We start from the raw sequence: 70768 nt of genomic DNA on the forward strand, positions 1-70768 counted from the left end.
GTTGCTACAGTGACCTCAGGATCCCTCTAGCCTTGAAACAGTGTTCTTGGGGTTTCTCTGGAGTGCCATCAAGGAAATCAAGGCTCCTTTCATGTGTGATGTGCAACACGGAATTGCTCTGCATGCAGTGCAGGGGAATCGGGCCTCATCTCGCGGCGAGGGGGAAGTCTCATGGTTTTTCTCGAGTTGCGGCGGGAACCTGGGGTATATTCTCGAGTTACGACGGGGATGGCACTTCCACACACGTGTGTGTTCAGCGACGTCAGGACTCCTGCCTAGTTGCGAGGGACAACTCGGGATTCTCCTCGAGGCTTGGCAGGGCAATTGGGACGCCTCTCCAGCTGAGACGGGAGACCAAGTTTCCCTTTCCACGTGCCACAGGAATCCTGGGTCTCCTATCAAGTTTCACGAGGAGTCAGGCATCGTCTCCTTTGGAGGCACTGATCTCCGCATACCTGTGGAGTTTTCAAAGGATTTGAGGCCTCCTGTCGCGATGAGGTGGGGAACTAGGTCTTTCTCTGTGGTCTCCACTGGGGAATTCAGACACCCTTTCGTCTTGGGAGATGCAAGACGAGGCTTCATTCCAGTCACTGCAGGGATATCCGGCCTTCTTTCGAGTCAGGGCATTGCGGTGTCCATTCCACTTGAGGCCGCAAACTCAGGGTCCCTCTCACATACCTAGAGCTGAGAGAAGCCTCCTCTTGAGGTGCTTGTGGTAAGGTGGTATTCCTCTGGAGTCGAAGCCAGGGACTAACCTCTCATCTCGAGTTGATTTTTGGCCCACGGAGCTCTTTAGTGTTGCTACAGTGACCTCAGGATCCCTCTAGCCTTGAAACAGTGTTCTTGGGGTTTCTCTGGAGTGCCATCAAGGAAATCAAGGCTCCTTTCATGTGTGATGTGCAACACGGAATTGCTCTGCACGCAGTGCAGGGGAATCGGGCCTCATCTCGCGGCGAGGGGGAAGTCTCATGGTTTTTCTCGAGTTGCGGCGGGAACCTGGGGTATATTCTCGAGTTACGACGGGGATGGCCCTTCCACCCACGTGTTTCTTCAGCGACGTCAGGACTCCTGCCTAGTTGCGAGGGACAACTCTGGATTCTCCTCGAGGCTTGGCAGGGCAATTGGGACGCCTCTCCAGCTGAGGCGGGAGACCAAGTGTCCCTTTCCAAGTGCCACAGGAATCCTGGGACTCCTATCAAGTTTCACGAGGAGTCAGGCATCGTCTCCTTTGGAGGCACTGATCTCCGCGTACCTCTGGAGTTTTCAAAGGATGTGAGGCTATCGGTTGCGATGAGGTGGGGAACTAAGTCTTTCTCTGTGCTTTCCACAGGGGATTCAGACATCCTTTCGTCCTGGGAGATGCAAGACGAGCCTGCATTGAAGTCACTGCAGGGATATCCGGCCTTATTTCGAGTCAGGGCATCGCGGTGTCCATTCCACTTGAGGCCGCAAACTCAGGGTCCCTCTCACATACCTAGAGCTGAGAGAAGCCTCCTCTTGAGGTGCTTGTGGTAAGGTGGTATTCCTCTGGAGACGAATCCAGGGACTAACCTCTCTTTTCGAGTTGATTTTTGGTCCACAGAGTTCTTTCGTGTTGCTACAGTGACCTCAGGATCCCTCTATCCTTGAAACAGTGTTCTTGGGGTTTCTCTGGAGTGCCATCAAGGAAATCAAGGCTCCTTTCATGTGTGATGTGCAAGACGGAATTGCTCTGCACGCAGTACAGGGGAATCGGGCCTCATCTCGCATCGAGGGGGAAGTCTCATGGTTTTTCGCGAGTTGCGGCGGGAACCTGGGGTATATTCTCGAGTTACGACGGGGATGGCCCTTCCACCCACGTGTTTGTTCAGCCACGTCAGGACGCCTGCCTAGTTGCGAGACACAACTCGGGATTCTCCTCGAGGCTTGGCACAGCAATTGGAACGCCTCTCCAGCTGAGGCGGAAGACCAAGGGTCCCTTTCCACGTGCCACAAGAATCCTGGGACTCCTATCAAGTTTCACGAGGAGTCAGGCATCGTCTCCTTTGGAGGCACTGATCTCCGCGTACCTCTGAAGTTTTCAAAGGATGTGAGGCCTCCGGTCGCGATGAGGTGGGAAACTAGGTCTTTCTCTGTGGTCTCCACAGGGGATTCAGACATCCTTTCTTCTTGGGAGATGCAAGACGAGCCTGCATTCCAGTCACTGCAGGGATATCCGGCCTTATTTCGAGTCAGGGCATCGCGGTGTCCATTCCACTTGAGGCCGCAAACTCAGGATCCCTCTCACATACCTAGAGCTGAGAGAAGCCTCCTCTTGAGGTGCTTGTGGTAAGGTGGCATTCCTCAGGAGTCGAAGCCAGGGACTAACCTCTCATCTCGTGTTGATTCTGTGTCCACGGAGCCCTTTCGTGTTGCTACAGTGACCTCAGGATCCCTCTAGCCTTGAAACAGTGTTCTTGGGGTTTCTCTGGAGTGCCATCAAGGAAATCAAGGCTCCTTTCATGTGTGATGTGCAACACGGAATTGCTCTGCACGCAGTGCAGGGGAATCGGGCCTCATCTCGCGGCGAGGGGGAAGTCTCATGGTTTTTCTCGAGTTGCGGCGGGAACCTGGGGTATATTCTCGAGTTACGACGGGGATGGCCCTTCCACACACGTGTGTGTTCAGCGACGTCAGGACTCCTGCCTAGTTGCGAGGGACAACTCGGGATTCTCCTCGAGGCTTTGCAGGGCAATTGGGACGCCTCTCCAGCTGAGACGGGAGACCAAGGGTCCCTTTCCACGTGACACAGGAATCCTGGGTCTCCTATCAAGTTTCACGAGGAGTCAGGCATCATCTCCTTTGGAGGCACTGATCTCCGCATACCTCTGGAGTTTTCAAAGGATTTGAGGCCTCCTGTCGCGATGAGGTGGGGAACTAGGTCTTTCTCTGTGGTCTCCACAGGGGATTCAGACACCCTTTCGTCTTGGGAGATGGAAGACGAGCCTGCATTCCAGTCACTGCAGGGATATCCGCCCTTATTTCGAGTCAGGGCATCACGGTGTCCATTCCACTTGAGGCCGCAAACTCAGGGTCCCTCGCACACACCTAGAGCTGAGAGAAGCCTCCTCTTGAGGTGCTTGTGGTAAGGTGGTATTCCTCTGGAGTCGAAGCCAGGGACTAACCTCTCATCTCGAGTTGATTTTTGGTCCACAGAGTTCTTTCGTGTTGATACAGTGACCTCAGGATCCCTCTAGCCTTGAAACAGTGTTCTTGGGGTTTCTCTGGAGTGCCATCAAGGAAATCAAGGCTCCTTTCATGTGTGATGTGCAACACGCAATTGCTCTGCACGCAGTGCAGGGGAATCGGGCCTCATCTCTCGGCGAGGGGGAAGTCTCATGGTTTTTCTCGAGTTGCGGCGGGAACCTGGGGTATATTCTCGAGTTACGACGGGGATGGCCCTTCCACACACGTGTTTGTTCAGCCACGTCAGGACTCTTGCCTAGTTGCGAGGAACAACTCGGGATTCTCCTCGAGGCTTGGCAGGGCAATTGGAACGCCTCTTCAGCTGAGGCGGGAGACCAAGGGTCCCTTTCCACGTGCCACAAGAATCCTGGGACTCCTATCAAGTTTCACGAGGAGTCAGGTATCGTCTCCTTTGGAGGCACTAATCTCCGCGTACCTCTGGAGTTTTCAAAGGATGTGAGGCCTCCGGTGGCGATGAGGTGGGGAACTAGGTCTTTCTCTGTGGTCTCCACAGGGGATTCAGACATCCTTTCATCTTGGGAGATGCAAGACGAGCCTGCATTCAAGTCACTGCAGGGATATCCGGCCTTATTTCGCGTCAGGGCATCGCGGTGTCCATTCCTCTTGAGGCCGCAAACTCAGGATCCCTCTCACATACCTAGAGCTGAGAGAAGCCTCCTCTTGAGGTGCTTGTGGTAAGGTGGTATTCCTCAGGAGTCGAAGCCAGGGAGTAACCTCTCATCTCGTGTTGATTCTTGGTCCACGGAGCTCTTTTGTGTTGCTACAGTGACCTCAGGATCCCTCTAGCCTTAAAACAGTGTTCTTGGTGTTTCTCTGGAGTGCCATCAAGGAAATCAAGGCTCCTTTCATGTGTGATGTGCAACACGGAATTGCTCTGCACGCAGTGCAGGGGAATCGGGCCTCATCTCGCGGCGAGGGGGAAGTCTCATGGTTTTTCTCGAGTTGCGGTGGGAACCTGGGGTATATTCTCGAGTTACGACGGGGATGGCCCTTCCACACACGTGTTTCTTCAGCCACGTCAGGACTCCTGCCTAGAGGCGAGGGACAACTCGGGATTCTCCTCGAGGCTTTGCAGGGCAATTGGGACGCCTCTCCAGCTGAGACGGGAGACCAAGGGTCCCTTTCCACGTGCCACAGGAATCCTGGGACTCCTATCAAGTTTCACGAGGAGTCAGGCATCGTCTCCTTTGGAGGCACTGATCTCCGCGTACCTCTGGAGTTTTCAAAGGATGTGAGGCTATCGGTCGCGATGAGGTGGGGAACTAAGTCTTTCTCTGTGCTTTCCACAGGGGATTCAGACATCCTTTCGTCCTGGGAGATGCAAGACGAGCCTGCATTGAAGTCACTGCAGGGATATCCAGCCTTATTTCGAGTCAGGGCATCGCGGTGTCCATTCCACTTGAGGCCGCAAACTCAGGGTCCCTCTCACATACCTAGAGCTGAGAGAAGCCTCCTCTTGAGGTGCTTGTGGTAAGGCGGTATTCCTCTGGAGACGAATCCAGGGACTAACCTCTCTTTTCGAGTTGATTTTTGGTCCACAGAGTTCTTTCGTGTTGCTACAGTGACCTCAGGATCCCTCTATCCTTGAAACAGTGTTCTTGGGGTTTCTCTGGAGTGCCATCAAGGAAATCAAGGCTCCTTTCATGTGTGATGTGCAAGACGGAATTGCTCTGCACGCAGTACAGGGGAATCGGGCCTCATCTCGCATCGAGGGGGAAGTCTCATGGTTTTTCTCGAGTTGCGGCGGGAACCTGAGGTATATTCTAGAGTTACGACGGGGATGGCCCTTCCACCCACGTGTTTGTTCAGCCACGTCAGGACTCCTGCCTAGTTGCGAGGGACAACTCGGGATTGTCCTCGAGGCTTAGCAGGGCAATTGGAACGCCTCTCTAGCTGAGGCGGGAGACCAAGGGTCCCTTTCCACGTGCCACAAGAATCCTGGGACTCCTATCAAGTTTCACGAGGAGTCAGGTATCGTCTCCTTTGGAGGCACTGATATCCGCGTACCTCTGGAGTTTTCAAAGGATGTGAGGCTTCCGGTCGCGATGAGGTGGGGAACTAGGTCTTTCTCTGTGGTCTCCACAGGGGATTCAGACATCCTTTCTTCTTGGGAGATGCAAGACGAGCCTGCATTCAAGTCACTGCAGGGATATCCGGCCTTATTTCGAGTCAGGGCATCGCGGTGTACATTCCTCTTGAGGCCGCAAACTCAGGATCCCTCTCACATACCTAGAGCTGAGAGAAGCCTCCTCTTCAGGTGCTTGTGGTAAGGTGGTATTCCTCAGGAGTCGAAGCCAGGGACTAACCTCTAATCTCGTGTTGATTCTTGGTCCACGGAGCTCTTTCGTGTTGCTACAGTGACCTCAGGATCCCTCTAGCCTTGAAACAGTGTTCTTGGGGATTCTCTGGAGTGCCATCAAGGAAATCAAGGCTCCTTTCATGTGTGATGTGCAACACGGAATTGCACTGCACGCAGTGCAGGGGAATCCGGCCTCATCTCGCGGCGAGGGGGAAGTCTCATGGGTTTTCTCGAGTTGCGGCGGGAACCTGGGGTATATTCTCGAGTTACGACGGGGATGGCCCTTCCACCCACGTGTTTCTTCAGCGACGTCAGGACTCCTGCCTAGTTGCGAGGGACAACTCTGGATTCTCCTCGAGGCTTTGCAGGGCAATTGGGACGCCTCTCCAGCTGAGGCGGGAGACCAAGTGTCCCTTTCCAAGTGCCACAGGAATCCTGGGACTCCTATCAAGTTTCACGAGGAGTCAGGCATCGTCTCCTTTGGAGGCACTGATCTCCGCTTACCTCTGGAGTTTTCAAAGTATGTGAGGCCTCCGGTCGCGATGAGGTGGGGAAATAAGTCTTTCTCTGTGCTTTCCACAGGGGATTCAGACATCCTTTCGTCCTGGGAGATGCAAGACGAGCCTGCATTGAAGTCACTGCAGGGATATCCGGCCTTATTTCGAGTCAGGGCATCGCGGTGTCCATTCCACTTGAGGCCGCAAACTCAGGGTCCCTCTCACATACCTAGAGTTGAGAGAAGCCTCCTCTTGAGGTGCTTGTGGTAAGGTGGTATTCCTCTGGAGACGAATCCAGGGACTAACCTCTCTTTTCGAGTTGATTTTTGGTCCACAGAGTTCTTTCGTGTTGGTACAGTGACCTCAGGATCCCTCTATCCTTGAAACAGTGTTCTTGGGGTTTCTCTGGAGTGCCATCAAGGAAATCAAGGCTCCTTTCATGTGTGATGTGCAAGACGGAATTGCTCTGCACGCAGTACAGGGGAATCGGGCCTCATCTCGCATCGAGGGGGAAGTCTCATGGTTTTTCTCGAGTTGCGGCGGGAACCTGGGGTATATTCTCGAGTTACGACGGGGATGGCCCTTCCACCCACGTGTTTGTTCAGCCACGTCAGGACTCCTGCCTAGTTGCGAGGGACAACTCGGGATTCTCCTCGAGGCTTGGCAGGGCAATTGGAACGCCTCTCCAGCTGAGGCGGGAGACCAAGGGTCCGTTTCCACGTGCCACAAGAATCCTGGGACTCCTATCAAGTTTCACGAGGAGTCAGGCATCGTCTCCTTTGGAGACACTGATCTCCGCATACCTCTGGAGTTTTCAAATGATGTGAGGCCTGCGGTCGCGATGAGGTGGGGAACTAGGTCTTTCTCTGTGGTCTCCACAGGGGATTCAGACATCCTTTCTTCTTGGGAGATGCAAGACGAGCCTGCATTCAAGTCACTGCAGGGATATCCGGCCTTATTTCGAGTCAGGGCATCGCGGCGTCCATTCCACTTGAGGCCGCAAACTCACTATCCCTCTCACATACCTAGAGCTGAGAGAAGCCTCCTCTTGAGGTGCTTGTGGTTAGGTGGTATTCCTCAGGAGTCGAAGCCAGGGACTAACCTCTAATCTCGTGTTGATTCTTGGTCCACGGAGCTCTTTTGTGTTGCTACAGTGACCTCAGGATCCCTCTAGCCTTGAAACAGTGTTCTTGGGGTTTCTCTGGAGTGCCATCAAGGAAATCAAGGCTCCTTTCATGTGTGATGTGCAACACGGTATTGCTCTGCACGCAGTGCAGGGGAATCGGGCCTCATCTCGCGGCGAGGGGGAAGTCTCATGGTTTTTCTCGAGTTGCGGCGGGAACCTAGGGTATATTCTCGAGTTACGACGGGGATGGCCCTTCCACCCACGTGTTTGTTCAGCCACGTCAGGACTCCTGCCTAGTTGCGAGGGACAACTCGGGATTCTCCTCGAGGCTTGGCAGGGCAATTGGAACGCCTCTCCAGCTGAGGCGGGAGACCAAGGGTCCCTTTCCACGTGCCACAAGAATCCTGGGACTCCTATCAAGTTTCACGAGGAGTCAGGCATCGTCTCCTTTGGAGGCACTGATCTCCGCGTACCTCTGGAGTTTTCAAAGGATGTGAGGCCTCCGGTCGCGATGAGGTGGGGAACTGGGTGTTTCTCTGTGGTCTCCACAGGGGATTCAGACATCCTTTCTTCTTGGGAGATGCAAGACGAGCCTGCATTCAAGTCACTGCAGGGATATCCGGCCTTATTTCGAGTCAGGGCATCGCGGTGTCCATTCCACTTGAGGCCGCAAACTCAGGATCCCTCTCACATACCTAGAGCTGAGAGAAGCCCCCTCTTGAGGTGCTTGTGGTAAGGTGGTATTCCTCAGGAGTCGAAGCCAGGGACTAACCTCTCATCTCGTGTGGATTCTTGGTCCACGGAGCTCTTTCGTGTTGCTACAGTGACCTCAGGATCCCTCTAGCCTTGAAACAGTGTTCTTGGGGTTTCTCTGGAGTGCCATCAAGGAAATCAAGGCTCCTTTCATGTGTGATGTGCAACACGGAATTGCTCTGCACGCAGTGCATTGGAATCGGGCCTCATCTCGCGGCGAGGGGGAAGTCTCATGGTTTTTCTCGAGTTGCGGCGGGAACCTGGGGTATATTCTCGAGTTACGACGGGGATGGCCCTTCCACACACGTGTGTGTTCAGCCATGTCAGGACTCCTGCCTAGTTGCGAGGGACAACTCGGGATTCTCGTCGAGGCTTTGCAGGGCAATTGGGACGCCTCTTCAGCTGAGACGGGAGACCAAGGGTCCCTTTCCACGTGCCACAGGAATCCTGGGTCTCCTATCAAGTTTCACGAGGAGTCAGGCATCGTCTCCTTTGGAGGCACTGATCTCCGCATACCTCTGGAGTTTTCAAAGGATTTGAGGCCTCCTGTCGCGATGAGGTGGGGCACTAGGTCTTTCTCTGTGGTCTCCACAGGGGATTCAGACACCCTTTCGTCTTGGGAGATGCAAGACGAGCCTGCATTCCAGTCACTGCAGGGATATCCGGCCTTATTTCGAGTCAGGGCATCGCGGTGTCCATTCCACTTGAGGCCGCAAACTCAGGGTCCCTCTCACATACCTAGAGCTGAGAGAAGCCTCCTCTTGAGGTGCTTGTGGTAAGGTGGTATTCCTCTGGAGACGAATCCAGGGACTAACCTCTCTTTTCGAGTTGATTTCTGGTCCACAGAGTTCTTTCGTGTTGCTACAGTGACCTCAGGATCCCTCTATCCTTGAAACAGTGTTCTGGGGTTTCTCTGGAGTGCCATCAAGGAAATCAAGGCTCCTTTCATGTGTGATGTGCAAGACGGAATTGCTCTGCACGCAGTACAGGGGAATCGGGCCTCATCTCGCATCGACGGGGAAGTCTCACGGTTTTTCTCGAGTTGCGGCGGGAACCTGGGGTATATTCTCGAGTTACGACGGGGATGGCCCTTCCACCCACGTGTTTGTTCAGCCACGTCAGGACTCCGGCCTAGTTGCGAGGGACAACTCGGGATTCTCCTCGAGGCTTGGCAGGGCAATTGGAACGCCTCTCCAGCTGAGGCGGGAGACCAAGGGTCCCTTTCCACGTGCCACAAGAATCCTGGGACTCCTATCAAGTTTCACGAGGAGTCAGGCATCGTCTCCTTTGGAGGCACTGATCTCCGCGTACCTCTGGAGTTTTCAAAGGATTTGAGGCCTCCTGTCGCGATGAGGTGGGGAACTAGGTCTTTCTCTGTGGTCTCCACAGGGGATTCAGACACCCTTTCGTCTTGGGAGATGCAAGACGAGCCTGCATTCCAGTCACTGCAGGGATATCCGGCCTTATTTCGAGTCAGTTCATCGCGGTGTCCATTCCACTTGAGGCCGCAAACTCAGGGTCCCTCTCACATACCTAGAGCTGAGAGAAGCCTCCTCTTGAGGTGCTTGTGGTAAGGTGGTATTCCTCTGGAGTCGAAGCCAGGGATTAACCTCTCATCTCGAGTTGATTTTTGGTCCACGGAGCTCTTTCGTGTTGCTACAGTGACCTCAGGATCCCTCTAGCCTTGAAACAGTGTTCTTGGGGTTTCTCTGGAGTGCCATGAAGGAAACCAAGGCTCCTTTCATGTGTGATGTGCAACACAGAATTGCTCTGCACGCAGAGCAGGGGAATCGGGCCTCATCTCCCGTCGAGGGGGAAGTCTCATGGTTTTTCTCGAGTTGCGGCGGGAACCTGGGGTATATTCTCGAGTTACGACGGGGATGGCCCTTCCACACACGTGTTTGTTCAGCCACGTCAGGACTCTTGCCTAGTTGCGAGACACAACTCGGGATTCTCCTCGAGGCTTGGCAAGGCAATTGGGACGCCTCTCCAGCTGAGGCGGGAGACCAAGGGTCCCTTTCCACGTGCCACAGGAATCCTGGGACTCCTATCAAGTTTCACGAGGAGTCAGGCATCGTCTCCTTTGGAGGCACTGATCTCCGCGTACCTCTGGAGTTTTCAAAGGATGTGAGGCTATCGGTCGCTATGAGGTGGGGAACTAAGTTTTTCTCAGTGCTTTCCACAGGGGATTCAGACATCCTTTTGTCCTGGGAGATGCAAGACGAGCCTGCATTGAAGTCACTGCAGGGATATCCGGCCTTATTTCGAGTCAGGGCATCGCGGTGTCCATTCCACTTGAGGCCGCAAACTCAGGGTCCCTCTCACATACCTAGAGCTGAGAGAAGCCTCCTCTTGAGGTGCTTGTGGTAAGGTGGTATTCCTCTGGAGACGAATCCAGGGACTAACCTCTCTTTTCGAGTTGATTTCTGGTCCACAGAGTTCTTTCGTGTTGCTACAGTGACCTCAGGATCCCTCTATCCTTGAAACAGTGTTCTGGGGTTTCTCTGGAGTGCCATCAAGGAAATCAAGGCTCCTTTCATGTGTGATGTGCAAGACGGAATTGCTCTGCACGCAGTACAGGGGAATCGGGCCTCATCTCGCATCGAGGTGGAAGTCTCATGGTTTTTCTCGAGTTGCGGCGGGAACCTGGGGTATATTCTCGAGTTACGACGGGGATGGCCCTTCCACCCACGTGTTTGTTCAGCCACGTCAGGACTCCTGCCTAGTTGCGAGGGACAACTCGGGATTCTCCTCGAGGCTTGGCAGGGCAATTGGAACGCCTCTCCAGCTGAGGCGGGAGACCAAGGGTCCCTTTCCACGTGCCACAAGAATCCTGGGACTCCTATCAAGTTTCACGAGGAGTCAGGCATCGTCTCCTTTGGAGGCACTGATCTCCGCGTACCTCTGGAGTTTTCAAAGGATGTGAGGCCTCCGGTCGCGATGAGGTGGGGAACTGGGTGTTTCTCTGTGGTCTCCACAGGGGATTCAGACATCCTTTCTTCTTGGGAGATGCAAGACGAGCCTGCATTCAAGTCACTGCAGGGATATCCGGCCTTATTTCGAGTCAGGGCATCGCGGTGTCCATTCCACTTGAGGCCGCAAACTCAGGATCCCTCTCACATACCTAGAGCTGAGAGAAGCCTCCTCTTGAGGTGCTTGTGGTAAGGTGGTATTCCTCAGGAGTCGAAGCCAGGGACTAACCTCTCATCTCGTGTTGATTCTTGGTCCACGGAGCTCTTTCGTGTTGCTACAGTGACCTCAGGATCCCTCTAGCCTTGAAACAGTGTTCTTGGGGTTTCTCTGGAGTGCCATCAAGGAAATCAAGGCTCCTTTCATGTGTGATGTGCAACACGGAATTGCTCTGCACGCAGTGCAGGGGAATCGGGCCTCATCTCGCGGCGAGGGGGAAGTCTCATGGTTTTTCTCGAGTTGCGGCGGGAACCTGGGGTATATTCTCGAGTTACGACGGGGATGGCCCTTCCACACACGTGTGTGTTCAGCAATGTCAGGACTCCTGCCTAGTTGCGAGGGACAACTCGGGATTCTCCTCGAGGCTTTGCAGGGCAATTGGGACGCCTCTCCAGCTGAGGCGGGAGACCAAGGGTCCCTTTCCACGTGCCACAGGAATCCTGGGTCTCCTATCAAGTTTCACGAGGAGTCAGGCATCGTCTCCTTTGGAGGCACTGATCTCCGCGTACCTCTGGAGTTTTCAAAGGATTTGAGGCCTCCTGTCGCGATGAGGTGGGGAACTAGGTCTTTCTCTGTGGTCTCCACAGGGGATTCAGACACCCTTTCGTCTTGGGAGATGCAAGACGAGCCTGCATTCCAGTCACTGCAGGGATATCCGGCCTTATTTCGAGTCAGGGCATCGCGGTGTCCATTCCACTTGAGGCCGCAAACTCAGGGTCCCTCTCACATACCTAGAGCTGAGAGAAGCCTCCTCTTGAGGTGCTTGTGGTAAGGTGGTATTCCTCTGGAGACGAATCCAGGGACTAACCTCTCTTTTCGAGTTGATTTCTGGTCCACAGAGTTCTTTCGTGTTGCTACAGTGACCTCAGGATCCCTCTATCCTTGAAACAGTGTTCTGGGGTTTCTCTGGAGTGCCATCAAGGAAATCAAGGCTCCTTTCATGTGTGATGTGCAAGACGGAATTGCTCTGCACGCAGTACAGGGGAATCGGGCCTCATCTCGCATCGAGGGGGAAGTCTCATGGTTTTTCTCGAGTTGCGGCGGGAACCTGGGGTATATTCTCGAGTTACGACGGGGATGGCCCTTCCACCCACGTGTTTGTTCAGCCACGTCAGGACTCCGGCCTAGTTGCGAGGGACAACTCGGGATTCTCCTCGAGGCTTGGCAGGGCAATTGGAACGCCTCTCCAGCTGAGGCGGGAGACCAGGTTTCCCTTTCCACGTGCCACAGGAATCCTGGGACTCCTATCAAGTTTCACGAGGAGTCAGGCATCGTCTCTTTGGCGGTACTGATCTCCGCGTACCTCTGGAGTTTTCAAAGGATGTGAGGCTTCCGGTCGCGATGAGGTGGGGAACTAGGTGTTTCTCTGTGGTCTCCACAGGGGATTCAGACATCCTTTTGTCCTGGGAGATGCAAGACGAGCCTGCATTGAAGTCACTGCAGGAATATCCGGCCTTATTTCGAGTGAGGGCCTCGTGGTGTCCATTCCACTTGAGGCCGCAAACTCAGGGTCCCTCTCACATACCTAGAGCTGAGAGAAGCCTCCTCTTGAGGTGCTTGTGGTAAGGTGGTATTGCTCTGGAGTCGAAGCCAGGGACTAACCTCTCATCTCGAGTTGATTTTTGGCCCACGGAGCTCTTTCGTGTTGCTACAGTGACCTCAGGATCCCTCTCGCCTTGAAACAGTGTTCTTGGGGTTTCTCTGGAGTGCCATCAAGGAAATCAAGGCTCCTTTCATGTGTGATGTGCAACACGGAATTGCTCTGCACGCAGTGCAGGGGAATCGGGCCTCATCTCGCGGCGAGGGGGAAGTCTCATGGTTTTTCTCGATTTGCGGCGGGAACCTGGGGTATATTCTCGAGTTACGACGAGGATGGCCCTTCCACCCACGTGTTTCTTCAGCGACGTCAGGACTCCTGCCTAGTTGCGAGGGACAACTCTGGATTCTCCTCGGGGATTGGCAGGGCAATTGGGACGCCTCTCCAGCTGAGGCGGGAGACCAAGGGTCCCTTTCCACGTGCCACAAGAATCCTGGGACTCCTATCAAGTTTCACGAGGAGTCAGGCATCGTCTCCTTTGGAGGCACTGATCTCCGCGTACCTCTGGAGTTTTCAAAGGATGTGAGGCTTCCGGTCGCGATGAGGTGGGGAACTAGGTGTTTCTCTGTGGTCTCCACAGGGGATTCAGACATCCTTTTGTCCTGGGAGATGCAAGACGAGCCTGCATTGAAGTCACTGCAGGGATATCCGGCCTTATTTCGAGTGAGGGCCTCGCGGTGTCCATTCCACTTGAGGCCGCAAACTCAGGGTCCCTCTCACATACCTAGAGCTGAGAGAAGCCTCCTCTTGAGGTGCTTGTGGTAAGGTGGTATTCCTCTGGAGTCGAAGCCAGGGACTAACCTCTCATCTCGAGTTGATTTTTGGTGCACGGAGCTCTTTCCTGTTGCTACAGTGACCTCAGGATCCCTCTAGCCTTGAAACAGTGTTCTTGGGGTTCTCGGGAGTGCCATGAAGGAAATCAAGGCTCCTTTCATGTGTGATGTGCAACACAAAATTGCTCTGCACGCAGTGCAGGGGAATCGGGCCTCATCTCGCGGCGAGGGGGAAGTCTCATGGTTTTTCTCGAGTTGCAGCGGGAACCTGGGGTATATTCTCGAGTTACCACGGGGATAGCCCTTCCACACTCGTGTTTGTTCAGCCACGTCAGGACTCTTGCCTAGTTGCGAGACACAACTCGGGATTCTCCTCTAGGCTTGGCAAGGCAATTGGGACGCCTCTCCAGCTGAGGCGGGAGACCAAGGGTCCCTTTCCACGTGCCACAGGAATCCTGGGACTGCTATCAAGTTTCACGAGGAGTCAGGCATCGTCTCCTTTGGAGGCACTGATCTCCGCGTACCTCTGGAGTTTTCAAAGGATGTGAGGCCTCCGGTCGCGATGAGGTGGGGAACTAGGTCTTTCTCTGTGGTCTCCACAGGGGATTCAGACATCCTTTCTTCTTGGGAGATGCAAGACGAGCCTGCATTCCAGTCACTGCAGGGATATCCAGCCTTATTTCGCGTCAGGGCATCGCGGTGTCCATTCCACTTGAGGCCGCTAACTCAGGGTCCCTCTCACATACCTAGAGCTGAGAGAAGCCTCCTCTTGAGGTGCTTGTGGTTAGGTGGTATTCCTCAGGAGTCGAAGCCAGGGACTAACCTCTAATCTCGTGTTGATTCTTGGTCCACGGAGCTCTTTTGTGTTGCTACAGTGACCTCAGGATCCCTCTAGCCTTGAAACAGTGTTCTTGGGGTTTCTCTGGAGTGCCATCAAGGAAATCAAGGCTCCTTTCATGTGTGATGTGCAACACGGAATTGCTCTGCACGCAGTGCAGGGGAATCGGGCCTCATCTCGCGGCGAGGGGGAAGTCTCATGGTTTTTCTCGAGTTGCAGCGGGAACCTAGGGTATATTCTCGAGTTACGACGGGGGATGGCCCTTCCACCCACGTGTTTGTTCAGCCACGTCAGGACTCCTGCCTAGTTGCGAGGGACAACTCGGGATTCTCCTCGAGGCTTGGCAGGGCAATTGGAACGCCTCTCCAGCTGAGGCGGGAGACCAAGGGTCCCTTTCCACGTGCCACAAGAATCCTGGGACTCCTATCAAGTTTCACGAGGAGTCAGGCATCGTCTCCTTTGGAGGCACTGATCTCCGCGTACCTCTGGAGTTTTCAAAGGATGTGAGGCCTCCGGTCGCGATGAGGTGGGGAACTGGGTGTTTCTCTGTGGTCTCCACAGGGGATTCAGACATCCTTTCTTCTTGGGAGATGCAAGACGAGCCTGCATTCAAGTCACTGCAGGGATATCCGGCCTTATTTCGAGTCAGGGCATCGCGGTGTCCATTCCACTTGAGGCCGCAAACTCAGGATCCCTCTCACATACCTAGAGCTGAGAGAAGCCCCCTCTTGAGGTGCTTGTGGTAAGGTGGTATTCCTCAGGAGTCGAAGCCAGGGACTAACCTCTCATCTCGTGTGGATTCTTGGTCCACGGAGCTCTTTCGTGTTGCTACAGTGACCTCAGGATCCCTCTAGCCTTGAAACAGTGTTCTTGGGGTTTCTCTGGAGTGCCATCAAGGAAATCAAGGCTCCTTTCATGTGTGATGTGCAACACGGAATTGCTCTGCACGCAGTGCATTGGAATCGGGCCTCATCTCGCGGCGAGGGGGAAGTCTCATGGTTTTTCTCGAGTTGCGGCGGGAACCTGGGGTATATTCTCGAGTTACGACGGGGATGGCCCTTCCACACACGTGTGTGTTCAGCCATGTCAGGACTCCTGCCTAGTTGCGAGGGACAACTCGGGATTCTCGTCGAGGCTTTGCAGGGCAATTGGGACGCCTCTTCAGCTGAGACGGGAGACCAAGGGTCCCTTTCCACGTGCCACAGGAATCCTGGGTCTCCTATCAAGTTTCACGAGGAGTCAGGCATCGTCTCCTTTGGAGGCACTGATCTCCGCATACCTCTGGAGTTTTCAAAGGATTTGAGGCCTCCTGTCGCGATGAGGTGGGGCACTAGGTCTTTCTCTGTGGTCTCCACAGGGGATTCAGACACCCTTTCGTCTTGGGAGATGCAAGACGAGCCTGCATTCCAGTCACTGCAGGGATATCCGGCCTTATTTCGAGTCAGGGCCTCGCGGTGTCCATTCCACTTGAGGCCGCAAACTCAGGGTCCCTCTCACATACCTAGAGCTGAGAGAAGCCTCCTCTTGAGGTGCTTGTGGTAAGGTGGTATTCCTCTGGAGACGAATCCAGGGACTAACCTCTCTTTTCGAGTTGATTTCTGGTCCACAGAGTTCTTTCGTGTTGCTACAGTGACCTCAGGATCCCTCTATCCTTGAAACAGTGTTCTGGGGTTTCTCTGGAGTGCCATCAAGGAAATCAAGGCTCCTTTCATGTGTGATGTGCAAGACGGAATTGCTCTGCACGCAGTACAGGGGAATCGGGCCTCATCTCGCATCGAGGGGGAAGTCTCACGGTTTTTCTCGAGTTGCGGCGGGAACCTGGGGTATATTCTCGAGTTACGACGGGGATGGCCCTTCCACCCACGTGTTTGTTCAGCCACGTCAGGACTCCGGCCTAGTTGCGAGGGACAACTCGGGATTCTCCTCGAGGCTTGGCAGGGCAATTGGAACGCCTCTCCAGCTGAGGCGGGAGACCAAGGGTCCCTTTCCACGTGCCACAAGAATCCTGGGACTCCTATCAAGTTTCACGAGGAGTCAGGCATCGTCTCCTTTGGAGGCACTGATCTCCGCATACCTCTGGAGTTTTCAAAGGATGTGAGGCCTCCGGTCGCGATGAGGTGGGGAACTAGGTGTTTCTCTGTGGTCTCCACAGGGGTTCAGACATCCTTTTGTCCTGGGAGATGCAAGACGAGCCTGCATTGAAGTCACTGCAGGGATATCCGTCCTTATTTCGAGTCAGGGCCTCGCGGTGTCCATTCCACTTGAGGCCGCAAACTCAGGGTCCCTCTCACATACCTAGAGCTGAGAGAAGCCTCCTCTTGAGGTGCGTGTGGTAAGGTGGTATTCCTCTGGAGTCGAAGCCAGGGACTAACCTCTCATCTCGAGTTGATTTTTGGTCCACGGAGCTCTTTCCTGTTGCTACAGTGACCTCAGGATCCCTCTAGCCTTGAAACAGTGTTCTTGGGGTTTCTCGGGAGTGCCATGAAGGAAATCAAGGCTCCTTTCATGTGTGATGTGCAACACAAAATTGCTCTGCACGCAGTGCAGGGGAATCGGGCCTCATCTCGCGGCGAGGGGGAAGTCTCATGGTTTTTCTCGAGTTGCAGCGGGAACCTGGGGTATATTCTCGAGTTACGACGGGGATGGCCCTTCCACACACGTGTTTGTTCAGCCACGTCAGGACTCTTGCCTAGTTGCGAGACACAACTCGGGATTCTCCTCTAGGCTTGGCAAGGCAATTGGGACGCCTCTCCAGCTGAGGCGGGAGACCAAGGGTCCCTTTCCACGTGCCACAGGAATCCTGGGACTGCTATCAAGTTTCACGAGGAGTCAGGCATCGTCTCCTTTGGAGGCACTGATCTCCGCGTACCTCTGGAGTTTTCAAAGGATTTGAGGCCTCCGGTCGCGATGAGGTGGGGAACTAGGTCTTTCTCTGTGGTCTCCACAGGGGATTCAGACATCCTTTCATCTTGGGAGATGCAAGACGAGCCTGCATTCAAGTCACTGCAGGGATATCCAGCCTTATTTCGCGTCAGGGCATCGCGGTGTCCATTCCACTTGAGGCCGCTAACTCAGGGTCCCTCTCACATACCTAGAGCTGAGAGAAGCCTCCTCTTGAGGTGCTTGTGGTAAGGTGATATTCCTCTGGAGTCGAAGCCAGGGACTAACCTCTCATCTCGAGTTGATTTTTGGCCCACGGAGCTCTTTCGTGTTGCTACAGTGACTTCAGGATCCCTCTAGCCTTGAAACAGTGTTCTTGGGGTTTCTCTGGAGTGCCATCAAGGAAATCAAGGCTCCTTTCATGTGTGATGTGCAACACGGAATTGCTCTGCACGCAGTGCAGGGGAATCGGGCCTCATCTCGCGGCGAGGGGGAAGTCTCATGGTTTTTCTCGAGTTGCGGCGGGAACCTGGGGTATATTCTCGAGTTACGACGGGGATGGCCCTTCCACCCACGTGTTTCTTCAGCGACGTCAGGACTCCTGCCTAGTTGCGAGGGACAACTCTGGATTCTCCTCGAGGCTTGGCAGGGCAATTGGGACGCCTCTCCAGCTGAGGCGGGAGACCAAGTGTCCCTTTCCAAGTGCCACAGGAATCCTGGGACTCCTATCAAGTTTCACGAGGAGTCAGGCATCGTCTCCTTTGGAGGCACTGATCTCCGCGTACCTCTGGAGTTTTCAAAGGATTTGAGGCCTCCTGTCGCGATGAGGTGGGGAACTAGGTCTTTCTCTGTGGTCTCCACAGGGGACTCAGACACCCTTTCGTCTTGGGAGATGCAAGACGAGCCTGCATTCAAGTCACTGCAGGGATATCCGGCCTTATTTCGAGTCAGGGCATCGCGGTGTCCATTCCACTTGAGGCCGCAAACTCAGGATCCCTCTCACATACCTAGAGCTGAGAGAAGCCTCCTCTTGAGGTGCTTGTGGTAAGGTGGTATTCCTCAGGAGTCGAAGCCAGGGACTAACCTCTCATCTCGTGTTGATTCTTGGTCCACGGAGCTCTTTCGTGTTGCTACAGTGACCTCAGGATCCCTCTAGCCTTGAAACAGTGTTCTTGGGGTTTCTCTGGAGTGCCATCAAGGAAATCAAGGCTCCTTTCATGTGTGATGTGCAACACGGAATTGCTCTGCACGCAGTGCAGGGGAATCGGGCCTCATCTCGCGGCGAGGGGGAAGTCTCATGGTTTTTCTCGAGTTGCGGCGGGAACCTGGGGTATATTCTCGAGTTACGACGGGGATGGCCCTTCCACACACGTGTGTGTTCAGCAATGTCAGGACTCCTGCCTAGTTGCGAGGGACAACTCGGGATTCTCCTCGAGGCTTTGCAGGGCAATTGGGACGCCTCTCCAGCTGAGGCGGGAGACCAAGGGTCCCTTTCCACGTGCCACAGGAATCCTGGGTCTCCTATCAAGTTTCACGAGGAGTCAGGCATCGTCTCCTTTGGAGGCACTGATCTCCGCGTACCTCTGGAGTTTTCAAAGGATTTGAGGCCTCCTGTCGCGATGAGGTGGGGAACTAGGTCTTTCTCTGTGGTCTCCACAGGGGATTCAGACACCCTTTCGTCTTGGGAGATGCAAGACGAGCCTGCATTCCAGTCACTGCAGGGATATCCGGCCTTATTTCGAGTCAGGGCATCGCGGTGTCCATTCCACTTGAGGCCGCAAACTCAGGGTCCCTCTCACATACCTAGAGCTGAGAGAAGCCTCCTCTTGAGGTGCTTGTGGTAAGGTGGTATTCCTCTGGAGACGAATCCAGGGACTAACCTCTCTTTTCGAGTTGATTTCTGGTCCACAGAGTTCTTTCGTGTTGCTACAGTGACCTCAGGATCCCTCTATCCTTGAAACAGTGTTCTGGGGTTTCTCTGGAGTGCCATCAAGGAAATCAAGGCTCCTTTCATGTGTGATGTGCAAGACGGAATTGCTCTGCACGCAGTACAGGGGAATCGGGCCTCATCTCGCATCGAGGGGGAAGTCTCATGGTTTTTCTCGAGTTGCGGCGGGAACCTGGGGTATATTCTCGAGTTACGACGGGGATGGCCCTTCCACCCACGTGTTTGTTCAGCCACGTCAGGACTCCGGCCTAGTTGCGAGGGACAACTCGGGATTCTCCTCGAGGCTTGGCAGGGCAATTGGAACGCCTCTCCAGCTGAGGCGGGAGACCAGGTTTCCCTTTCCACGTGCCACAGGAATCCTGGGACTCCTATCAAGTTTCACGAGGAGTCAGGCATCGTCTCTTTGGCGGTACTGATCTCCGCGTACCTCTGGAGTTTTCAAAGGATGTGAGGCTTCCGGTCGCGATGAGGTGGGGAACTAGGTGTTTCTCTGTGGTCTCCACAGGGGATTCAGACATCCTTTTGTCCTGGGAGATGCAAGACGAGCCTGCATTGAAGTCACTGCAGGAATATCCGGCCTTATTTCGAGTGAGGGCCTCGCGGTGTCCATTCCACTTGAGGCCGCAAACTCAGGGTCCCTCTCACATACCTAGAGCTGAGAGAAGCCTCCTCTTGAGGTGCTTGTGGTAAGGTGGTATTGCTCTGGAGTCGAAGCCAGGGACTAACCTCTCATCTAGAGTTGATTTTTGGCCCACGGAGCTCTTTCGTGTTGCTACAGTGACCTCAGGATCCCTCTCGCCTTGAAACAGTGTTCTTGGGGTTTCTCTGGAGTGCCATCAAGGAAATCAAGGCTCCTTTCATGTGTGATGTGCAACACGGAATTGCTCTGCACGCAGTGCAGGGGAATCGGGCCTCATCTCGCGGCGAGGGGGAAGTCTCATGGTTTTTCTCGATTTGCGGCGGGAACCTGGGGTATATTCTCGAGTTACGACGAGGATGGCCCTTCCACCCACGTGTTTCTTCAGCGACGTCAGGACTCCTGCCTAGTTGCGAGGGACAACTCTGGATTCTCCTCGGGGATTGGCAGGGCAATTGGGACGCCTCTCCAGCTGAGGCGGGAGACCAAGGGTCCCTTTCCACGTGCCACAAGAATCCTGGGACTCCTATCAAGTTTCACGAGGAGTCAGGCATCGTCTCCTTTGGAGGCACTGATCTCCGCGTACCTCTGGAGTTTTCAAAGGATGTGAGGCTTCCGGTCGCGATGAGGTGGGGAACTAGGTGTTTCTCTGTGGTCTCCACAGGGGATTCAGACATCCTTTTGTCCTGGGAGATGCAAGACGAGCCTGCATTGAAGTCACTGCAGGGATATCCGGCCTTATTTCGAGTGAGGGCCTCGCGGTGTCCATTCCACTTGAGGCCGCAAACTCAGGGTCCCTCTCACATACCTAGAGCTGAGAGAAGCCTCCTCTTGAGGTGCTTGTGGTAAGGTGGTATTCCTCTGGAGTCGAAGCCAGGGACTAACCTCTCATCTCGAGTTGATTTTTGGTGCACGGAGCTCTTTCCTGTTGCTACAGTGACCTCAGGATCCCTCTAGCCTTGAAACAGTGTTCTTGGGGTTCTCGGGAGTGCCATGAAGGAAATCAAGGCTCCTTTCATGTGTGATGTGCAACACAAAATTGCTCTGCACGCAGTGCAGGGGAATCGGGCCTCATCTCGCGGCGAGGGGGAAGTCTCATGGTTTTTCTCGAGTTGCAGCGGGAACCTGGGGTATATTCTCGAGTTACCACGGGGATAGCCCTTCCACACTCGTGTTTGTTCTGCCACGTCAGGACTCTTGCCTAGTTGCGAGACACAACTCGGGATTCTCCTCTAGGCTTGGCAAGGCAATTGGGACGCCTCTCCAGCTGAGGCGGGAGACCAAGGGTCCCTTTCCACGTGCCACAGGAATCCTGGGACTGCTATCAAGTTTCACGAGGAGTCAGGCATCGTCTCCTTTGGAGGCACTGATCTCCGCGTACCTCTGGAGTTTTCAAAGGATGTGAGGCCTCCGGTCGCGATGAGGTGGGGAACTAGGTCTTTCTCTGTGGTCTCCACAGGGGATTCAGACATCCTTTCTTCTTGGGAGATGCAAGACGAGCCTGCATTCCAATCACTGCAGGGATATCCAGCCTTATTTCGCGTCAGGGCATCGCGGTGTCCATTCCACTTGAGGCCGCTAACTCAGGGTCCCTCTCACATACCTAGAGCTGAGAGAAGCCTCCTCTTGAGGTGCTTGTGGTAAGGTGGTATTCCTCTGGAGTCGAAGCCAGGGACTAACCTCTCATCTCGAGTTGATTTTTGGCCCACGGAGCTCTTTCGTGTTGCTACAGTGACCTCAGGATCCCTCTAGCCTTGAAACAGTGTTGTTGGGGTTTCTCTGGAGTGCCATCAAGGAAATCAAGGCTCCTTTCATGTGTGATGTGCAACACGGAATTGCTCTGCATGCAGTGCAGGAGAATCGGGCCTCATCTCGCGGCGAGGGGGAAGTCTCATGGTTTTTCTCGAGTTGCGGCGGGAACCTGGGGTATATTCTCGAGTTACGACGGGGATGGCCCTTCCACCCACGTGTTTCTTCAGCGACGTCAGGACTCCTGCCTAGTTCCGAGGGACAACTCTGGATTCTCCTCGAGGCTTGGCAGGGCAATTGGGACGCCTCTCCAGCTGAGGCGGGAGACCAAGTGTCCCTTTCCAAGTGCCACAGGAATCCTGGGACTCATATCAAGTTTCACGAGGAGTCAGGCATCGTCTCCTTTGAAGGCACTGATCTCCGCGTACCTCTGGAGTTTTCAAAGGATTTGAGGCCTCCTGTCTCGATGAGGTGGGGAACTAGGTCTTTCTCTGTGGTCTCCACAGGGGATTCAGACAACCTTTCGTCTTGGGAGATGCAAGACGAGCCTGCATTCCAGTCACTGCAGGGATATCCGGCCTTATTTCGAGTCAGGGCATCGCGGTGTCCATTCCACTTGAGGCCGCAAACTCAGGGTCCCTCTCACATACCTAGAGCTGAGAGAAGCCTCCTCTTGAGGTGCTTGTGGTAAGGTGGTATTCCTCTGGAGTCGAAGCCAGGGATTAACCTCTCATCTCGAGTTGATTTTTGGTCCACGGAGCAATTTCGTGTTGCTACAGTGACCTCAGGATCCCTCTAGCCTTGAAACAGTGTTCTTGGGGTTTCTCTGGAGTGCCATGAAGGAAACCAAGGCTCCTTTCATGTGTGATGTGCAACACAGAATTGCTCTGCACGCAGTGCAGGGGAATCGGGCCTCATCTCGCGGCGAGGGGGAAGTCTCATGGTTTTTCTCGAGTTGCGGCGGGAACCTGGGGTATATTCTCGAGTTACGACGGGGATGGCCCTTCCACACACGTGTTTGTTCAGCCACGTCAGGACTCTTGCCTAGTTGCGAGACACAACTCGGGATTCTCCTCGAGGCTTGGCAAGGCAATTGGGACGCCTCTCCAGCTGAGGCGGGAGACCAAGGGTCCCTTTCCACGTGCCACAGGAATCCTGGGACTCCTATCAAGTTTCACGAGGAGTCAGGCATCGTCTCCTTTGGAGGCACTGATCTCCGCGTACCTCTGGAGTTTTCAAAGGATGTGAGGCCTCCGGTCGCGATGAGGTGGGGAACTAGGTCTTTCTCTGTGGTCTCCACAGGGGATTCAGACATCCTTTCTTCTTGGGAGATGCAAGACCAGCCTGCATTCAAGTCACTACAGGGATATCCGGCCTTATTTCGAGTCAGGGCATCGCGGTGTCCATTCCACTTGAGGCTGCAAACTCAGGATCCCTCTCACATACCTAGAGCTGAGAGAAGCCTCCTCTTGAGGTGCTTGTGGTAAGGTGGTATTCCTCTGGAGTCGAAGCCAGGGACTAACCTCTCATCTCAAGTTGATTTTTGGTCCACGGAGCTCTTTCGTGTTGCTACAGTGACCTCAGGATCCCTCTAGCCTTGAAACAGTGTTCTTGGGGTTTCTCGGGAGTGCCATGAAGGAAATCAAGGCTCCTTTCATGTGTGATGTGCAACACAAAATTGCTCTGCACGCAGTGCAGGGGAATCGGGCCTCATCTCGCGGCGAGGGGGAAGTCTCATGGTTTTTCTCGAGTTGCAGCGGGAACCTGGGGTATATTCTCGAGTTACAACGGGGATGGCCCTTCCACACACGTGTTTGTTCAGCCACGTCAGGACTCTTGCCTAGTTGCGAGACACAACTCGGGATTCTCCTCTAGGCTTGGCAAGGCAATTGGGACGCCTCTCCAGCTGAGGCGGGAGACCAAGGGTCCCTTTCCACGTGCCACAGGAATCCTGGGACTGCTATCAAGTTTCACGAGGAGTCAGGCATCGTCTCCTTTGGAGGCACTGATCTCCGCGTACCTCTGGAGTTTTCAAAGGATGTGAGGCCTCCGGTCGCGATGAGGTGGGGAACTAGGTCTTTCTCTGTGGTCTCCACAGGGGATTCAGACATCCTTTCATCTTGGGAGATGCAAGACGAGCCTGCATTCCAGTCACTGCAGGGATATCCGGCCTTATTTCGAGTCAGGGCATCGCGGTGTCCATTCCACTTGAGGCCGCAAACTCAGGGTCCCTCTCACATACCTAGAGCTGAGAGAAGCCTCCTCTTGAGGTGCTTGTGGTAAGGTGGTATTCCTCTGGAGTCGAAGCCAGGGATTAACCTCTCATTTCGAGTTGATTTTTGGTCCCCGGAGCTCTTTCGTGTTGCTACAGTGACCTCAGGATCCCTCTAGCCTTGAAACAGTGTTCTTGGGGTTTCTCTGGAGTGCCATGAAGGAAACCAAGGCTCCTTTCATGTGTGATGTGCAACACGGAATTGCTCTGCACGCAGTGCAGGGGAATCGGGCCTCATCTCGCGGCGAGGGGGAAGTCTCATGGTTTTTCTCGAGTTGCGGCGGGAACCTGGGGTATATTCTCGAGTTACGACGGGGATGGCCCTTCCACACACGTGTTTGTTCAGCCACGTCAGGACTCTTGCCTAGTTGCGAGACACAACTCGGGATTCTCCTCGAGGCTTGGCAAGGCAATTGGGACGCCTCTCCAGCTGAGCCGGGAGACCAAGGGTCCCTTTCCACGTGCCACAGGAATCCTGGGACTCCTATCAAGTTTCACGAGGAGTCAGGCATCGTCTCCTTTGGAGGCACTGATCTCCGCGTACCTCTGGAGTTTTCAAAGGATGTGAGGCCTCCGGTCGCGATGAGGTGGGGAACTAGGTCTTTCTCTGTGGTCTCCACAGGGGATTCAGACATCCTTTCATCTTGGGAGATGCAAGACGAGCCTGCATTCAAGTCACTGCAGGGATATCCAGCCTTATTTCGCGTCAGGGCATCGCGGTGTCCATTCCACTTGAGGCCGCAAACTCAGGGTCCCTCTCACATACCTAGAGCTGAGAGAAGCCTCCTCTTGAGGTGCTTGTGGTAAGGTGGTATTCCTCTGGAGTCGAAGCCAGGGACTAACCTCTCATCTCGAGTTGATTTTTGGCCCACGGAGCTCTTTCGTGTTGCTACAGTGACCTCAGGATCCCTCTCGCCTTGAAACAGTGTTCTTGGGGTTTCTCTGGAGTGCCATCAAGGAAATCAAGGCTCCTTTCATGTGTGATGTGCAACACGGAATTGCTCTGCACGCAGTGCAGGGGAATCGGGCCTCATCTCGCGGCGAGGGGGAAGTCTCATGGTTTTTCTCGAGTTGCGGTGGGAACCTGGGGTATATTCTCGAGTTACGACGGGGATGGCCCTTCCACCCACGTGTTTCTTCAGCGACGTCAGGACTCCTGCCTAGTTGCGAGGGACAACTCTGGATTCTCCTCGGGGATTGGCAGGGCAATTGGGACGCCTCTCCAGCTGAGGCGGGAGACCAAGGGTCCCTTTCCAAGTGCCACAGGAATCCTGGGACTCCTATCAAGTTTCACGAGGAGTCAGGCATCGTCTCCTTTGGAGGCACTGATCTCCGCGTACCTCTCGAGTTTTCAAAGGATGTGAGGCTATCGGTCGCGATGAGGTGGGGAACTAAATCTTTCTCTGTGCTTTCCACAGAGGATTCAGACATCCTTTTGTCCTGGGAGATGCAAGACGAGCCTGCATTGAAGTCACTGCAGGGATATCCGGCCTTATTTCGAGTCAGGGCATCGCGGTGTCCATTCCACTTGAGGCCGCAAACTCAGGGTCCCTCTCACATACCTAGAGCTGAGAGAAGCCTCCTCTTGAGGTGCTTGTGGTAAGGTGGTATTCCTCTGGAGACGAATCCAGGGACTAACCTCTCTTTTCGAGTTGATTTCTGGTCCACAGAGTTCTTTCGTGTTGCTACAGTGACCTCAGGATCCCTCTATCCTTGAAACAGTGTTCTGGGGTTTCTCTGGAGTGCCATCAAGGAAATCAAGGCTCCTTTCGTGTGTGATGTGCAAGACGGAATTGCTCTGCACGCAGTACAGGGGAATCGGGCCTCATCTCGCATCGAGGGGGAAGTCTCATGGTTTTTCTCGAGTTGCGGCGGGAACCTGGGGTATATTCTCGAGTTACGACGGGGATGGCCCTTCCACCCACGTGTTTGTTCAGCCACGTCAGGACTCCTGCCTAGTTGCGAGGGACAACTCGGGATTCTCCTCGAGGCTTGGCAGGGCAATTGGAACGGCTCTCCAGCTGAGGCGGGAGACCAAGGGTCCCTTTCCACGTGCCACAAGAATCCTGGGACTCCTATCAAGTTTCACGAGGAGTCAGGCATCGTCTCCTTTGGAGGCACTGATCTCCGCGTACCTCTGGAGTTTTCAAAGGATGTGAGGCCTCCGGTCGCGATGAGGTGGGGAACTGGGTGTTTCTCTGTGGTCTCCACAGGGTATTCAGACATCCTTTCTTCTTGGGAGATGCAAGACGAGCCTGCATTCAAGTCACTGCAGGGATATCCGGCCTTATTTCGATTCAGGGCATCGCGGTGTCCATTCCACTTGAGGCCACAAACTCAGGATCCCTCTCACATACCTAGAGCTGAGAGAAGCCTCCTCTTGAGGTGCTTGTGGTAAGGTGGTATTCCTCAGGAGTCGAAGCCAGGGACTAACCTCTCATCTCGTGTTGATTCTTGGTCCACGGAGCTCTTTCGTGTTGCTACAATGACCTCAGGATCCCTCTAGCCTTGAAACAGTGTTCTTGGGGTTTCTCTGGAGTGCCATCAAGGAAATCAAGGCTCCTTTCATGTGTGATGTGCAAGACGGAATTGCTCTGCACGCAGTGCAGGGGAATCGGGCCTCATCTCGCGGCGAGGGGGAAGTCTCATGGTTTTTCTCGAGTTTCGGCGGGAACCTGGGGTATATTCTCGAGTTACGACGGGGATGGCCCTTCCACACACGTGTGTGTTCAGCCATGTCAGGACTCCTGCCTAGTTGCGAGGGACAACTCGGGATTCTCCTCGAGGCTTTGCAGGGCAATTGGGACGCCTCTCCAGCTGAGACGGGAGACCAAGGGTCCCTTTCCACGTGCCACAGGAATCCTGGGTCTCCTATCAAGTTTCACGAGGAGTCAGGCATCGTCTCCTTTGGAGGCACTGATCTCCGCATACCTATGGAGTTTTCAAAGGATTTGAGGCCTCCTGTCGCGATGAGGTGGGGAACTAGGTCTTTCTCTGTGGTCTCCACAGGGGATTCAGACACCCTTTCGTCTTGGGAGATGCAAGACGAGCCTGCATTCCAGTCACTGCAGGGATATCCGGCCTTATTTCGAGTCAGGGCCTCGCGGTGTCCATTCCACTTGAGGCCGCAAACTCAGGGTCCCTCTCACATACCTAGAGCTGAGAGAAGCCTCCTCTTGAGGTGCTTGTGGTAAGGTGGTATTCCTCTGGAGTCGAAGCCAGGGACTAACCTCTCATCTCTAGTTGATTTTTGGTCCACGGAGCTCTTTCCTGTTGCTACAGTGACCTCAGGATCCCTCTAGCCTTGAAACAGTGTTCTTGGGGTTTCTCTGGAGTGCCATGAAGGAAATCAAGGCTCCTTTTATGTGTGATGTGCAACACAGAATTGCTCTGCACGCAGTGCAGGGGAATCGGGCCTCATCTCGCCGCGAGGGGGAAGTCTCATGGTTTTTCTCGAGTTGCAGCGGGAACCTGGGGTATATTCTCGAGTTACGACGGGGATGGCCCTTCCACACACGTGTTTGTTCAGCCACGTCAGGACTCTTGCCTAGTTGCGAGACACAACTCGGGATTCTCCTCTAGGCTTGGCAAGGCAATTGGGACACCTCTCCAGCTGAGGCGGGAGACCAAGGGTCCCTTTCCACGTGCCACAGGAATCCTGGGACTCCTATCAAGTTTCACGAGGAGTCAGGCATCGTCTCCTTTGGAGGCACTGATCTCCGCGTACCTCTGGAGTTTTCAAAGGATGTGAGGCCTCCGGTCGCGATGAGGTGGGGAACTAGGTCTTTCTCTGTGGTCTCCACAGGGGATTCAGACATCCTTTCATCTTGGGAGATGCACGACGAGCCTGCATTCAAGTCACTGCAGGGATATCCAGCCTTATTTCGCGTCAGGGCATCGCGGTGTCCATTCCACTTGAGGCCGCAAACTCAGGGTCCCTCTCACATACCTAGAGCTGAGAGAAGCCTCCTCTTGAGGTGCTTGTGGTAAGGTGGTATTCCTCTGGAGTCGAAGCCAGGAACTAACCTCTCATCTCGAGTTGATTTTTGGCCCACGGAGCTCTTTCGTGTTGCTACAGTGACCTCAGGATCCCTCTTGCCTTGAAACAGTGTTCTTGGGGTTTCTCTGGAGTGCCATCAAGGAAATCAAGGCTCCTTTCATGTGTGATGTGCAACACGGAATTGCTCTGCACGCAGTGCAGGGGAATCGGGCCTCATCTCGCGGCGAGGGGGAAGTCTCATTGTTTCTCTCAAGTTGCGGCGGGAACCTGGGGTATATTCTCGAGTTACGACGGGGATGGCCCTTCCACCCACGTGTTTCGTCAGCGACGTCAGGACTCCTGCCTAGTTGCGAGGGACAACTCTGGCTTCTCCTCGAGGCTTGGCAGGGCAATTGGGACGCCTCTCCAGCTGAGGCGGGAGACCAAGGGTCCCTTTCCAAGTGCCACAGGAATCCTGGGACTCCTATCAAGTTTCACGAGGAGTCAGGCATCGTCTCCTTTGGAGGCACTGATCTCCGCGTACCTCTGGAGTTTTCAAAGGATGTGAGGCTATCGGTCGCGATGAGGTGGGGAACTAAGTCTTTCTCTGTGCTTTCACAGGGGATTCAGACATCATTCTGTCCTGGGAGATGCAAGACGAGCCTGCATTGAAGTCACTGCAGGGATATCCGGCCTTATTTCGAGTCAGGGCATCGCGGTGTCCATTCCAGTTGAGGCCGCAACCTCAGGATCCCTCTCACATACCTAGAGCTGAGAGAAGCCTCCTCTTCAGGTGCTTGTGGTAAGGTGGTATTCCTCAGGAGTCGAAGCCAGGGACTAACCTCTCATCTCGTGTTGATTCTTGGTCCACGAAGCTCTGTCGTGTTGCTACAGTGACCTCAGGATCCCTCTAGCCTTGAAACAGTGTTGTTGGGGTTTCTCTGGAGTGCCATCAAGGAAATCAAGGCTCCTTTCATGTGTGATGTGCAACACGGAATTGCTCTGCACGCAGTGCAGGGGAATCGGGCCTCATCTCGCGGCGAGGGGGAAGTCTCATGGTTTTTCTCGAGTTGCGGCGGGAACCTGGGGTATATTCTCGAGTTACGACGGGGATGGCCCTTCCACACACGTGTGTGTTCAGCCATGTCAGGACTCCTGCCTAGTTGCGAGGGACAACTCGGGATTCTCCTCGAGGCTTTGCAGGGCAATTGGGACGCCTCTCCAGCTGAGACGGGAGACCAAGGGTCCCTTTCCACGTGCCACAGGAATCCTGGGTCTCCTATCAAGTTTCACGAGGAGTCAGGCATCGTCTCCTTTGGAGGCACTGATCTCCGCATACCTCTGGAGTTTTCAAAGGATTTGAGGCCTCCTGTCGCGATGAGGTGGGGAACTAGGTCTTTCTCTGTGGTCTCCACAGGGGATTCAGACATCCTTTCGTCTTGGGAGATGCAAGACGAGCCTGCATTCCAGTCACTGCAGGGATATCCGGCCTTATTTCGAGTCAGGGCCTCGCGGTGTCCATTCCACTTGAGGCCGCAAACTCAGGGTCCCTCTCACATACCTAGAGCTGAGAGAAGCCTCCTCTTGAGGTGCTTGTGGTAAGGTGGTATTCCTCTGGAGTCGAAGCCAGGGACTAACCTCTCATCTCGAGTTGATTTTTGGTCCACGGAGCTCTTTCCTGTTGCTACAGTGACCTCAGGATCCCTCTAGCCTTGAAACAGTGTTCTTGGGGTTTCTCGGGAGTGCCATGAAGGAAATCAAGGCTCCTTTCATGTGTGATGTGCAACACAGAATTGCTCTGCACGCAGTGCAGGGGAATCGGGCCTCATCTCGCGGCGAGGGGGAAGTCTCATGGTTTTTCTCGAGTTGCAGCGGGAACCTGGGGTATATTCTCGAGTTACGACGGGGATAGCCCTTCCACACACGTGTTTGTTCAGCCACGTTAGGACTCTTGCCTAGTTGCGAGACACAACTCGGGATTCTCCTCTAGGCTTGGCAAGGCAATTGGGACGCCTCTCCAGCTGAGGCGGGAGACCAAGGGTCCCTTTCCACGTGCCACAGGAATCCTGGGACTCCTATCAAGTTTCACGAGGAGTCAGGCATCGTCTCCTTTGGAGGCACTGATCTCCGCGAACCTCTGGAGTTTTCAAAGGATGTGAGGCCTCCGGTCGCGATGAGGTGGGGAAAGAGGTCTTTCTCTGTGGTCTCCACAGGGGATTCAGATATCCTTTCATCTTGGGAGATGCAAGACGAGCCTGCATTCCAGTCACTGCAGGGATATCCAGCCTTATTTCGCGTCAGGGCATCGCGGTGTCCATTCCACTTGAGGCCGCTAACTCAGGGTCCCTCTCACATACCTATAGCTGAGAGAAGCCTCCTCTTGAGGTGCTTGTGGTAAGGTGGTATTCCTCTGGAGTCGAAGCCAGGGACTAACCTCTCATCTCGAGTTGATATTTGGCCCACGGAGCTCCTTCGTGTTGCTACAGTGACCTCAGGATCCCTCTAGCCTTGAAACAGTGTTCTTGGGGTTTCTCTGGAGTGCCATCAAGGAAATCAAGGCTCCTTTCATGTGTGATGTGCAACACGGAATTGCTCTGCACGCCGTGCTGGGGAATCGGCCTCATCTCGCGGCGAGGGGGAAGTCTCATGGTTTTTCTCGAGTTGCGGCGGGAACCTGGGGTATATTCTCGAGTTACGACGGGGATGGCCCTTCCACCCACGTGTTTCTTCAGCGACGTCAGGACTCCTGCCTAGTTGCGAGGGACAACTCTGGATTCTCCTCGAGGATTGGCAGGGCAATTGGGACGCCTCTCCAGCTGAGGCGGGAGACCAAGTGTCCCTTTCCAAGTGCCACAGGAATCCTGGGACTCCTATCAAGTTTCACGAGGAGTCAGGCATCGTCTCCTTTGGAGGCACTGATCTCCGCGTACCTCTGGAGTTTTCAAAGGATTTGAGGCCTCCTGTCGCGATGAGGTGGGGAACTAGGTCTTTCTCTGTGGTCTCCACAGGGGATTCAGACACCCTTTCGTCTTGGGAGATGCAAGACGAGCCTGCATTCCAGTCACTGCAGGGATATCCGGCCTTATTTCGAGTCAGGGCCTCGCGGTGTCCATTCCACTTGAGGCCGCAAACTCAGGGTCCCTCTCACATACCTAGAGCTGAGAGAAGCCTCCTCTTGAGGTGCTTGTGGTAAGGTGGTATTCCTCTGGAGTCGAAGCCAGGGATTAACCTCTCATCTCGAGTTGATTTTTGGTCCACGGAGCTCTTTTGTGTTGCTACAGTGACCTCAGGATCCCTCTAGCCTTGAAACAGTGTTCTTGGGGTTTCTCTGGAGTGCCATGAAGGAAACCAAGGCTCCTTTCATGTGTGATGTGCAACACAGAATTGCTCTGCACGCAGTGCAGGGGAATCGGGCCTCATCTCGCGGCGAGGGGGAAGTCTCATGGTTTTTCTCGAGTTGCAGTGGGAACCTGGGGTATATTCTCGAGTTACGACGGGGATGGCCCTTCCACACACGTGTTTGTTCAGCCACGTCAGGACTCTTGCCTAGTTGCGAGACACAACTCGGGCTTCTCCTCTAGGCTTGGCAAGGCAATTGGGACGCCTCTCCAGCTGAGGCGGGAGACCAAGGGTCCCTTTCCACGTGCCACAGGAATCCTGGGACTCCTATCAAGTTTCACGAGGAGTCAGGCATCGTCTCCTTTGGAGGCACTGATCTCCGCGTACCTCTGGAGTTTTCAAAGGATGTGAGGCCTCCGGTCGCGATGAGGTGGGGAACTAGGTCTTTCTCTGTGGTCTCCACAGGGGATTCAGACATCCTTTCATCTTGGGAGATGCAAGACGAGCCTGCATTCAAGTCACTGCAGGGATATCCAGCCTTATTTCGCGTCAGGGCATCGCGGTGTCCATTCCAGTTGAGGCCGCAAACTCAGGGTCCCTCTCACATACCTAGAGCTGAGAGAAGCCTCCTCTTGAGGTGCTTGTGGTAAGGTGGTATTCCTCTGGAGTCGAAGCCAGGGACTAACCTCTCATCTCGAGTTGATTTTTGGCCCACGGAGCTCATTCGTGTTGCTACAGTGACCTCAGGATCCCTCTCGCCTTGAAACAGTGTTCTTGGGGTTTCTCTGGAGTGCCATCAAGGAAATCAAGGCTCCTTTCATGTGTGATGTGCAACACGGAATTGCTCTGTACGCAGTGCAGGGGAATCGGGCCTCATCTCGCGGCGAGGGGGAAGTCTCATGGTTTCTCTCGAGTTGCGGCGGGAACCTGGGGTATATTCTCGAGTTACGACGGGGATGGCCCTTCCACCCACGTGTTTCTTCAGCGACGTCAGGACTCCTGCCTAGTTGCGAGGGACAACTCTGGATTCTCCTCGAGGATTGGCAGGGCAATTGGGACGCCTCTCCAGCTGAGGCGGGAGACCAAGGGTCCCTTTCCAAGTGCCACAGGAATCCTGGGACTCCTATCAAGTTTCACGAGGAGTCAGGCATCGTCTCCTTTGGAGGCACTGATCTCCGCGTTCCTCTGGAGTTTTCAAAGGATGTGAGGCTATCGGTCGCGATGAGGTGGGGAACTAAGTCTTTCTCTGTGCTTTCCACAGGGGATTCAGACATCCTTTTGTCCTGGGAGATGCAAGACGAGCCTGCATTGAAGTCACTGCAGGGATATCCGGCCTTATTTCGAGTCAGGGCATCGCGGTGTCCATTCCACTTGAGGCCGCAAACTCAGGGTCCCTCTCACATACCTAGAGCTGAGAGAAGCCTCCTCTTGAGGTGCTTGTGTTAAGGTGGTATTCCTCTGGAGACGAATCCAGGGACTAACCTCTCTTTTCGAGTTGATTTCTGGTCCACAGAGTTCTTTCGTGTTGCTACAGTGACCTCAGGATCCCTCTATCCTTGAAACAGTGTTCTGGGGTTTCTCTGGAGTGCCATCAAGGAAATCAAGGCTCCTTTCATGTGTGATGTGCAAGACGGAATTGCTCTGCACGCAGTACAGGGGAATCGGGCCTCATCTCGCATCGAGGGGGAAGTCTCATGGTTTTTCTCGAGTTGCAGTGGGAACCTGGGGTATATTCTCGAGTTACGACGGGGATGGCCCTTCCACCCACGTGTTTCTTCAGCCACGTCAGGACTCCTGCCTAGTTGCGAGGGACAACTCGGGATTCTCCTCGAGGCTTGGCAGGGCAATTGGAACGCCTCTCCAGCTGAGGCGGGAGACCAAGGGTCCCTTTCCACGTGCCACAAGAATCCTGGGACTCCTATCAAGTTTCACGAGGAGTCAGGCATCGTCTCCTTTGGAGGCACTGATCTCCGCGTACCTCTGGAGTTTTCAAAGGATGTGAGGCCTCCGGTCGCGATGAGGTGGGGAACTAGGTCTTTCTCTGTGGTCTCCACAGGGGATTCAGACATCCTTTCTTCTTGGGAGATGCAAGACGAGCCTGCATTCAAGTCACTGCAGGGATATCCGGCCTTATTTCGAGTCAGGGCATCGCGGTGTCCATTCCACTTGAGGCCGCAAACTCAGGATCCCTCTCACATACCTAGAGCTGAGAGAAGCCTCCTCTTGAGGTGCTTGTGGTAAGGTGGTATTCCTCAGGAGTCGAAGCCAGGGACTAACCTTTCATCTCGTGTTGATTCTTGGTCCACGGAGCTCTTTCATGTTGCTACAGTGACCTCAGGATCCCTCTAGCCTTGAAACAGTGTTCTTGGGGTTTCTCTGGAGTGCCATGAAGGAAATCAAGGCTCCTTTCATGTGTGATGTGCAACACGGAATTGCTCTGCACGCAGTGCAGGGGAATCGGGCCTCATCTCGCGGCGAGGGGGAAGTCTCATGGTTTTTCTCGAGTTGCGGCGGGAACCTGGGGTATATTCTCGAGTTACGACGGGGATGGCCCTTCCACACACGTGTGTGTTCAGCCATGTCAGGACTCCTGCCTAGTTGCGAGGGACAACTCGGGATTCTCCTCGAGGCTTTGCAGGGCAATTGGGACGCCTCTCCAGCTGAGACGGGAGACCAAGGGTCCCTTTCCACGTGCCACAGGAATCCTGGGTCTCCTATCAAGTTTCACGAGGAGTCAGGCATCGTCTCCTTTGGAGGCACTGATCTCCGCATACCTCTGGAGTTTTCAAAGGATTTGAGGCCTCCTGTCGCGATGAAGTGGGGAACTAGGTCTTTCTCTGTGGTCTCCACAGGGGATTCAGACACCCTTTCGTCTTGGGAGATGCAAGACGAGCCTGCATTCCAGTCACTGCAGGGATATCCGGCCTTATTTCGAGTCAGGGCCTCGCGGTGTCCATTCCACTTGAGGCCGCAAACTCAGGGTCCCTCTCACATACCTAGAGCTGAGAGAAGCCTCCTCTTGAGGTGCTTGTGGTAAGGTGGTATTCCTCTGGAGTCGAAGCCAGGGACTAACCTCTCATCTCGGGTTGATTTTTGGTCCACGGAGCTCTTTCCTGTTGCTACAGTGACCTCAGGATCCCTCTAGCCTTGAAACAGTGTTCTTGGGGTTTCTCGGGAGTGCCATGAAGGAAATCAAGGCTCCTTTCATGTGTGATGTGCAACACGGAATTGCTCTGCACGCAGTGCAGGGGAATCGGGCCTCATCTCGCGGCGAGGGGGAAGTCTCATGGTTTTTCTCGAGTTGCGGCGGGAACCTGGGGTATATTCTCGAGTTACGACGGGGATGGCCCTTCCACCCACGTGTTTCTTCAGCGACGTCAGGACTCCTGCCTAGTTGCGAGGGACAACTCTGGATTCTCCTCGAGGATTGGCAGGGCAATTGGGACGCCTCTCCAGCTGAGGCGGGAGACCAAGTGTCCCTTTCCAAGTGCCACAGGAATCCTGGGACTCCTATCAAGTTTCACGAGGAGTCAGGCATCGTCTCCTTTGGAGGCACTGATCTCCGCGTACCTCTGGAGTTTTCAAAGGATTTGAGGCCTCCTGTCGCGATGAGGTGGGGAACTAGGTCTTTCTCTGTGGTCTCCACAGGGGATTCAGACACCCTTTCGTCTTGGGAGATGCAAGACGAGCCTGCATTCCAGTCACTGCAGGGATATCCGGCCTTATTTCGAGTCAGGGCATCGCGGTGTCCATTCCACTTGAGGCCGCAAACTCAGGGTCCCTCTCACATACCTAGAGCTGAGAGAAGCCTCCTCTTGAGGTGCTTGTGGTAAGGTGGTATTCCTCTGGAGTCGAAGCCAGGGATTAACCTCTCATCTCGAGTTGATTTTTGGTCCACGGAGCTCTTTCGTGTTGCTAAAGTGACCTCAGGATCCCTCTAGCCTTGAAACAGTGTTCTTGGGGTTTCTCTGGAGTTCCATGAAGGAAACCAAGGCTCCTTTCATGTGTGATGTGCAACACAGAATTGCTCTGCACGCAGTGCAGGGGAATCGGGCCTCATCTCGCGGCGAGGGGGAAGTCTCATGGTTTTTCTCGAGTTGCAGTGGGAACCTGGGGTATATTCTCGAGTTACGACGGGGATGGCCCTTCCACACACGTGTTTGTTCAGCCACGTCAGGACTCTTGCCTAGTTGCGAGACACAACTCGGGATTCTCCTCGAGGCTTGGCAAGGCAATTGGGACGCCTCTCCAGCTGAGGCGGGAGACCAAGGGTCCCTTTCCACGTGCCACAAGAATCCTGGGACTCCTATCAAGTTTCACGAGGAGTCAGGCATCGTCTCCTTTGGAGGCACTGATCTCCGCGTACCTCTGGAGTTTTCAAAGGATGTGAGGCCTCCGGTCGCGATGAGGTGGGGAACTAGGTCTTTCTCTGTGGTCTCCACAGGGGATTCAGACATCCTTTCATCTTGGGAGATGCAAGACGAGCCTGCATTCAAGTCACTGCAGGGATATCCAGCCTTATTTCGCGTCAGGGCATCGCGGTGTCCATTCCACTTGAGGCCGCAAACTCAGGGTCCCTCTCACATACCTAGAGCTGAGAGAAGCCTCCTCTTGAGGTGCTTGTGGTAAGGTGGTATTCCTCTGGAGTCGAAGCCAGGGACTAACCTCTCATCTCGAGTTGATTTTTGGCCCACGGAACTCTTTCGTGTTGCTACAGTGACCTCCGGATCCCTCTCGCCTTGAAACACTGTTCTTGGGGTTTCTCTGGAGTGCCATCAAGGAAATCAAGGCTCCTTTCATGTGTGATGTGCAACACGGAATTGCTCTGCACGCAGTGCAGGGGAATCGGGCCTCATCTCGCGGCGAGGGGGAAGTCTCATGGTTTCTCTCGAGTTGCGGCGGGAACCTGGGGTATATTCTCGAGTTACGACCCGGATGGCCCTTCCACCCACGTGTTTCTTCAGCGACGTCAGGACTCCTGCCTAGTTGCGAGGGACAACTCTGGATTCACCTCGAGGATTGGCAGGGCAATTGGGACGCCTCTCCAGCTGAGGCGGGAGACCAAGGGTCCCTTTCCAAGTGCCACAGGAATCCTGGGACTCCTATCAAGTTTCACGAGGAGTCAGGCATCGTCTCCTTTGGAGGCACTGATCTCCGCGTACCTCTGGAGTTTTCAAAGGATGTGAGGCTATCGGTCGCGATGAGGTGGGGAACTAAGTCTTTCTCTGTGCTTTCCACAGGGTATTCAGACATCCTTTTGTCCTGGGAGATGCAAGACGAGCCTGCATTGAAGTTACTGCAGGGATATTCGGCCTTATTTCGAGTCAGGGCATCGCGGTGTCCATTCCACTTGAGGCCGCAAACTCAGGGTCCCTCTCACATACCTAGAGCTGAGAGAAGCCTCCTCTTGAGGTGCTTGTGGTAAGGTGGTATTCCTCTGGAGACGAATCCAGGGACTAACCTCTCTTTTCGAGTTGATTTCTGGTCCACAGAGTTCTTTCGTGTTGCTACAGTGACCTCAGGATCCCTCTATCCTTGAAACAGTGTTCTTGGGTTTCTCTGGAGTGCCATCAAGGAAATCAAGGCTCCTTTCATGTGTGATGTGCAAGACGGAATTGCTCTGCATGCAGTACAGGGGAATCGGGCCTCATCTCGCATCGAGGGGGAAGTCTCATGGTTTTTCTCGAGTTGCGGCGGGAACCTGGGGTATATTCTCGAGTTACGACGGGGATGGCCCTTCCACCCACGTGTTTGTTCAGCCACGTCAGGACTCCTGCCTAGTTGCGAGGGACAACTCGGGATTCTCCTCCAGGCTTGGCAGGGCAATTGGAACGCCTCTCCAGCTGAGGCGGGAGACCAAGGGTCCCTTTCCACGTGCCACAAGAATCCTGGGACTCCTATCAAGTTTCACGAGGAGTCAGGCATCGTCTCCTTTGGAGGCACTGATCTCCGCGTACCTCTGGAGTTTTCAAAGGATGTGAGGCCTCCTGTCGCGATGAGGTGGGGAACTGGGTGTTTCTCTGTGGTCTCCACAGGGGATTCAGACATCCTTTCTTCTTGGGAGATGCAAGACGAGCCTGCATTCAAGTCACTGCAGGGATATCCGGCCTTATTTCGAGTCAGGGCCTCGCGGTGTCCATTCCACTTGAGGCCGCAAACTCAGGGTCCCTCTCACATACCTAGAGCTGAGAGAAGCCTCCTCTTGAGGTGCTTGTGGTAAGGTGGTATTCCTCTGGAGTCGAAGCCAGGGACTAACCTCTCATCTCGAGTTGATTTTGTCCACGGAGCTCTTTCCTGTTGCTACAGTGACCTCAGGATGCCTCTAGCCTTGAAACAGTGTTCTTGGGGTTTCTCTGGAGTACCATGAAGGAAATCAAGGCTCCTTTCATGTGTGATGTGCAACACAGAATTGCTCTGCACGCAGTGCAGGGGAATCGGGCCTCATCTCGCGGCGAGGGGGAAGTCTCATGGTTTTTCTCGAGTTGCCGCGGGAACCTGGGGTATATTCTCGAGTTACGACGGGGATGGCCCTTCCACACACGTGTTTGTTCAGCCACGTCAGGACTCTTGCCTAGTTGCGAGACACAACTAGGGATTCTCCTCTAGGCTTGGCAAGGCAATCGGGACGCCTCTCCAGCTGAGGCGGGAGACCAAGGGTCCCTTTCCACGTGCCACAGGAATCCGGGGACTCCTATCAAGTTTCACGAGGAGTCAGGCATCGTCTCCTTTGGAGGCACTGATCTCCGCGTACCTCTGGAGTTTTCAAAGGATGTGAGGCCTCCGGTCGCGATGAGGTGGGGAACTAGGTCTTTCTCTGTGGTCTCCACAGGGGATTCAGACATCCTTTCATCTTGGGAGATGCAAGACGAGCCTGCATTCCAGTCACTGCAGGGATATCCAGCCTTATTTCGCGTCAGGGCATCGCGGTGTCCATTCCACTTGAGGACGCTAACTCAGGGTCCCTCTCACATACCTAGAGCTGAGAGAAGCCTCCTCTTGAGGTGCTTGTGGTAAGGTGGTATTCCTCTGGAGTCGAAGCCAGGGACTAACCTCTCATCTCGAGTTGATTTTTGGCCCACGGAGCTCTTTCGTGTTGCTACAGTGACCTCAGGATCCCTCTATCCTTGAAACAGTGTTCTTGGGGTTTCTCTGGAGTGCCATCAAGGAAACCAAGGCTCCTTTCATGTGTGATGTGCAACACGGAATTGCTCTGCACGCAGTGCAGGGGAATCGGGCCTCATCTCGCGGCGAGGGGGAAGTCTCATGGTTTTTCTCGAGTTGCGGCGGGAACCTGGGGTATATTCTCGAGTTACGCCGGGTCTGGCCCTTCCACCCACGTGTTTCTTCAGCGACGTCAGGACTCCTGCCTAGTTGCGAGGGACAACTCTGGATTCTCCTCGAGGCTTGGCAGGGCCATTGGGACGCCTCTCCAGCTGAAGCGGGAGACCAAGTGTCTCTTTCCAAGTGCCACAGGAATCCTGGGACTCCTATCAAGTTTCACGAGGAGTCAGGCATCGTCTCCTTTGGAGGCACTGATCTCCGCGTACATCTGGAGTTTTCAAAGGATTTGAGGCCTCCTGTCGCGATGAGGTGGGGAACTAGGTCTTTCTCTGTGGTCTCCACAGGGGATTCAGACACCCTTTCGTCTTGGGAGATGCAAGACGAGCCTGCATTCCAGTCACTGCAGGGATATCCGGCCTTATTTCGAGTCAGGGCATCGCGGTGTCCATTCCACTTGAGGACGCAAACTCAGGGTCCCTCTCACATACCTAGAGCTGAGAGAAGCCTCCTCTTGAGGTGCTTGTGGTAAGGTGGTATTCCTCTGGAGTCGAAGCCAGGGACTAACCTCTCATCTCGAGTTGATTTTTGGCCCACGGAGCTCTTTCGTGTTGCTACAGTGACCTCAGGATCCCTCTATCCTTGAAACAGTGTTCTTGGGGTTTCTCTGGAGTGCCATGAAGGAAATCAAGGCTCCTTTCATGTGTGATGTGCAACACGGAATTGCTCTGCACGCAGTGCAGGGGAATCGGGCCTCATCTCGCGGCGAGGGGGAAGTCTCATGGGTTTTCTCGAGTTGCGGCGGGAACCTGGGGTATATTCTCGAGTTACGACGGGGATGGCCCTTCCAGACACGTGTTTGTTCAGCCACGTCAGGAATCTTGCCTAGTTGCGAGACACAACTCGGGATTCTCCTCCAGGCTTGTCAAGGCCATTGGGACGCCATTCCAGCTGAGGCGGGAGACCAAGGGTCCCTTTCCACGTGCCACAGGAATCCTGGGACTCCTATCAAGTTTCACGAGGAGTCAGGCATCGTCTCCTTTGAAGGCACTGATCTCCGCGTACCTCTGGAGTTTTCAAAGGATGTGAGGCCTCCGGTCGCGATGAGGTGGGGAACTAGGTCTTTCTCTGTGGTCTCCACAGGGGATTCAGACATTCTTTCATCTTGGGAGATGCAAGACGAGCCTGTATTGAAGTCACTGCAGGAATATCCGGCCTTATTTCGCGTCAGGGCATCGCGGTGTCCATTCCACTTGAGGCCGCAAACTCAGGGTCCCTCTCACATACCTAGAGCTGAGAGAAGCCTCCTCTTGAGGTGCTTGTGGTAAGGTGGTATTCCTCTGGAGTCGAAGCCAGGGACTAACCTCTCATCTCGAGTTGATTTTTGGCCCACGGAGCTCTTTCGTGTTGCTACAGTGACCTCCGGATCCCTCTCGCCTTGAAACACTGTTCTTGGGGTTTCTCTGGAGTGCCATCAAGGAAATCAAGGCTCCATTCATGTGTGATGTGCAACACGGAATTGCTCTGCACGCAGTGCAGGGGAATCGGGCCTCATCTCGCGGCGAGGGGGAAGTCTCATGGTTTCTCTCGAGTTGCGGCGGGAACCTGGGGTATATTCTCGAGTTATGTCGGGGATGGCCCTTCCACCCACGTGTTTCTTCAGCGACGTCAGGACTCCTGCCTAGTTGCGAGGGACAACTCTGGATTCTCCTCGACGATTGGCAGGGCAATTGGGACGCCTCTCCAGCTGAGGCGGGAGACCAAGGGTCCCTTTCCAAGTGCCACAGGAATCCTGGGACTCCTATCAAGTTTCACGAGGAGTCAGGCATCGTCTCCTTTGGAGGCACTGATCTCCGCGTACCTCTGGAGTTTTCAAAGGATTTGAGGCTATCGGTCGCGATGAGGTGGGGAACTAAGTCTTTCTCTGTGCTTTCCACAGGGGATTCAGACATCCTTTTGTCCTGGGAGATGCAAGACGAGCCTGCAATGAAGTCAATGCAGGGATATCCGGCCTTATTTCGAGTCAGGGCATCGCGGTGTCCATTCCACTTGAGGCCGCAAACTCAGGGTCCCTCTCACATACCTAGAGCTGAGAGAAGCCTCCTCTTGAGGTGCTTGTGGTAAGGTGGTATTCCTCAGGAGTCGAAGCCAGGGACTAACCTCTCATCTCGTGTTGATTCTTGGTCCACGGAGCTCTTTCGTGTTGCTACAGTGACCTCAGGATCCCTCTAGCCTTGAAACAGTGTTCTTGGTGTTTCTCTGGAGTGCCATCAAGGAAATCAAGGCTCCTTTCATGTGTGATGTGCAACACGGAATTGCTCTGCACGCAGTGCAGGGGAATCGGGCCTCATCTCGCGGCGAGGGGGAAGTCTCATGGTTTTTCTCGAGTTGCGGCGGGAACCTGGGGTATATTCTCGAGTTACGACGGGGATGGCCCTTCCACCCACGTGTTTCTTCAGCGACGTCTGGACTCCTGCCTAGTTGCGAGGGACAACTCTGGATTCTCCTCGAGGCTTGGCAGGGCAATTGGGACGCCTCTCCAGCTGAGGCGGGAGACCAAGTGTCCCTTTCCACGTGCCACAGGAATCCTGGGACTCCTATCAAGTTTCACGAGGAGTCAGGCATCGTCTCCTTTGGAGGCACTGATCTCCGCGTACCTCTGGAGTTTTCAAAGGATGTGAGGCCTCCGGTCGCGATGAGGTGGGGAACTAGGTCTTTCTCTGTGGTCTCCACAGGGGATTCAGACACCCTTTCGTCTTGGGAGATGCAAGACGAGCCTGCATTGAAGTCACTGCAGGGATATCCGGCCTTATTTCGAGTCAGGGCATCGCGGTGTCCATTCCACTTGAGGCCGCAAACTCAGGGTCCCTCTCACATACCTAGAGCTGAGAGAAGCCTCCTCTTGAGGTGCTTGTGGTAAGGTGGTATTCCTCTGGAGTCGAAGCCAGGGACTAACCTCTCATCTCGAGTTGATTTTTGGTCCACGGAGCTCTTTCGTGTTGCTACAGTGACCTCAGGATCCCTCTAGCCTTGAAACAGTGTTCTTGGGGTTTCTCTGGAGTGCCATGAAGGAAACCAAGGCTCCTTTCATGTGTGATGTGCAACACAGAATTGCTCTGCACGCAGTGCAGGGGAATCGGGCCTCATCTCGCGGCGAGGGGGAAGTCTCATGGTTTTTCTCGAGTTGCAGTGGGAACCTGGGGTATATTCTCGAGTTACGACGGGGATGGCCCTTCCACACACGTGTTTGTTCAGCCACGTCAGGACTCTTGCCTAGTTGCGAGACACAACTCGGGATTCTCCTCGAGGCTTGGCAAGGCAATTGGGATGCCTCTCCAGCTGAGGCGGGAGACCAAGGGTCCCTTTCCACGTGCCACAGGAATCCTGGGACTCCTATCAAGTTTCACGAGGAGTCAGGCATCGTCTCCTTTGGAGGCACTGATCTCCGCGTACCTCTGGAGTTTTCAAAGGATGTGTGGCTATCGGTCGCGATGAGGTGGGGAACTAATTCTTTCTCTGTACTTTCCACAGGGGATTCAGACATCCTTTCGTCCTGGGAGATGCAAGACGAGCCTGCATTCAAATCACTGCAGGGATATCCAGCCTTATTTCGAGTCAGGGCATCGCGGTGTCCATTCCACTTGAGGCCGCAAACTCAGGGTCCCTCTCACATACCTAGAGCTGAGAGAAGCCTCCTCTTGAGGTGCTTGTGGTAAGGTGGTATTCCTCTGGAGACCAATCCAGGGACTAACCTCTCTTTTCGAGTTGATTTTTGGTCCACAGAGTTCTTTCGTGTTGCTACAGTGACCTCAGGATCCCTCTAGCCTTGAAACAGTGTTCTTGGGGTTTCTCTGGAGTGCCATCAAGGAAATCAAGGCTCCTTTCATGTGTGATGTGCAAGACGGAATTGCTCTGCACGCAGTACAGGGGAATCGGGCCTCATCTCGCATCGAGGGGGAAGTCTCATGGTTTTTCTCGAGTTGCGGCGGGAACCTGGGGTATATTCTCGAGTTACGACGGGGATGGCCCTTCCACCCACCTGTTTGTTCAGCCACTTCAGGACTCCTGCCTAGTTGCGAGGGACAACTCGGGATTCTCCTCGAGGCTTGGCAGGGCAATTGGAACGCCTCTCCAGCTGAGGCGGGAGACCAAGGGTCCCTTTCCACGTGCCACAGGAATCCTGGGACTCCTATCAAGTTTCACGAGGAGTCAGGCATCGTCTCCTTTGGAGGCACTGATCTCCGCGTACCTCTGGAGTTTTCAAAGGATGTGAGGCCTCCGGTCGCGATGAGGTGGGGAACTAGGTCTTTCTCTGTGGTCTCCACAGGGGATTCAGACATCCTTTCTTCTTGGGAGATGCAAGACGAGCCTGCATTCAAGTCACTGCAGGGATATCCGGCCTTATTTCGAGTCAGGGCATCGCGGTGTCCATTCCACTTGAGGCCGCAAACTCAGGATCCCTCTCACATACCTAGAGCTGAGAGAAGCCTCCTCTTGAGGTGCCTGTGGTAAGGTGGTATTCCTCAGGAGTCGAAGCCAGGGACTAACCTCTCATCTCGTGTTGATTCTTGGTCCACGGAGCTCTTTCGTGTTGCTACAGTGACCTCAGGATCCCTCTAGCCTTGAAACAGTGTTGTTGGGGTTTCTCTGGAGTGCCATCAAGGAAATCAAGGCTCCTTTCATGTGTGATGTGCAACACGGAATTGCTCTGCACGCAGTGTAGGGGAATCGGGCCTCATCTCGCGGCGAGGGGGAAGTCTCATGGTTTTTCTCGAGTTGCGGCGGGAACCTGGGGTATATTCTCGAGTTACGACGGGGATGGCCCTTCCACCCACGTGTTTCTTCAGCGACGTCAGGACTCCTGCCTAGTTGCGAGGGGCAACTCGGGATTCTCCTCGAGGCTTTGCAGGGCAATTGGGACGCCTCTCCAGCTGAGACGGGAGACCAAGGGTCCCTTTCCACGTGCCACAGGAATCCTGGGTCTCCTATCAAGTTTCATGAGGAGTCAGGCATCGTCTCCTTTGGAGGCACTGATCTCCGCATAACTCTGGAGTTTTCAAAGGATTTGAGGCCTCCTTTCGCGATGAGGTGGGGAACTAGGTCTTTCTCTGTGGTCTCCACAGGGGATTCAGACACCCTTTCGTCTTGGGAGATGCAAGACGAGCCTGCATTCCAGTCACTGCAGGGATATCCGGCCTTATTTCGAGTCAGGGCCTCGCGGTGTCCATTCCACTTGAGGCCGCAAACTCAGGGTCCCTCTCACATACCTGTAGCTGAGAGAAGCCTCCTCTTGTGGTGCTTGTGGTAAGGTGGTATTCCTCTGGAGTCGAAGCCAGGGACTAACCTCTCATCTCGAGTTGATTTTTGGTCCACGGAGCTCTTTCCTGTTGCTACAGTGACCTCAGGATCCCTCTAGCCTTGAAACAGTGTTCTTGGGGTTTCTCGGGAGTGCCATGAAGGAAATCAAGGCTCCTTTCATGTGTGATGTGCAACACGCAATTGCTCTGCACGCAGTACAGGGGAATCGGGCCTCATCTCGCATCGAGGGGGAAGTCTCATGGTTTTTCTCGAGTTGCGGCGGGAACCTGGGGTATATTCTCGAGTTACGACGGGGATGGCCCTTTCACCCACGTGTTTCTTCAGCGACGTCAGGACTCCTGCCTAGTTGCGAGGGACAACTCTGGATTCTCCTCGAGGCTTGGCAGGGCAATTGGGACGCCTCTCCAGCTGAGGCGGGGACCAAGTGTCCCTTTCCAAGTGCCACAGGAATCCTGGGACTCCTATCAAGTTTCACGAGGAGTCAGGCATCGTCTCCTTTGGAGGCACTGATCTCCACGTACCTCTGGAGTTTTCAAAGGATTTGAGGCCTCCTGTCGCGATGAGGTGGGGAACTAGGTCTTTCTCTGTGGTCTCCACAGGGGATTCAGACACCCTTTCGTCTTGGGAGATGCAAGACGAGCCTGCATTCCAGTCACTGCAGGGATATCCGGCCTTATTTCGAGTCAGGGCATCGCGGTGTCCATTCCACTTGAGGCCGCAAACTCAGGGTCCCTCTCACATACCTAGAGCTGAGAGAAGCCTCCTCTTGAGGTGCTTGTGGTAAGGTGGTATTCCTCTGGAGTCGAAGCCAGGGATTAACCTCTCATCTCGAGTTGATTTTTGGTCCACGGAGCTCTTTCGTGTTGCTACAGTGACCTCCGGATCCCTCTAGCCTTGAAACAGTGTTCTTGGGGTTTCTCTGGAGTGCCATGAAGGAAACCAAGGCTCCTTTCATGTGTGATGTGCAACACAGAATTGCTCTGCACGCAGTGCAGGGGAATCGGGCCTCATCTCGCGGCGAGGGGGAAGTCTCATGGTTTTTCTCGAGTTGCAGTGGGAACCTGGGGTATATTCTCGAGTTACGACGGGGATGGCCCTTCCACACACGTGTTTGTTCAGCCACGTCAGGACTCTTGCCTAGTTGCGAGACACAACTCGGGATTCTCCTCGAGGCTTGGCAAGGCAATTGGGACGCCTCTCCAGCTGAGGCGGGAGACCAAGGGTCCCTTTCCACGTGCCACAGGAATCCTGGGACTCCTATCAAGTTTCACGAGGAGTCAGGCATCGTCTCCTTTGGAGGCACTGATCTCCGCGTACCTCTGGAGTTTTCAAAGGATGTGAGGCTATCGGTCGCGATGAGGTGGGGAACTAAGTCTTTCTCTGTGCTTTCCACAGGGGATTCAGACATCCTTTTGTCCTGGGAGATGCAAGACTAGCCTGCATTGAAGTTACTGCAGGGATATTCGGCCTTATTTCGAGTCAGGGCATCGCGGTGTCCATTCCACTTGAGGCCGCAAACTCAGGGTCCCTCTCACATACCTAGAGCTGAGAGAAGCCTCCTCTTGAGGTGCTTGTGGTAAGGTGGTATTCCTCTGGAGACGAATCCAGGGACTAACCTCTCTTTTCGAGTTGATTTCTGGTCCACAGAGTTCTTTCGTGTTGCTACAGTGACCTCAGGATCCCTCTATCCTTGAAACAGTGTTCTGGGGTTTCTCTGGAGTGCCATCAAGGAAATCAAGGCTCCTTTCATGTGTGATGTGCAAGACGGAATTGCTCTGCATGCAGTACAGGGGAATCGGGCCTCATCTCGCATCGAGGGGGAAGTCTCATGGTTTTTCTCGAGTTGCGGCGGGAACCTGGGGTATATTCTCGAGTTACGACGGGGATGGCCCTTCCACCCACGTGTTTGTTCAGCCACGTCAGGACTCCTGCCTAGTTGTGAGGGACAACTCGGGATTCTCCTCGAGGCTTGGCAGGGCAATTGGAACGCCTCTCCAGCTGAGGCGGGAGACCAAGGGTCCCTTTCCACGTGCCACAAGAATCCTGGGACTCCTATCAAGTTTCACGAGGAGTCAGGCATCGTCTCCTTTGGAGGCACTGATCTCCGCGTACCTCTGGAGTTTTCAAAGGATGTGAGGCCTCCGGTCGCGATGAGGTGGGGAACTGGGTGTTTCTCTGTGGTCTCCACAGGGGATTCAGACATCCTTTCATCTTGGGAGATGCAAGACGAGCCTGCATTCCAGTCACTGCAGGGATATCCAGCCTTATTTCGCGACAGGGCATCGCGGTGTCCATTCCACTTGAGGACGCTAACTCAGGGTCCCTCTCACATACCTAGAGCTGAGAGAAGCCTCCTCTTGAGGTGCTTGTGGTAAGGTGGTATTCCTCTGGAGTCGAAGCCAGGGACTAACCTCTCATCTCGAGTTGATTTTTGGCCCACGGAGCTCTTTCGTGTTGCTACAGTGACCTCAGGATCCCTCTATCCTTGAAACAGTGTTCTTGGGGTTTCTCTGGAGTGCCATCAAGGAAATCAAGGCTCCTTTCATGTGTGATGTGCAACACGGAATTGCTCTGCACGCAGTGCAGGGGAATCGGGCCTCATCTCGCGGCGAGGGGGAAGTCTCATGGTTTTTCTCGAGTTGCGGCGGGAACCTGGGGTATATTCTCGAGTTACGACGGGGATGGCCCTTCCACCCACGTGTTTGTTCAGCCACGTCAGGACTCCTGCCTAGTTGCGAGGGACAACTCGGGATTCTCCTCGAGGCTTGGCAGGGCAATTGGAACGCCTCTCCAGCTGAGGCGGGAGACCAAGGGTCCCTTTCCACGTGCCGCAAGAATCCTGGGACTCCTTTCAAGTTTCACGAGGAGTTAGGCATCGTCTCCTTTGGAGGCACTGATCTCCGCGTACCTCTGGAGTTTTCAAAGGATGTGAGGCCTCCGGTCGCGATGAGGTGGGGAACTAGGTCTTTCTCTGTGGTCTCCACAGGGGATTCAGACATCCTTTCTTCTTGGGAGATGCAAGACGAGCCTGCATTGAAGTCACTGCAGGGATATCCGGCCTTATTTCGAGTCAGGGCATCGCGGTGTCCATTCCACTTGAGGCCGCAAACTCAGGGTCCCTCTCACATACCTAGAGCTGAGAGAAGCCTCCTCTTGAGGTGCTTGTGGTAAGGTGGTATTCCTCTGGAGTCGAAGCCAGGGACTAACCTCTCATCTCGAGTTGATTTTTGGCCCACGGAGCTCTTTCGTGTTGCTACAGTGACCTCAGGATCCCTCTATCCTTGAAACAGTGTTCTTCGGGTTTCTCTGGAGTGCCATGAAGGAAATCAAGGCTCCTTTCATATGTGATGTGCAAGACGGAATTGCTCTGCACGCAGTGCAGGGGAATCGGGCCTCATCTCGCGGCGAGGGGGAAGTCTCATGGTTTTTCTCTTGTTGCGGCGGGAACCTGGGGTATATTCTCGAGTTAGGACGGGGATGGCCCTTCCACACACGTGTTTGTTCAGCCACGTCAGGACTCTTGCCTAGTTGCGAGACACAACTCGGGATTCTCCTCGAGGCTTGGCAAGGCAATTGGGACGCCTCTCCAGCTGAGGCGGGAGACCAAGGGTCCCTTTCCACGTGCCACAGGAATCCTGGGACTCCTATCAAGCTTCACGAGGAGTCAGGCATCGTCTCCTTTGGAGGCACTGATCTCCGCGTACCTCTGGAGTTTTCAAAGGATGTGAGGCCTCCGGTCGCGATGAGGTGGGGAACTAGGTCTTTCTCTGTGGTCTCCACAGGGGATTCAGACATTCTTTCATCTTGGGAGATGCAAGACGAGCCTGCATTCCAGTCACTGCAGGGATATCCGGCCTTATTTCGCGTCAGGGCATCGCGGTGTCCATTCCACTTGAGGCCGCAAACTCAGGGTCCCTCTCACATACCTAGAGCTGAGAGAAGCCTCCTCTTGAGGTGCTTGTGGTAAGGTGGTATTCCTCTGGAGTCGAAGCCAGGGACTAACCTCTCATCTCGAGTTGATTTTTGGCCCACGGAGCTCTTTCGTGTTGCTACAGTGACCTCCGGATCCCTCTCGCCTTGAAACAGTGTTCTTGGGGTTTCTCTGGAGTGCCATCAAGGAAATCAAGGCTCCTTTCATGTGTGATGTGCAACACGGAATTGCTCTGCACGCAGTGCAGGGGAATCGGGCCTCATCTCGCGGCGAGGGGGAAGTCTCATGGTTTCTCTCGAGTTGCGGCGGGAACCTGGGGTATATTCTCGAGTTATGTCGGGGATGGCCCTTCCACCCACGTGTTTCTTCAGCGACGTCAGGACTCCTGCCTAGTTGCGAGGGACAACTCTGGATTCTCCTCGACGATTGGCAGGGCAATTGGGACGCCTCTCCAGCTGAGGCGGGAGACCAAGGGTCCCTTTCCAAGTGCCACAGGAATCCTGGGACTCCTATCAAGTTTCACGAGGAGTCAGGCATCGTCTCCTTTGGAGGCACTGATCTCCGCGTACCTCTGGAGTTTTCAAAGGATGTGAGGCTATCGGTCGCGATGAGGTGGGGAACTAAGTCTTTCTCTGTGCTTTCCACAGGGGATTCAGACATCCTTTTGTCCTGGGAGATGCAAGACGAGCCTGCAATGAAGTCACTGCAGGGATATCCGGCCATATTTCGAGTCAGGGCATCGCGGTGTCCATTCCACTTGAGGCCGCAAACTCAGGGTCCCTCTCACATACCTAGAGCTGAGCGAAGCCTCCTCTTGAGGTGCTTGTGGTAAGGTGGTATTCCTCAGGAGTCGAAGCCAGGGACTAACCTCTCATCTCGTGTTGATTCTTGGTCCACGGAGCTCTTTCGTGTTGCTACAGTGACCTCAGGATCCCTCTAGCCTTGAAACAGTGTTCTTGGGGTTTCTCTGGAGTGCCATCAAGGAAATCAAGGCTCCTTTCATGTGTGATGTGCAACACGGAATTGCTCTGCACGCAGTGTAGGGGAATCGGGCCTCATCTCGCGGCGAGGGGGAAGTCTCATGGTTTTTCTCGAGTTGCGGCGGGAACCTGGGGTATATTCTCGAGTTACGACGGGGATGGCCCTTTCACCCACGTGTTTCTTCAGCGACGTCAGGACTCCTGCCTAGTTGCGAGGGGCAACTCGGGATTCTCCTCGAGGCTTTGCAGGGCAATTGGGACGCCTCTCCAGCTGAGACGGGAGACCAAGGGTCCCTTTCCACGTGCCACAGGAATCCTGGGTCTCCTATCAAGTTTCATGAGGAGTCAGGCATCGTCTCCTTTGGAGGCACTGATCTCCGCATAACTCTGGAGTTTTCAAAGGATTTGAGGCCTCCTTTCGCGATGAGGTGGGGAACTAGGTCTTTCTCTGTGGTCTCCACAGGGGATTCAGACACCCTTTCGTCTTGGGAGATGCAAGACGAGCCTGCATTCCAGTCACTGCAGGGATATCCGGCCTTATTTCGAGTCAGGGCCTCGCGGTGTCCATTCCACTTGAGGCCGCAAACTCAGGGTCCCTCTCACATACCTGTAGCTGAGAGAAGCCTCCTCTTGTGGTGCTTGTGGTAAGGTGGTATTCCTCTGGAGTCGAAGCCAGGGACTAACCTCTCATCTCGAGTTGATTTTTGGTCCACGGAGCTCTTTCCTGTTGCTACAGTGACCTCAGGATCCCTCTAGCCTTGAAACAGTGTTCTTGGGGTTTCTCGGGAGTGCCATGAAGGAAATCAAGGCTCCTTTCATGTGTGATGTGCAACACGCAATTGCTCTGCACGCAGTACAGGGGAATCGGGCCTCATCTCGCATCGAGGGGGAAGTCTCATGGTTTTTCTCGAGTTGCGGCGGGAACCTGGGGTATATTCTCGAGTTACGACGGGGATGGCCCTTTCACCCACGTGTTTCTTCAGCGACGTCAGGACTCCTGCCTAGTTGCGAGGGACAACTCTGGATTCTCCTCGAGGCTTGGCAGGGCAATTGGGACGCCTCTCCAGCTGAGGCGGGGACCAAGTGTCCCTTTCCAAGTGCCACAGGAATCCTGGGACTCCTATCAAGTTTCACGAGGAGTCAGGCATCGTCTCCTTTGGAGGCACTGATCTCCACGTACCTCTGGAGTTTTCAAAGGATTTGAGGCCTCCTGTCGCGATGAGGTGGGGAACTAGGTCTTTCTCTGTGGTCTCCACAGGGGATTCAGACACCCTTTCGTCTTGGGAGATGCAAGACGAGCCTGCATTCCAGTCACTGCAGGGATATCCGGCCTTATTTCGAGTCAGGGCATCGCGGTGTCCATTCCACTTGAGGCCGCAAACTCAGGGTCCCGCTCACATACCTAGAGCTGAGAGAAGCCTCCTCTTGAGGTGCTTGTGGTAAGGTGGTATTCCTCTGGAGTCGAAGCCAGGGATTAACCTCTCATCTCGAGTTGATTTTTGGTCCACGGAGCTCTTTCGTGTTGCTACAGTGACCTCAGGATCCCTCTAGCCTTGAAACAGTGTTCTTGGGGTTTCTCTGGAGTGCCATGAAGGAAACCAAGGCTCCTTTCATGTGTGATGTGCAACACAGAATTGCTCTGCACGCAGTGCAGGGGAATCGGGCCTCATCTCGCGGCGAGGGGGAAGTCTCATGGTTTTTCTCGAGTTGCAGTGGGAACCTGGGGTATATTCTCGAGTTACGACGGGGATGGCCCTTCCACACACGTGTTTGTTCAGCCACGTCAGGACTCTTGCCTAGTTGCGAGACACAACTCGGGATTCTCCTCGAGGCTTGGCAAGGCAATTGGGACGCCTCTCCAGCTGAGGCGGGAGACCAAGGGTCCCTTTCCACGTGCCACAGGAATCCTGGGACTCCTATCAAGTTTCACGAGGAGTCAGGCATCGTCTCCTTTGGAGGCACTGATCTCCGCGTACCTCTGGAGTTTTCAAAGGATGTGAGGCTATCGGTCGCGATGAGGTGGGGAACTAAGTCTTTCTCTGTGCTTTCCACAGGGGATTCAGACATCCTTTTGTCCTGGGAGATGCAAGACTAGCCTGCATTGAAGTTACTGCAGGGATATTCGGCCTTATTTCGAGTCAGGGCATCGCGGTGTCCATTCCACTTGAGGCCGCAAACTCAGGGTCCCTCTCACATACCTAGAGCTGAGAGAAGCCTCCTCTTGAGGTGCTTGTGGTAAGGTGGTATTCCTCTGGAGACGAATCCAGGGACTAACCTCTCTTTTCGAGTTGATTTCTGGTCCACAGAGTTCTTTCGTGTTGCTACAGTGACCTCAGGATCCCTCTATCCTTGAAACAGTGTTCTGGGGTTTCTCTGGAGTGCCATCAAGGAAATCAAGGCTCCTTTCATGTGTGATGTGCAAGACGGAATTGCTCTGCATGCAGTACAGGGGAATCGGGCCTCATCTCGCATCGAGGGGGAAGTCTCATGGTTTTTCTCGAGTTGCGGCGGGAACCTGGGGTATATTCTCGAGTTACGACGGGGATGGCCCTTCCACCCACGTGTTTGTTCAGCCACGTCAGGACTCCTGCCTAGTTGTGAGGGACAACTCGGGATTCTCCTCGAGGCTTGGCAGGGCAATTGGAACGCCTCTCCAGCTGAGGCGGGAGACCAAGGGTCCCTTTCCACGTGCCACAAGAATCCTGGGACTCCTATCAAGTTTCACGAGGAGTCAGGCATCGTCTCCTTTGGAGGCACTGATCTCCGCGTACCTCTGGAGTTTTCAAAGGATGTGAGGCCTCCGGTCGCGATGAGGTGGGGAACTGGGTGTTTCTCTGTGGTCTCCACAGGGGATTCAGACATCCTTTCATCTTGGGAGATGCAAGACGAGCCTGCATTCCAGTCACTGCAGGGATATCCAGCCTTATTTCGCGTCAGGGCATCGCGGTGTCCATTCCACTTGAGGACGCTAACTCAGGGTCCCTCTCACATACCTAGAGCTGAGAGAAGCCTCCTCTTGAGGTGCTTGTGGTAAGGTGGTATTCCTCTGGAGTCGAAGCCAGGGACTAACCTCTCATCTCGAGTTGATTTTTGGCCCACGGAGCTCTTTCGTGTTGCTACAGTGACCTCAGGATCCCTCTATCCTTGAAACAGTGTTCTTGGGGTTTCTCTGGAGTGCCATCAAGGAAATCAAGGCTCCTTTCATGTGTGATGTGCAACACGGAATTGCTCTGCACGCAGTGCAGGGGAATCGGGCCTCATCTCGCGGCGAGGGGGAAGTCTCATGGTTTTTCTCGAGTTGCGGCGGGAACCTGGGGTATATTCTCGAGTTACGACGGGGATGGCCCTTCCACCCACGTGTTTGTTCAGCCACGTCAGGACTCCTGCCTAGTTGCGAGGGACAACTCGGGATTCTCCTCGAGGCTTGGCAGGGCAATTGGAACGCCTCTCCAGCTGAGGCGGGAGACCAAGGGTCCCTTTCCACGTGCCGCAAGAATCCTGGGACTCCTTTCAAGTTTCACGAGGAGTTAGGCATCGTCTCCTTTGGAGGCACTGATCTCCGCGTACCTCTGGAGTTTTCAAAGGATGTGAGGCCTCCGGTCGCGATGAGGTGGGGAACTAGGTCTTTCTCTGTGGTCTCCACAGGGGATTCAGACATCCTTTCTTCTTGGGAGATGCAAGACGAGCCTGCATTGAAGTCACTGCAGGGATATCCGGCCTTATTTCGAGTCAGGGCATCGCGGTGTCCATTCCACTTGAGGCCGCAAACTCAGGGTCCCTCTCACATACCTAGAGCTGAGAGAAGCCTCCTCTTGAGGTGCTTGTGGTAAGGTGGTATTCCTCTGGAGTCGAAGCCAGGGACTAACCTCTCATCTCGAGTTGATTTTTGGCCCACGGAGCTCTTTCGTGTTGCTACAGTGACCTCAGGATCCCTCTATCCTTGAAACAGTGTTCTTCGGGTTTCTCTGGAGTGCCATGAAGGAAATCAAGGCTCCTTTCATATGTGATGTGCAAGACGGAATTGCTCTGCACGCAGTGCAGGGGAATCGGGCCTCATCTCGCGGCGAGGGGGAAGTCTCATGGTTTTTCTCTTGTTGCGGCGGGAACCTGGGGTATATTCTCGAGTTAGGACGGGGATGGCCCTTCCACACACGTGTTTGTTCAGCCACGTCAGGACTCTTGCCTAGTTGCGAGACACAACTCGGGATTCTCCTCGAGGCTTGGCAAGGCAATTGGGACGCCTCTCCAGCTGAGGCGGGAGACCAAGGGTCCCTTTCCACGTGCCACAGGAATCCTGGGACTCCTATCAAGCTTCACGAGGAGTCAGGCATCGTCTCCTTTGGAGGCACTGATCTCCGCGTACCTCTGGAGTTTTCAAAGGATGTGAGGCCTCTGGTCGCGATGAGGTGGGGAACTAGGTCTTTCTCTGTGGTCTCCACAGGGGATTCAGACATTCTTTCATCTTGGGAGATGCAAGACGAGCCTGCATTCCAGTCACTGCAGGGATATCCGGCCTTATTTCGCGTCAGGGCATCGCGGTGTCCATTCCACTTGAGGCCGCAAACTCAGGGTCCCTCTCACATACCTAGAGCTGAGAGAAGCCTCCTCTTGAGGTGCTTGTGGAAAGGTGGTATTCCTCTGGAGTCGAAGCCAGGGACTAACCTCTCATCTCGAGTTGATTTTTGGCCCACGGAGCTCTTTCGTGTTGCTACAGTGACCTCCGGATCCCTCTCGCCTTGAAACAGTGTTCTTGGGGTTTCTCTGGAGTGCCATCAAGGAAATCAAGGCTCCTTTCATGTGTGATGTGCAACACGGAATTGCTCTGCACGCAGTGCAGGGGAATCGGGCCTCATCTCGCGGCGAGGGGGAAGTCTCATGGTTTCTCTCGAGTTGCGGCGGGAACCTGGGGTATATTCTCGAGTTATGTCGGGGATGGCCCTTCCACCCACGTGTTTCTTCAGCGACGTCAGGACTCCTGCCTAGTTGCGAGGGACAACTCTGGATTCTCCTCGACGATTGGCAGGGCAATTGGGACGCCTCTCCAGCTGAGGCGGGAGACCAAGGGTCCCTTTCCAAGTGCCACAGGAATCCTGGGACTCCTATCAAGTTTCACGAGGAGTCAGGCATCGTCTCCTTTGGAGGCACTGATCTCCGCGTACCTCTGGAGTTTTCAAAGGATTTGAGGCCTCCTGTCGCGATGAGGTGGGGAACTAGGTCTTTCTCTGTGGTCTCCACAGGGGATTCAGACACCCTTTCGTCTTGGGAGATGCAAGACGAGCCTGCATTCCAATCACTGCAGGGATATCCGGCCTTATTTCGAGTCAGGGCATCGCGGTGTCCATTCCACTTGAGGCCGCAAACTCAGGGTCCCTCTCACATACCTAGAGCTGAGAGAAGCCTCCTCTTGAGGTGCTTGTGGTAAGGTGGTATTCCTCTGGAGTCGAAGCCAGGGACTAACCTCTCATCTCGAGTTGATTTTTGGTCCACGGAGCACTTTCGTGTTGCTACAGGGACCTCAGGATCTCTCTAGCCTTGAAACAGTGTTCTTGGGGTTTCTCTGGAGTGCCATGAAGGAAACCAAGGCTCCTTTCATGTGTGATGTGCAACACAGAATTGCTCTGCACGCAGTGCAGGGGAATCGGGCCTCATCTCGCGGCGAGGGGGAAGTCTCATGGTTTTTCTCGAGTTGCAGTGGGAACCTGGGGTATATTCTCGAGTTACGACGGGGATGGCCCTTCCACACACGTGTTTGTTCAGGCACGTCAGGACTCTTGCCTAGTTGCGAGACACAACTCGGGATTCTCCTCGAGGCTTGGCAAGGCAATTGGGATGCCTCTCCAGCTGAGGCGGGAGACCAAGGGTCCCTTTCCACGTGCCACAGGAATCCTGGGACTCCTATCAAGTTTCACGAGGAGTCAGGCATCGTCTCCTTTGGAGGCACTGATCTCTGCGTACCTCTGGAGTTTTCAAAGGATGTGAGGCTATCGGTCGCGATGAGGTGGGGAACTAAGTCTTTCTCTGTGCTTTCCACAGGGGATTCAGACATCCTTTCGTCCTGGGAGATGCAAGACGAGCCTGCATTCAAATCACTGCAGGGATATCCGGCCTTATTTCGAGTCAGGGCATCGCGGTGTCCATTCCACTTGAGGCCGCAAACTCAGGGTCCCTCTCACATACCTAGAGCTGAGAGAAGCCTCCTCTTGAGGTGCTTATGGTAAGGTGGTATTCCTCTGGAGACGAATCCAGGGACTAACCTCTCTTTTCGAGTTGATTTTTGGTCCACAGAGTTCTTTCGTGTTGCTACAGTGACCTCAGGATCCCTCTAGCCTTGAAACAGTGTTCTTGGGGTTTCTCTGGAGTGCCATCAAGGAAATCAAGGCTCCTTTCATGTGTGATGTGCAAGACGGAATTGCTCTGCACGCAGTACAGGGGAATCGGGCCTCATCTCGCATCGAGGGGGAAGTCTCATGGTTTTTCTCGAGTTGCGGCGGGAACCTGGGGTATATTCTCGAGTTACGACGGGGATGGCCCTTCCACCCACGTGTTTGTTCAGCCACGTCAGGACTCCTACCTAGTTGCGAGGGACAACTCGGGATTCTCCTCGAGGCTTGGCAGGGCAATTGGAACGCCTCTCCAGCTGAGGCGGGAGACCAAGGGTCCCTTTCCACGTGCCACAAGAATCCTGGGACTCCTATCAAGTTTCACGAGGAGTCAGGCATCGTCTCCTTTGGAGGCACTGATCTCCGCGTACCTCTGGAGTTTTCAAAGGATGTGAGGCCTCCGGTCGCGATGAGGTGGGGAACTAGGTCTTTCTCTGTGGTCTCCACAGGGGATTCAGACATCCTTTCTTCTTGGGAGATGCAAGACGAGCCTGCATTCAAGTCACTGCAGGGATATCCGGCCTTATTTCGAGTCAGGGCATCGCGGTGTCCATTCCACTTGAGGCCGCAAACTCAGGATCCCTCTCTCATACCTAGAGCTGAGAGAAGCCTCCTCTTGAGGTGCTTGTGGTAAGGTGGTATTCCTCAGGAGTCGAAGCTAGGGACTAACCTCTCATCCCGTGTTGATTCTTGGTCCACGGAGCTCTTTCGTGTTGCTACAGTGACCTCAGGATCCCTCTAGCCTTGAAACAGTGTTCTTGGGGTTTCTCTGGAGTGCCATCAAGGAAATCAAGGCTCCTTTCATGTGTGATGTGCAAGACGGAATTGCTCTGCACGCAGTACAGGGGAATCGGGCCTCATCTCGCATCGAGGGGGAAGTCTCATGGTTTTTCTCGAGTTGCGGCGGGAACCTGGGGTATATTCTCGAGTTACGACGGGGATGGCCCTTCCACCCACGTGTTTGTTCAGCCACGTCAGGACTCCTGCCTAGTTGCGAGGGACAACTCGGGATTCTCCTCGAGGTTTGGCAGGCAATTGGAACGCCTCTCCAGCTGAGGCGGGAGACCAAGGGTCCCTTTCCACGTGCCACAAGAATCCTGGGACTCCTATCAAGTTTCACGAGGAGTCAGGCATCGTCTCCTTTGGAGGCACTGATCTCCGCGTACCTCTGGAGTTTTCAAAGGATGTGAGGCCTCCGGTCGCGATGAGGTGGGGAACTAGGTCTTTCTCTGTGGTCTCCACAGGGGATTCAGACATCCTTTCTTCTTGGGAGATGCACGACGAGCCTGCATTCAAGTCACTGCAGGGATATCCGGCCTTATTTCGAGTCAGGGCATCGCGGTGTCCATTCCACTTGAGGCCGCAAACTCAGGATCCCTCTCTCATACCTAGAGCTGAGAGAAGCCTCCTCTTGAGGTGCTTGTGGTAAGGTGGTATTCCTCAGGAGTCGAAGCTAGGGACTAACCTCTCATCCCGTGTTGATTCTTGGTCCACGGAGCTCTTTCGTGTTGCTACAGTGACCTCAGGATCCCTCTAGCCTTGAAACAGTGTTCTTGGGGTTTCTCTGGAGTGCCATCAAGGAAATCAAGGCTCCTTTCATGTGTGATGTGCAAGACGGAATTGCTCTGCACGCAGTACAGGGGAATCGGGCCTCATCTCGCATCGAGGGGGAAGTCTCATGGTTTTTCTCGAGTTGCGGCGGGAACCTGGGGTATATTCTCGAGTTACGACGGGGATGGCCCTTCCACCCACGTGTTTGTTCAGCCACGTCAGGACTCCTGCCTAGTTGCGAGGGACAACTCGGGATTCTCCTCGAGGTTTGGCAGGCAATTGGAACGCCTCTCCAGCTGAGGCGGGAGACCAAGGGTCCCTTTCCACGTGCCACAAGAATCCTGGGACTCCTATCAAGTTTCACGAGGAGTCAGGCATCGTCTCCTTTGGAGGCACTGATCTCCGCGTACCTCTGGAGTTTTCAAAGGATGTGAGGCCTCCGGTCTCGATGAGGTGGGGAACTAGGTGTTTCTCTGTGGTCTCCACAGGGGATTCAGACATCCTTTCTTCTTGGGAGATGCAAGACGAGCCTGCATTCAAGTCACTGCAGGGATATCCGGCCTTATTTCGAGTCAGGGCATCGCGGTGTCCATTCCACTTGAGGCCGCAAACTCAGGATCCCTCTCACATACCTAGAGCTGAGAGAAGCCTCCTCTTGAGGTGCTTGTGGTAAGGTGGTATTCCTCAGGAGTCGAAGCCAGGGACTAACCTCTCATCTCGTGTTGATTCTTGGTCCACGGAGCTCTGTCGTGTTGCTACAGTGACCTCAGGATCCCTCTAGCCTTGAAACAGTGTTCTTGGGGTTTCTCTGGAGTGCCATCAAGGAAATCAAGGCTCCTTTCATGTGTGATGTGCAACACGGAATTGCTCTGCACGCAGTACAGGGGAATCGGGCCTCATCTCGCATCGATGGGGAAGTCTCATGGTTTTTCTCGAGTTGCGGCGGGAACCTGGGGTATATTCTCGAGTTACGACGGGGATGGCCCTTCCACCCACGTGTTTGTTCAGCCACGTCAGGACTCCTGCCTAGTTGCGAGGGACAACTCGGGATTCTCCTCGAGGCTTGGCAGGGCAATTGGAACGCCTCTCCAGCTGAGGCGGGAGACCAAGGGTCCCTTTCCACGTGCCACAAGAATCCTGGGACTCCTATCAAGTTTCACGAGGAGTCAGGCATCGTCTCCTTTGGAGGCACTGATCTCCGCGTACCTCTGGAGTTTTCAAAGGATGTGAGGCCTCCGGTCGCGAGGAGGTGGGGAACTAGGTCTTTCTCTGTGGTCTCCACAGGGGATTCAGACATCCTTTCTTCTTGGGAGATGCAAGACGAGCCTGCATTCAAGTCACTGCAGGGATATCCGGCCTTATTTCGAGTCAGGGCATCGCGGTGTCCATTCCACTTGAGGCCGCAAACTCAGGATCCCTCTCACATACCTAGAGCTGAGAGAAGCCTCCTCTTGAGGTGCTTGTGGTAAGGTGGTATTCCTCTGGAGTCGAAGCCAGGGACTAACCTCTCATCCCGTGTTGATTCTTGGTCCATGGAGCTCTTTCGTGTTGCTACAGTGACCTCAGGATCCCTCTAGCCTTGAAACAGTGTTCTTGGGGTTTCTCTGGAGTGCCATCAAGGAAATCAAGGCTCCTTTCATGTGTGATGTGCAACACGGAATTGCTCTGCACGCAGTGCAGGGGAATCGGGCCTCATCTCGCGGCGAGGGGGAAGTCTCATGGTTTTTCTCGAGTTGCGGCGGGAACCTGGGGTATATTCTCGAGTTAGGATGGGGATGGCCCTTCCACCCACATGTTTCATCAGCGACATCAGGACTCCTGCCTAGTTGCGAAGGACAACTCGGGATTCTCCTCGAGGCTTTGCAGGGCAATTGGGACGCCTCTCCAGCTGAGACGGGAGATCAATGGTCCCTTTCCACGTGCCACAAGAATCCTGGGACTCCTATCAAGTTTCACGAGGAGTCAGGCATCGTCTCCTTTGGAGGCACTGATCTCCGCATACCTCTGGAGTTTTCAAAGGATTTGAGGCCTCCTGTCGCGATGAGGTGGGGAACTAGGTCTTTCTCTGTGGTCTCCACAGGGGATTCAGACACCCTTTCGTCTTGGGAGATGCAAGACGAGCCTGCATTGAAGTCACTGCAGGGATATCCGGCCTTATTTCGAGTCAGGGCATCGCGGTGTCCATTCCACTTGAGGCCGCAAACTCAGGGTCCCTCTCACATACCTAGAGCTGAGAGAAGCCTCCTCTTGAGGTGCTTGTGGTAAGGTGGTATTCCTCTGGAGTCGAAGCCAGGGACTAACCTCTCATCTCGAGTTGATTTTTGGTCCACGGAGCTCTTTCGTGTTGCTACAGTGACCTCAGGATCCCTCTAGCCTTGAAACAGTGTTCTTGGGGTTTCTCTGGAGTGCCATGAAGGAAATCAAGGCTACTTTCATGTGTGATGTGCAACACAGAATTGCTCTGCACGCAGTGCAGGGGAATCGGGCCTCATCTCGCGGCGAGGGGGAAGTCTCATGGTTTTTCTCGAGTTGCGGCGGGAACCTGGGGTATATTCTCGAGTTAGGACGGGGATGGCCCTTCCACCCACGTGTTTGTTCAGCCACGTCAGGACTCCTGCCTAGTTGCGAGGGACAACTCGGGATTCTCCTCGAGGTTTGGCAGGCAATTGGAACGCCTCTCCAGCTGAGGCGGGAGACCAAGGGTCCCTTTCCACGTGCCACAAGAATCCTGGGACTCCTATCAAGTTTCACGAGGAGTCAGGCATCGTCTCCTTTGGAAGCACTGATCTCCGCGTACCTCTGGAGTTTTCAAAGGATGTGAGGCCTCCGGTCTCGATGAGGTGGGGAACTAGGTGTTTCTCTGTGGTCTCCACAGGGGATTCAGACATCCTTTCTTCTTGGGAGATGCAAGACGAGCCTGCATTCAAGTCACTGCAGGGATATCCGGCCTTATTTCGAGTCAGGGCATTGCGGTGTCCATTCCACTTGAGGCCGCAAACTCAGGATCCCTCTCACATACCTAGAGCTGAGAGAAGCCTCCTCTTGAGGTGCTTGTGGTAAGGTTGTATTCCTCTGGAGTCGAAGCCAGGGACTAACCTCTCATCTCGTGTTGATTCTTGGTCCACGGAGCTCTTTCGTGTTGCTACAGTGACCTCAGGATCCCTCTAGCCTTGAAACAGTGTTCTTGGGGTTTCTCTGGAGTGCCATCAAGGAAATCAAGGCTCCTTTCATGTGTGATGTGCAACACGGAATTGCTCTGCACGCAGTGCAGGGGAATCGGGCCTCATCTCGCGGCGAGGGGGAAGTCTCATGGTTTTTCTCGAGTTGCGGCGGGAACCTGGGGTATATTCTCGAGTTACGACGGGGATGGCCCTTCCACACACGTGTGTGTTCAGCCATGTCAGGACTCCTGCCTAGTTGCGAGGGACAACTCGGGATTCTCCTTGAGGCTTTGCAGGGCAACTGGGACGGCTCTCCAGCTGAGACGGGAGACCAAGGGTCCCTTTCCACGTGCCACAGGAATCCTGGGTCTCCTATCAAGTTTCACGAGGAGTCAGGCATCGTCTCCTTTGGAGGCACTGATCTCCGCATACCTCTGGAATTTTCAAAGGATTTGAGGCCTCCTGTCGCGATGAGGTGGGGAACTAGATCTTTCTCTGTGGTCTCCACAGGGGAATCAGACACCCTTTCGTCTTGGGAGATGCAAGACGAGCCTGCATTCAAGTCACTGCAGGGATATCCGGCCTTATTTCGAGTCAGGGCATCGCGGTGTCCATTCCACTTGAGGCCGCAAACTCAGGGTCCCTCTCACATACCTAGAGCTGAGAGAAGCCTCCTTTTGAGGTGCTTGTGGTAAGGTGGTATTCCTCTGGAGTCGAAGCCAGGGACTAACCTCTCATCTCGAGTTGATTTTTGGTCCACGGAGCTCTTTCGTGTTGCTACAGTGACCTCAGGATCCCTCTAGCCTTGAAACAGTGATCTTGGGGTTTCTCTGGAGTGCCATCAAGGAAATCAAGGCTCCTTTCATGTGTGATGTGCAACACGGAATTGCTCTGCACGCAGTGCAGGGGAATCGGGCCTCATCTCGCGGCGAGGGGGAAGTCTCATGGTTTTTCTCGAGTTGCGGCGGGAACCTGGGGTATATTCTCGAGTTACGACGGGGATGGCCCTTCCACCCACGTGTTTGTTCAGCCACGTCAGGACTCCTGCCTAGTTGCGAAGGACAACTCGGGATTCTCCTCGAGGCTTGGCAGGGCAATTGGAACGCCTCTCCAGCTGAGGCGGGAGACCAAGGGTCCCTTTCCACGTGCCACAAGAATCCTGGGACTCCTATCAAGTTTCACGAGGAGTCAGGCATCGTCTCCTTTGGAGGCACTGATCTCCGCGTACCTCTGGAGTTTTCAAAGGATGTGAGGCCTCCGGTCGCGATGAGGTGGATAACTAGGTGTTTCTCTGTGGTCTCCACAGGGGATTCAGACATCCTTTCTTCTTGGGAGATGCAAGGCGAGCCTGCATTCAAGTCACTGCAGGGATATCCGGCCTTATTTCGAGTCAGGGCATCGCGGTGTCCATTCCACTTGAGGCCGCAAACTCAGGATCCCTCTCACATACCTAGAGCTGAGAGAAGCCTCCTCTTGAGGTTCTTGTGGTAAGGTGGTACTCCTCAGGATTCGAAGCCAGGGACTAACCTCTCATCTCGTGTTGAATCTTGGTCCACGGAGCTCTTTCGTGTTACTACAGTGACCTCAGGATCCCTCTAGCCTTGAAACAGTGTTCTTGGGGTTTCTCTGGAGTGCCATCAAGGAAATCAAGGCTCCTTTCATGTGTGATGTGCAACACGGAATTGCTCTGCACGCAGTGCAGGGGAATCGGGCCTCATCTCGCGGCGAGGGGGAAGTCTCATGGTTTTTCTCGAGTTGCGGCGGGAACCTGGGGTATATTCTCGAGTTACGACGGGGATGGCCCTTCCACCCACGTGTTTCTTCAGCGACGTCAGGACTCCTTCCTAGCTGCGAGGGACAACTCTGGATTCTCCTCGAGGCTTTGCAGGGCAATTGGGACGCCTCTCCAGCTGAGGCGGGAGACCAAGTGTCCCTTTCCAAGTGCCACAGGAATCCTGGGACTCCTATCAAGTTTCACGAGGAGTCAGGCATCGTCTCCTTTGGAGGCACTGATCTCCGCGTACCTCTGGAGTTTTCAAAGGATGTGAGGCTATCGGTCGCGATGAGGTGGGGAACTAAGTCTTTCTCTGTGCTTTCCACAGGGGATTCAGACACCCTTTCGTCCTGGGAGATGCAAGACGAGCCTGAATTGAAGTCACTGCAGGGATATCCGGCCTTATTTCGAGTCAGGGCATCGCGGTGTCCATTCCACTTGAGGCCGCAAACTCAGGATCCCTCTCACATACCTAGAGCTGAGAGAAGCCTCCTCTTGAGGTGCTTGTGGTAAGGTGGTATTCCTCTGGAGACGAATCCAGGGACTAACCTCTCTTTTCAAGTTGATTTTTGGTCCACAGAGTTCTTTCGTGTTGCTACAGTGACCTCAGGATCCCTCTATCCTTGAAACAGTGTTCTTGGGGTTTCTCTGGAGTGCCATCAAGGAAATCAAGGCTCCTTTCATTTGTGATGTGCAAGACGGAATTGCTCTGCACGCAGTACAGGGGAATCGGGCCTCATCTCGCATCGAGGGGGAAGTCTCATGGTTTTTCTCGAGTTGCGGCGGGAACCTGGGGTATATTCTCGAGTTACGACGGGGATGGCCCTTCCACCCACGTATTTGTTCAGCCATGTCAGGACTCCTGCCTAGTTGCGAAGGACAACTCGGGATTCTCCTCGAGGCTTGGCAGGGCAATTGGAACGCCTCTCCAGCTGAGGCGGGAGACCAAGGGTCCCTTTCCACGTGCCAGAAGAATCCTGGGACTCCTATCAAGTTTCACGAGGAGTCAGGCATCGTCTCCTTTGGAGGCACTGATCTCCGCGTTCCTCTGGAGTTTTCAAAGGATGTGAGGCCTGCGGTCGCGATGAGGTGGGGAATTAGGTGTTTCTCTGTGGTCTCCACAGGGGATTCAGACATCCTTTCTTCTTGGGAGATGCAAGACGAGCCTGCATTCAAGTCACTGCAGGGATATCCGGCCTTATTTCGAGTCAGGGCATCGCGGTGTCCATTCCACTTGAGGCCGCAAACTCAGGATCCCTCTCACATACCTAGAGCTGAGAGAAGCCTCCTCTTGAGGTGCTTGTGGTAAGGTGGTATTCCTCAGGAGTCGAAGCCAGGGACTACCCTTTCATCTCGTGTTGATTCTTGGTCCACGGAGCTCTTTCGTGTTGCTACAGTGACCTCAGTATCCCTCTAGCCTTGAAACAGTGTTCTTGGGGTTTCTCTGGAGTGCCATCAAGGAAATCAAGGCTCCTTTCATGTGTGATGTGCAACACGGAATTGCTCTGCACGCAGTGCAGGGGAATCGGGCCGCATCTCACGGCGAGGGGGAAGTCTCATGGTTTTTCTCGAGTTGCGGCGGGAACCTGGGGTATATTCTCGAGTTACGACGGGGATGGCCCTTCCACCCACGTGTTCCTTCAGCGATGTCAGGACTCCTGCCTAGTTGCGAGGGACAACTCGGGATTCTCCTCGAGGCTTGGCAGGGCAATTGGGACGCCTCTCCAGCTGAGACGGGAGACCAAGGGTCCCTTTCCACGTGCCACAGGAATCCTGGGACTCCTATCAAGTTTCACGAGGAGTCAGGCATCGTCTCCTTTGGAGGCACTGATCTCCGCATACCTCTGGAGTTTTCAAAGGATTTGAGGCCTCCTGTCGCGATGAGGTGGGGAACTAGGTCTTTCTCTGTGGTCTCCACAGGGGATTCAGACACCCTTTCGTCTTGGGAGATGCAAGACGAGCCTGCATTCCAGTCACTGCAGGACTATCCGGCCTTATTTCGAGTCAGGGCATCGCGGTGTCCATTCCACTTGAGGCCGCAAACTCAGGATCCCTCTCACATACCTAGAGCTGAGAGAAGCCTCCTCTTGAGGTGCTTGTGGTAAGGTGGTATTCCTCAGGAGTCGAAGCCAGGGACTAACCTTTCATCTCGTGTTGATTCTTGGTCCACGGAGCTCTTTCATGTTGCTACAGTGACCTCAGTATCCCTCTAGCCTTGAAACAGTGTTCTTGGGGTTTCTCTGGAGTGCCATGAAGGAAATCAAGGCTCCTTTCATGTGTGATGTGCAACACGGAATTGCTCTGCACGCAGTGCAGGGGAATCGGGCCGCATCTCACGGCGAGGGGGAAGTCTCATGGTTTTTCTCGAGTTGCGGCGGGAACCTGGGGTATATTCTCGAGTTACGACGGGGATGGCCCTTCCACCCACGTGTTCCTTCAGCGACGTTAGGACTCCTGCCTAGTTGCGAGGGACAACTCGGGATTCTCCTCGAGGCTTGGCAGGGCAATTGGGACGCCTCTCCAGCTGAGACGGGAGACCAAGGGTCCCTTTCCACGTGCCACAGGAATCCTGGGACTCCTATCAAGTTTCACGAGGAGTCAGGCATCGTCTCCTTTGGAGGCACTGATCTCCGCGTACCTCTGGAGTTTTTAAAGGATGTGAGGCCTCCGGTCGCGATGAGGTGGGGAACTAGGTCTTTCTCTGTGGTCTCCACAGGGGATTCAGACACCCTTTCGTCTTGGGAGATGCAAGACGAGCCTGCATTCCAGTCACTGCAGGGATATCCGGCCTTATTTCAAGTCAGGGCATCGCGGTGTCCATTCCACTTGAGGCCGCAAACTCAAGGTCCCTCTCACATACCTAGAGCTGAGAGAAGCCTCCTCTTGAGGTGCTTGTCGTAAGGTCGTATTCCTCTGGAGTCGAAGCAAGGGACTAACCTCTCATCTCGAGTTGATTTTTGGTCCACGGAGCTCTTTCGTGTTGCTACAGTGACCTCAGGATCCCTCTAACCTTGAAACAGTGTTCTTGGGGTTTCTCTGGAGTGCCATGAAGGAAATCAAGGCTCCTTTCATGTGTGATGTGCAACACGGAATTGCTCTGCACGCAGTGCAGGGGAATCGGGCCTCATCTCGCGGCGAGGGGGAAGTCTAATGGTTTTTTCTCGAGTTGCGGCAGGAACCTGAGGTATATTCTCGAGTTACGACGGAGATGGCCCTTCCACCCACGTGTTTCTTCAGCCACGTCAGGACTCCTGCCTAGTTGCGAGGGACAACTCGGGATTCTCCTCGAGGCTTGGCAGGGCAATTGGGACGCCTCTCCAGCTGAGGCGGGAGACCAAGGGTCCCTTTCCACGTGCCACAGGAATCCTGGGACTCCTATCAAGTTTCACGAGGAGTCAGGCATCGTCACCTTTGGAGGCATTGATCTCCGCGTACCTCTGGAGTTTTCAAAGGATGTGAGGCCTCCGGTCGCGATGAGGTGGGGAACTAGGTGTTTCTCTGTGGTCTCCACAGGGGATTCAGACATCCTTTCTTCTTGGGAGATGCAAGACGAGCCTGCATTCAAGTCACTGCAGGGATATCTGGCCTTATTTCGAGTCAGGGCATCGCGGTGTCCATTCCACTTGAGGCCGCAAACTCAGGGTCCCTCTCACATACCTAGAGCTGAGAGAAGCCTCCTCTTGAGGTGCTTGTGGTAAGGTGGTATACCTCTGGATTCGAAGCCAGGGACTAACCTCTCATCTCGAGTTGATTTTTGGCCCACGGAGCTCTTTCGTGTTGCTACAGTGACCTCAGGATCCCTCTAGCCTTGAAACAGTGTTCTTGGGGTTTCTCTGGAGTGCCATGAAGGAAATCAAGGCTCCTTTCATGTGTGATGTGCAACACGGAATTGCTCTGCACGCAGTCCAGGGGAATCGGGCCTCATCTCGCATCGAGGGGGAAGTCTCATGGTTTTTCTCGAGTTGCGGCGGGAACCTGGGGTATATTCTCGAGTTACGACGGGGATGGCCCTTCCACACACGTGTTTGTTCAGCCACGTCAGGACTCTTGCCTAGTTGCGAGACACAACTCGGGATTCTCCTCGAGGCTTGGCAAGGCCATTGGGACGCCTCTCCAGCTGAGGCGGGAGACCAAGGGTCCCTTTCCACGTGCCACAGGAATCCTGGGACTCCTATCAAGTTTCACGAGGAGTCAGGCATCGTCTCCTTTGGAGGCACTGATCTCCGCGTACCTCTGGAGTTTTCAAAGGATGTGAGGCCTCCGGTCGCGATGAGGTGGGGAACTGGGTGTTTCTCTGTGGTCTCCACAGGGGATTCAGACATCCTTTCTTCTTGGGAGATGCAAGACGAGCCTGCATTCAAGTCACTGCAGGGATATCCGGCCTTATTTCGAGTCAGGGCATCGCGGTGTCCATTCCACTTGAGGCCGCAAACTCAGGGTCCCTCTCACATACCTAGAGCTGAGAGAAGCCTCCTCTTGAGGTGCTTGTGGTAAGGTGGTATTCCTCTGGAGTCGAAGCCAGGGACTAACCTCTCATCTCGTGTTGATTCTTGGTCCACGGAGCTCTTTCGTGTTGCTACAGTGACCTCAGGATCCCTCTAGCCTTGAAACAGTGTTCTTGGGGTTTCTCTGGAGTGCCATCAAGGAAATCAAGGCTCCTTTCATGTGTGATGTGCAACACGGAATTGCTCTGCACGCAGTGCAGGGGAATCGGGCCTCATCTCGCGGCGAGGGGGAAGTCTCATGGTTTTTCTCGAGTTGCGGCGGGAACCTGGGGTATATTCTCGAGTTACGACGGGGATGGCCCTTCCACACACGTGTGTGTTCAGCCATGTCAGGACTCCTGCCTAGTTGCGAGGGTCAACTCGGGATTCTCCTCGAGGCTTTGCAGGGCAATTGGGACGCCTCTCCAGCTGAGACGGGAGACCAAGGGTTCCTTTCCACGTGCCACAGGAATCCTGGGTCTCCTATCAAGTTTCACGAGAAGTCAGGCATCGTCTCCTTTGGAGGCACTGATCTCCGCATACCTCTGGAGTTTTCAAAGGATTTGAGGCCTCCTGTCGCGATGAGGTGGGGAACTAGGTCTTTCTCTGTGGTCTCCACAGGCGATTCAGACACCCTTTCGTCTTGGGAGATGCAAGACGAGCCTGCATTCCAGTCACTGCAGGGATATCCGGCTTTACTTCGAGTCAGGGCATCGCGGTGTCCATTCCACTTGAGGCCGCAAACTCAGGGTCTCTCTCACATACCTAGAGCTGAGAGAAGCCTCCTCTTGAGGTGCTTGTGGTAAGGTGGTATTCCTCTGGAGTCGAAGCCACGGACTAACCTCTCATCTCGAGTTGATTTTGGGTCCACGGAGCTCTTTCCTGTTGCTACAGTGACCTCAGGATCCCTCTAGCCTTGAAACAGTGTTCTTGGGGTTTCTCTGGAGTGCCATGAAGGAAATCAAGGCTCCTTTCATGTGTGATGTGCAACACAGAATTGCTCTGCACGCAGTGCAGGGGAATCGGGCCTCATCTCGCGGCGAGGGGGAAGTCTCATGGTTTTTCTCGAGTTGCAGCGGGAACCTGGGGTATATTCTCGAGTTACGACGGGGATGGCCCTTCCACACACGTGTTTGTTCAGCCACGTCAGGACTCTTGCCTAGTTGCGAGACACAACTCGGGATTCTCCTCGAGGCTTGGCAAGGCAATTGGGACGCCTCTCCAGCTGAGGCGGGAGACCAAGGGTCCCTTTTCACGTGCCACAGGAATCCTGGGACTCCTATCAAGTTTCACGAGGAGTCAGGCATCGTCTCCTTTGGAGGCACTGATCTCCGCGTACCTCTGGAGTTTTCAAAGGATGTGAGGCCTCCGGTCGCGATGAGGTGGGGAACTAGGTCTTTCTGTGTGGTCTCCACAGGGGATTCAGACATCCTTTCATCTTGGGAGATGCAAGACGAGCCTGCATTCCAGTCACTGCAGGGATATCCAGCCTTATTTCGCGTCAGGGCATCGCGGTGTCCATTCCACTTGAGGCCGCTAACTCAGGGTCCCTCTCACATACCTAGAGCTGAGAGAAGCCTCCTCTTGAGGTGCTTGTGGTAAGGTGGTATTCCTCTGGAGTCGAAGCCAGGGACTAACCTCTCATCTCGAGTTGATTTTTGGCCCACGGAGCTCTTTCGTGTTGCTACAGTGACCTCAGGATCCCTCTAGCCTTGAAACAGTGTTCTTGGGGTTTCTCTGGAGTGCCATGAAGGAAATCAAGGCTCCTTTCATGTGTGATGTGCAACACGGAATTGCTCTGCATGCAGTGCAGGGGAATCGGGCCTCATCTCACGGCGAGGGGGAAGTCTCATTGTTTTTCTCGAGTTGCGGCGGGAACCTGGGGTATATTCTCGAGTTACGACGGGGATGGCCCTTCCACCCATGTGTTTCTTCAGCGACGTCAGGACTCCTGCCTAGTTGCGAGGGACAACTCTGGATTCTCCTCGAGGCTTGGCAGGGCAATTGGGACGCCTCTCCAGCTGAGGCGGGAGACCAAGTGTCCCTTTCCAAGTGCCACAGGAATCCTGGAACTCCTATCAAGTTTCACGAGGAGTCAGGCATCGTCTCCTTTGGAGGCACTGATCTCCGCGTACCTCTGGAGTTTTCAAAGGATGTGAGGCTATCGGTCGCGATGAGGTGGGGAACTAAGTCTTTCTCTGTGCTTTCCACAAGGGATTCAGACATCCTTTCGTCCTGGGAGATGCAAGACGAGCCTGCATTCAAGTCACTGCAGGGATATCCGGCCTTATTTCGAGTCAGGGCTTCGCGGTGTCCATTCCACTTGAGGCCGCAAACTCAGGGTCCCTCTCACATACCTAGAGCTGAGAGAAGCCTCCTCTTGAGGTGCTTGTGGTAAGGTGGTATTCCTCTGGAGACGAATCCAGGGACTAACCTCTCTTTTCGAGTTGATTTTTGGTCCACAGAGTTCTTTCGTGTTGCTACAGTGACCTCAGGATCCCTCTATCCTTGAAACAGTGTTCTTGGGGTTTCTCTGGAGTGCCATCAAGGAAATCAAGGCTCCTTTCATTTGTGATGTGCAAGACAGAATTGCTCTGCACGCAGTACAGGGGAATCGGGCCTCATCTCGCATCGAGGGGGAAGTCTCATGGTTTTTCTCGAGTTGCGGCGGGAACCTGGGGTATATTCTCGAGTTACGACGGGGATGGCCCTTCCACCCACGTATTTGTTCAGCCATGTCAGGACTCCTGCCTAGTTGCGAAGGACAACTCGGGATTCTCCTCGAGGCTTGGCAGGGCAATTGGGACGCCTCTCCAGCTGAGGCGGGAGACCAAGGGTCCCTTTCCACGTGCCAGAAGAATCCTGGGACTCCTATCAAGTTTCACGAGGAGTCAGGCATCGTCTCCTTTGGAGGCACTGATCTCCGCGTTCCTCTGGAGTTTTCAAAGGATGTGAGGCCTGCGGTCGCGATGAGGTGGGGAATTAGGTGTTTCTCTGTGGTCTCCACAGGGGATTCAGACATCCTTTCTTCTTGGGAGATGCAAGACGAGCCTGCATTCAAGTCACTGCAGGGATATCCGGCCTTATTTCGAGTCAGGGCATCGCGGTGTCCATTCCACTTGAGGCCGCAAACTCAGGATCCCTCTCACATACCTAGAGCTGAGAGAAGCCTCCTCTTGAGGTGCTTGTGGTAAGGTGGTATTCCTCAGGAGTCGAAGCCAGGGACTACCCTTTCATCTCGTGTTGATTCTTGGTCCACGGAGCTCTTTCGTGTTGCTACAGTGACCTCAGTATCCCTCTAGCCTTGAAACAGTGTTCTTGGGGTTTCTCTGGAGTGCCATCAAGGAAATCAAGGCTCCTTTCATGTGTGATGTGCAACACGGAATTGCTCTGCACGCAGTGCAGGGGAATCGGGTCTCATCTCACGGTGAGGGGGAAGTCTCATGGTTTTTCTCGAGTTGCGGCGGGAACCTGGGGTATATTCTCGAGTTACGACGGGGATGGCCCTTCCACCCACGTGTTCCTTCAGCGATGTCAGGACTCCTGCCTAGTTGCGAGGGACAACTCGGGATTCTCCTCGAGGCTTGGCAGGGCAATTGGGACGCCTCTCCAGCTGAGACGGGAGACCAAGGGTCCCTTTCCACGTGCCACAGGAATCCTGGGACTCCTATCAAGTTTCACGAGGAGTCAGGCATCGTCTCCTTTGGAGGCACTGATCTCCGCATACCTCTGGAGTTTTCAAAGGATTTGAGGCCTCCTGTCGCGATGAGGTGGGGAACTAGGTCTTTCTCTGTGGTCTCCACAGGGGATTCAGACACCCTTTCGTCTTGGGAGATGCAAGACGAGCCTGCATTCCAGTCACTGCAGGACTATCCGGCCTTATTTCGAGTCAGGGCATCGCGGTGTCCATTCCACTTGAGGCCGCAAACTCAGGATCCCTCTCACATACCTAGAGCTGAGAGAAGCCTCCTCTTGAGGTGCTTGTGGTAAGGTGGTATTCCTCAGGAGTCGAAGCCAGGGACTAACCTTTCATCTCGTGTTGATTCTTGGTCCACGGAGCTCTTTCATGTTGCTACAGTGACCTCAGTATCCCTCTAGCCTTGAAACAGTGTTCTTGGGGTTTCTCTGGAGTGCCATCAAGGAAATCAAGGCTCCTTTCATGTGTGATGTGCAACACGGAATTGCTCTGCACGCAGTGCAGGGGAATCGGGCCGCATCTCACGGCGAGGGGGAAGTCTCATGGTTTTTCTCGAGTTGCGGCGGGAACCTGGGGTATATTCTCGAGTTACGACGGGGATGGCCCTTCCACCCACGTGTTCCTTCAGCGACGTTAGGACTCCTGCCTAGTTGCGAGGGACAACTCGGGATTCTCCTCGAGGCTTGGCAGGGCAATTGGGACGCCTCTCCAGCTGAGACGGGAGACCAAGGGTCCCTTTCCACGTGCCACAGGAATCCTGGGACTCCTATCAAGTTTCACGAGGAGTCAGGCATCGTCTCCTTTGGAGGCACTGATCTCCGCGTACCTCTGGAGTTTTTAAAGGATGTGAGGCCTCCGGTCGCGATGAGGTGGGGAACTAGGTCTTTCTCTGTGGTCTCCACAGGGGATTCAGACACCCTTTCGTCTTGGGAGATGCAAGACGAGCCTGCATTCCAGTCACTGCAGGGATATCCGGCCTTATTTCAAGTCAGGGCATCGCGGTGTCCATTCCACTTGAGGCCGCAAACTCAAGGTCCCTCTCACATACCTAGAGCTGAGAGAAGCCTCCTCTTGAGGTGCTTGTCGTAAGGTCGTATTCCTCTGGAGTCGAA

The sequence above is a fragment of the Cervus elaphus genome, chromosome 20, assembly GCF_910594005.1.
Source record: "Cervus elaphus chromosome 20, mCerEla1.1, whole genome shotgun sequence".
NCBI lineage: Eukaryota > Metazoa > Chordata > Mammalia > Artiodactyla > Cervidae > Cervus > Cervus elaphus.